Source organism: Orcinus orca, chromosome 9 (assembly GCF_937001465.1).
Source record: "Orcinus orca chromosome 9, mOrcOrc1.1, whole genome shotgun sequence".
Classification (NCBI taxonomy): Eukaryota; Metazoa; Chordata; class Mammalia; order Artiodactyla; family Delphinidae; genus Orcinus; species Orcinus orca.
In genome coordinates, this window is record NC_064567.1 from 94733316 (window position 1) to 94805404 (window position 72089).

Below are 72089 nucleotides of genomic sequence, written 5' to 3' on the forward strand. Positions count from 1 at the left end.
CCAGTCCCCCTACATCCCGTGAAAGACCCACTGATCTGGGCAAGTGCGGTAGGGTCTACCCTTCCCCAAACCTCCTCTTGTCCTCCCACCCGTGGGGCAGTGGGTGAGATCCTAGCCATTTCTAAGCCCCAGTCTGCGGAAGATTCTACTGTCATCTACCTACAAACAGATGAGGGGCCAGGTGCTGCCCCTATATTCCCTCCCACTGGGAAGCGTGGGCAGGTCCCGGTGAGCAGCAGCGCTTCTCCCTGGACAGCAGCCGCGTCTGGGCAGGCAGGTGTGGCACCAGGGCTGTACAGCCAAGGTGATATGGCTGGGACATCATCACCTCCCCTATGACCAGTGGGAAGTCTCTCCTTCTGTGGGGCTATTTTGGGAATTCTGGTGGCCCTAGAGCACAGCTGACCCCATGGGCCAAGGCGTCCCCCACCGATTCCACTCTGGGTCCACTGGGAATGCACTGGCACTGCAGGCTGGTGCGGAAAAGGGTTCTGAGAAGCCCACAGGATGGTACTTTTCTGCTCACCTGTAACCTTTCAGAGAGCTTCCAGGACGTTTCCAATGTTACAAGATTTCCTTCAAAATGCAAATATGCATCACATCATCGGCCAGAAAGGTCAGACTTGTAATCATGGTCATTTGGGAGGTGGAAATGGAAGGTTATTTATTAATTTGGGATGTACCATGGGTGTTCCACAGCAACACTCACGTGGCGTTTTTCTTTTTAAATACATGACTTTCATTTGCAGCGAATTAAAATCATATAATAATAATGGTTCCCTTCAGGTTGTCTCTTACCTCCTTCCTTGCAATGACCCAGCAGTATCCAGATTCATGGTTTTCCTGGTGACGGTCATGGCAGTTGCCCCTTTGGATGTTGTAGCAGGCTAATCAAAAAATATTTGAGTATTTTAGGATTTCAATTCCTAGTAAGGGACGAATTATGATCAAAATAGTATGAGGCTTGGTCCAACCAGAGATCTCATATTGACTCACCAGTATCTCAAGGCACCGTTGTTCTTTCCGGTACCTCCAGACTGAATCTTGAGGTACAGATCCCTCAGCTTTCTTCCTCTCCCTGTCTCTCAAGCACGTATTCTGATGTGAGCACTTGCTTCCAAAGCCAGTGGCCTTGTAGCACGCACTTTCTCAGGCCCAGGGCGCTTTGCCCGTGCCCAGGACTCTGAGTGGCGGTGTAGTCAGGCGGAGGCGTACGCTGGGGCTTGGACACAGCTAGTGGAGAGAGAATGAATGAGTTACTTTCCCTAATCCTCAGTTTCTTCATTTCAAAAATGGAAAGTTTGGGAAGAACTGAAAATAAAGTGACTTACTTAAAATATACTAAGTCCTTCACCTGGGCCATGTAAATTGGTGAATAAGTAACCTAAGCTATTATTTTGGACACTAATTTTATGACTATCTACTCAGGCTTTGTATCTGTTTCCATGCTGCCTCTGGTCTGCTGTGACTGCTCCAGGCTTGTACTGATCCTACCGAATTCAGTGAACAAATTCATTCCTTTAACAAATATTCATTAGATGTCTGTGATAGACAGATCTCTAGGCTAGACACAGAAAATCAGTGATTTTGAGGAAAATAAGACCCTATTCCTGTTGTCAGGGAGTATGGAGGCCGGTGACTTCTCGTTCTCCCAGAATCTCAACAGCCATCCTCCCCCCTGAGTCCAGGTCACTGTGTCCCCTCGTTCTCCCCTAGAGCCACTAGGATGTCCTGGAACTAACAGCACACATGTTGTTCTGTCTCTCATCTGCACACCTGGCTCGACGGTGTGTCCAGTAGCTGGCTCTGTTTTGTTTGTATCTGATCTCTATTTAAGAAATGAGGGCAAACATAACAATAGTGAACATTAATGAGCCCTCACCATGGGCCAGGTACTATGCTAAGCATTTTGTATGCGTAAGGCCATTTTTTTCTTACAGCTACCTGTTGAGATAGGTACAATCTCTGCAATAAGGAACTGGAAGTGTAGACATGCTATCCCATCTAAGGACCTACAGCTAATCGGCCAGTAGAGCCAGGGCTGGAAGACAAGCAGTCAGGCGCCAGAGCCTGTGTCCTGAACTCTGCCCTAATCCCCCACATTAGCTTTTGGCATCTTTTTCTTAGACAGAGACCCTCTTCCAGCAACCTCTCTGCTTTGCTCTTGGCAGCCTTTGTTTGTTAGATCAGCTGCTGCTTTGGTTAATTCTTCTCTGTTGAGAAATGCCAGATGTGAGGTGATTGCTTCCACCAGGCGCTGACCCTTGGCTACTTTGATGGTCAGCAGAAAAAGGCAGCATTGTAGAATCAGTGTCATCTTTTTGCCTATTATTATTATTTATTTATTTTTTTTTTGCGGTATGCGGGCCCCTCATCGTTGTGGCCTCTCCCGTTGCGGAGCACAGGCTCCGGACGCGCAGGCCCAGCAGCCACGGTTCACGGGCCCAGCCGCTCCCCGGCATGTGGGATCTTCCCGGACCGGTGCACGAACCCGTGTCCCCTGCATCGGCAGGCGGACCCTCAACCACCGCGCCACCAGGGAAGCCCTTGCCTATTATTTTTATTTTACTTTTACATAAATTATTTCTACTGTAAAGAAAGTCAAACTATCTTTTAAGATGGTGTCAAATTGACATTCCTTCTCCCAGTTCCCATTAAAATTCCTATGAAGGTGAACTTCCCAGATAAGACGGCAGCTAGTTAGGGGCGTGTTATTTACCTTCCCAAATTCTAATTGAAATAATTACAGAAATTGAACGAGAGATGAAATCTTCCACAGTACTGGAAATTAGGAATACAGACTAATGATTTGCTAGATGCCAGAGGAATTTCTACCGACTAAGGCTTGGATGGTGCCTGAGGTAGACCAGCCAGATCAAGTAGAAAGACACTGAGAAATTTCCACGCTGTCTTACTGAGTTACGTATCTTAGAATTCTGGAGCCTTGACCAATGAAATGGTGAAGCTACAGCTTTCTGTCTTGGCTAAGTTTATTTCATCCAATCAAGCTCTTTCACTGGCACTCCCCTTTTGATATCCATTTGGGGAGGACCATTTGGTAATGCAAGAGGGGCCGGTCAGAAATAGTCAGATGCAGGTAGGAGATACTGACAATGATAAATGGAGGGGACAGAAAAGAATAGTGAGAAGAGAATACTGTGGGAATTGCAGCCTCAGCTCGCATCTGAAAAGGAAAGACGTGCAGATTGTCAATTATCTATGAATAACTTGTATTTCCCGTTATAAGATGATCAGGCTGGGGAAGCAGACCCTCACCGCTTCTAAGGGGCCATATTATATAACTGACATTTAAAGGCTAAAATTTACATGGAACTTTGCAATGAAGCTGCCTTCCAGTTTGGGGTCTGGGAGGAAGTTGCTGGTGGAGTTCATGGTTATCGATGGGACCAAGTGACGCCTTGCATTTTTAAATATTGGCAAACTTCAGGCACGGAGGACCCTCAGATCATTCAAGAATGAGTAAACAGGAAAAAAAAACTGTCATCGGACAAATAGAACAATAAAAGAACTGTATCGTTAATGTCAAGGTGCAGAATTATATAGCACTCTAATAAAGACGTACTATAGGAAAAGCTCATCAAGTAAACCACCTGTATCTTCATCCTGAAAAATGCTTGATGACACGTTGCAATTGACCAATAAATGAATCAAAACTAAACAGCTAAAAGTCAGCAAGTAGTGGTATTATGGAAAGCATGTCAATATTGAATCAAGGCTAAATAATTATTGTAATTGTGATTAGAAAGTTGAATGGAGATGTAAAAAGGGGGAAAAATATAAGTAATATGCATAATAGTGATAATTGCAAGTGTCATCGGAAGCATCAGAATCATGCTCTATTCCAGGGAAGCCAGGAAAAGGAAAAAGGGAAGGACAGTAAAATAATGCTCATTTTGCCATCTTATTTATTAAATGCAAACAGTCAACAATTCTGTTTCCTTCCTGAGAAAAAAATGTACACAGGAGGAGCATTTTAAAATTTGCAGTTGAATTAACTATGCATATAACTGAAGCCAGAATACACAGCTTGAAAATTACCAGATTACAAAAAGATTAGAAAACATTTCCCACACAGTAAAAGGCTGAAAAACAAGAAGGAAACAGTCATGAGTTATAAAACATATAAAGCATAAAACAAGGTAATAGAAGTAACACTACACATTATTAGTACAATAAATGGAAATGGATTCTGTTCAAATATGGCCACATACAGGATGCATACTGAAAGAAAAGAAAGAAATACACATAAAATTTAAAATAAAAATAAAATAGAAGTAGATAACTATTGTGAACCAGAAGACTTTTTAGGGGCATGCTTACAAAATATTCAAGTTTAAAGAGATCTATTTGTTCTATAACCACACATCACAACTATTTTCTTTTCTCACTCAGTTAATGGTGCTCTCTTTTTAAAAAAAATCAAGATTGATGGGCTTCCCTGGTGGCGCAGTGGTTGAGAGTCCGCCTGCAGATGCAGGGGACACGGGTTCGTGCCCTGGTCCGGGAAGATCCCACATGCCGCGGAGCGGCTGGGCCCGTGAGCCACGGCCGCTGAGCCTGCGCGTCCGGAGCCTGTGCTCCACAACGGGAGAGGCCACAACAGTGAGAGGCCCGCGTACGGCAAAAAAAAAAAAAAAAAAAAGTCAAGATTGAACACCATTTTATTTGATGTTCATCATATTCTGGAGTCCATAAACGAAGCCTAAGAAATTCGGTGTAGGTAGGATTTCTTGTCTTCTTCATGTCTCATCAACTGAAACCCAACTTTTATTGCCCATGACCAAGGGTAAGGTGGGTTCTCATAGCCCAATTTACCATTTTATAAATTCTCTCTTGGGTAATGGTGTGATGAATTGTTCAAGATCAAACTTTGGTATTGTGATTAAAACTATGCTCACGTTAGAGCAATTATACGGTGATTTGCACCTACAATGTAATCACCTTAGACAAAAAATCCTACACAAGTCAAAATGTCAGTCATCATTAATATCATTGTGGAGTGAAGTGAATTCTGCAGTTAGTATTCCACACACAGTACATTCTACACTTATTTCTGTCTTAACATAATCCTTTTAGGCTGAATAGATCCTCATGTGAACTGAACGTCAGAGTGGACGTTTTAGGTGTATGTGAGAGTGAGTATTTGTTGTCATTGTTTATTGGAATAGAATCATTTTAATTGAATCAGTCTTATTATTTTAAAAATAACTTAGTGTTCTAAAGTTTATGTCTATGTACAAATATTTAAAACATAGCTGTGTGTCAATGTCAAAATGATGTAGTTCTGATACTCTTGAGAAATTCCCTACCAGTCAGAATGACCATCATTAAAAAGTCTACAAATAATAAATGCTGGAGAGCATGTGGAGAACAGGGAACCCTCCTACATTGTTGGTGGGAATGTAAATTGGTGCAGCCACTATGGAGAACAGTATGGAGGTTCCTTAAAAAACTAAAACTAGAGTTACCATATGATCCCACAATCCCACTCCTGGGCATATACCTGGAGAAAACTCTAATTCAAAAGGATACATGCACCCCAATGTTCATACTATTTACAATAGCCAAGACATGGAAGCGACCTAAATGTCCATCGACAGATGAATGGATAAAGAAGATGTGGTATATATATACAAAGGAATATTACTCAGCCATAAAAAAGAATGAAATAATGCCATTTGTAGCAACATGGATGGACCTAGAGATAATTATACTAAGTGAAGTAAGTCAGACAAAGATAAATACCATATGATATCACTTATATGTGGAATCTAAAATATGATACAAATGAGCTTATTTACAAAACAGAAACAGACTCACAGACATAGAAAACAAATTTATGGTTACCAAAGTGGAAAGAGTGTGGAGAAGGGATAAATTAGAAGTTTCAGATTAACATATACACACTACTATATATAAAATAGATAAACAACAAGGTCCTACTATATAGCACAGGGAACTATATTCAGTATCTTATAATAAACCTTAATGGAAAATAATATGAAAAAGAATATATATGACTGAATCACTTTGCTGTACACCAGAAACTAGCACAGCATTGTAAATCAACTAGACTTCAAAAAAAAAAAAAAGAGAGAGAGAGAGAGAGAGAGAAACTTCCTGAGGAATCCTCATGCTTCCATTTGTTTGTGAACTGATTATTAGATCTAGGATCAGTACTGGCATCCTCAGTAGCAGCTGACGACTATAGTAGCATTCATTATGTGTTAGAAATCACAGATCAGGATTTACATTGAATTTGATCACAACATATAACTTATTTGGCACACATGAGTTATGTGAATGCAGCAAAAGACATAATTTAATTTTTCACCAGTAACGTATTGAGTACCTCTTGTGTGCTAGGTACAACCCTCACTGAGTTTATATTTCAGCTCTAAGGAGCTATAAAGTTACAAAGATAAAAATGTATACAGGTAGAAAGTAACAAGTACCCTCAAAGAGGTTCAGATAAGGGGCTGTGGGAATTAAGAATCAATTCCTATAAGATTAAGCCCAGGCCGCCAATCTAAATAGTGTTGGACCCCCCTGTACCTCCAGGCTATGGGTGGCTCAGGGATCAGATGGGCTAAGCCGACAACTTGAAGGTCTTCAGGATGTGCCACTGGCTGGAACTGGAGAGTCAAAGATTGTCTTCTAAAACTGGCTCTCTGTTGGGTTCTTTTTCTTGTACGTTTCCAAAGTCTCATGAGCATTTAGTGAGTGTCTACTGAACGCTCGGCGGAGAGTGATGGAATGGATATACAGGCTGAAGAGACACACACACAGTCTGAATGTATGTGTTGTCTACAAGATATTGAGCAGACAGAAGGAATAATCAGATCTAACTGGTTGCTTATGGATGGACCCCTGAGGGCAGTAACATCGTAGATTGATTGCAAAATGCTCAAAACAAGAGAGTCAGGTGAAGAAATGAGGGAAGAGTGTTCCAGGCAGAAGAAAGAGCAAGAACCCTAGGGCTGCATGACGTACACACACATTTGCCTCCCATTCCCCAGATCTCAGTCCAATCTGGGTGGGCCTGTGAGCAACTATAGTGGCCTTGCAATTTTGGTTCCCAGAGCAGTTAGGAACAGAAGCCATAGCTAAGAGGAGGGTGGCCAAGAAAGTAAAAGAAGTTCCTTAGTATCACGTGACAATTGAGGGAGAGGGGAGCTGAGGAATTCTCGGGGGCGGTCAGCAGGATGCAGGCTGTGGGCATCTTTGGAAGGCAGCAAATCTCAGCCTGGAGACGGGTGGATCTGCAAAGACTGTTGAAGGAAGTGGAGGTGGGTGGAGTGGAGTTTAGAAAATCATGGGTAGTTTAGATTATGAGAGTGCAAACCAGCAAGAGATGAAGCCAAGAAAGGGATGAGCAGAATACTAATAACAAGAATTTGCTCGGTAGCTCTATTTTGTAGATAACAGGGAGTGATTTATTAAAGCGATATAGTCGGATCTGGTGTTAGAAAACCATCTCCAGTGCAGCGTGGAGAATGGATTAGAGAGGAGGAGGAATGGCCAGGAGAAAGGCAGGGAGCTGCTGAGCTGGGGGCTCTGAGGATGAGCTCCTGAACCCCAATGGGGCCCAGGGGCAGCACGGACATCTGCAGGCTCTTCCGTCCAAGCAAATACACGAGGTAGGCTTCCTGGTTCTATTGCCACCTGTGCCACAACGTGGCAAGCCCCTCTTAAATGGCAAAATTAAACATCCTCACATTAGGAAGGTCCATACTGGTCAGTTCTAGCCCCTAGGTACACTTTCCCACTATCACCTTTCCAACAAAGCGGTTGACCAGTTGCCACTTGGAAACGTTCTCTCTCCAACCTCAACTCCTTAACCAGTCTGCTCGCTCGTGAGCTGGCAGGGCTCCTTCTCTGTCCTAGGTCTTCACACATGCTCTCCCTTCCCCACAGCCTTCAGGTCTGGACACATGGTCATCTCCTTGAGAAGCTTTCCTAAGCAAGTTCATCATCGCCCTTTATTCTCCACTCTCACGCCATTACCCTTCACTCCTGCCACTGCCAGAGTTGGAAAACATGATTTACATATTTTAATGCATTTTAAATTCACTCCCCCCAAACTGTGACCTATACAAGGGCAGGGAGTATATCTGTTTTATGTACTACTGAATACCCAACATTTTCCCATAGAACCTTATTGTTTAGAAGTTCTAAACAGCAAGGTCCTATTGTACAGCTCAGGGAACTACGATGAATATCCTGTAATAAACCATAATGGAAAAGAAAACAACAAAAAAAGAAGTCCTTAAATGTGAACCTAAATGTTCTTGCCTTCAGTGTCCAGATCTGTTTTTTTTTTTTTTTTTTTTTTCGGTATGCGAGCCTCTCACTGTTGTGGCCTCTCCCGTTGCGGAGCACGGGCTCCGGACGCACAGGCTCAGCGGCCCACGGGCCCAGCCGCTCCGCGACATGTGGGATCCTCCCGGACCAGGGCACGAACCCGCATCCCCTGCATCGGCAGGCAGACTCTCAACCACTGCACCACCAGGGAAGCCCCCAGATCTGCTTTTTGATATCTATTTGAAGACAGCTCTTGAGCCCTGCAAGGAAGTTTATTTCCGAGCCATTGAAGAAAGCCCAGTGGTCAGTATGAACACTCCTCTGGTCCCTCCAGTCTCCTCCTAGCACCTTGAGAATCAGCAAGCAATGACTGGAACCTGCACTGGACTCTGAGAGCAGGTCTTGCTACTGTAGATCAAATTTTCTGCCCCTCAATATTAGAACTCTTCATCTTTTAGAAGATGCCAAAGTTCATAGGGGAGAAGATTCTGGTCTATTACTTCCAGATTCTCTGAGGATATACCTAATGTGGAACTGCTAGAATAATGAGGATGAATACCATACTCTTTCATTATGGCCCAATAAAAACATAAATAAGATTATCAGTCATTTATAATTACCTCTTGATCTGATCCTTCCGGGGAGGAAAGAGTGGACGTGAATGAACCCTTTCTGGCTCCTTACTGCGATAGAGCTGTAATTTTCCAAGTGCAGCGCTTGCAGCCGAACAGTTCAATTCTAATCCAAACGCAGACAATTTACTTACTGGTAGGAGGGGTTTGCTCTCAGTTCATATTTAGGAGTCAAACATCGGATGGAGTCGGTCTCTGTTCTAACCGTCGGTGGACAACATAAGCGGAGCCGTGTTGAGACTTGTTTAGGGTTCAGCCTCTCTTATAAGTGAGGGCTCACGCATCAGAACAAACGGCACAGCTAGGAACGGCCCCACGCTGTTTCCTTGCTAACGGCTTGGAACCTGCAGCTAAGAGGGCCCGCGCGGTGCAGATCTGGTCTTTGTGCTCCTTCAGTCCCAACCTATGGGGCCTTGGAGAGTGTAGTGTGGTGCTCTGAGAACATAGCTCAGCGCATCTGTGGTCACGGCCAGGTCTGTGTCTCCCTGGAGGCCGGCACAGACGAGCCCTGTGAGACCCATGCTGTGGAGTGCGCAGGGCGGGAGGCAGGCTGGGGGACACAGAACTTCTGGCAGAAAATGACACACCATCAGAAAAATGCCTTCAAATACGGCGAGATTTGGGGTTTGGGGACGCATCGGTCATCGATCCAGCATTTTCTGTCAACATCTGTGACACGGTCTATCCCTGGGGAAAAATGTGCTCAACACACAGTGTATGGCCACCTGGAAAAGGTGTAGTTCGCACAGAGCCCAGAAGCCCATTGAGGCAGGACCCTCAGCTTTCCTGAAAAGTGACCTTAGTTACTGCTGGGGATAGCGTTGGATAGCTTTCTCCCATTTTCTCTGACTTTTTAGTAAGTGCGAGATGGCAAATGCAGCGATATAAAGTGTGTCATCATAACGGCTTATGGTTGCAGGGAGATGGACGGAGGTGGCTTTGGCCAGACTTGGAATTCCCGCCTGAGGGTTTTCACCGGACCCTTCCCTACAGCACCATTGCTAGTCAAGGAAACCCTCCTCCCTCCTTTGCAGAAGAACAGAACTTAAGGCAGAAGGATGGAAGCGGAAGAAGCGGGAGCCAGACGAAGTTTGGGGCGGCATGGTCTACAGTGAGCACGCAGTCGCCTTGGCTCCGCCCCACGATCTGGCCACGCCCATCCTGGCCCGCGGCCCCTCCTCGGGCTCCTCCTGCCCTTGTCGCCGCGGAGTTTGCAGCGCTGGCTCTTCTGGGGGGGTCTTGTCTGATATCTCTCCCCTCTAGCTGCCGGCTTCCTCTGGCATCTTGTTATGGGGTGACTGAGTGTGAGGGTGACGGACTTCTTGCACTCTCTTATTTGATTTTTTTTCTTTGTTTGATTTTTGATGTTTGTTTTGGTAAAGATTACCTAGGTGGTAAGAAAGCAGAAATGACGCTGGGAAAAAACACGCAGGTATTTGACGATGTGCCATGTCTCTCTTTTTTAAACAAACAACCCTCCACTCTGGCCTCCTCACCTCGGAACACCCCTCCCTGGTCCTGGCGGAGGGATCTATTTTAGCGGCATATTTACACAGCAAGTGTCTGGCCCTTAGGCAGGGGCTGTGACCGCATTTCTCTGCGATGCCATCACATGGTCCGCAGCAGAGTGTAGGGAAGGTGCTCCTCTGGCCACGCGGCAGCCGCGGGCATAGCCATGTGGCCAAGGGGCTGACCAGAGACTCTGCCCTCTGTCCCTGGAGGGGAGCGAGTTAAAGTGAGACGCAAAGCATGATGAGTGGGAGGTGTCCAAACCCACATGTTTGTGCTTCTGGCTTTTCAGACTTTCTTGTCTCTGGAACAGAAAAGCAAGGCGGACATCAATCCCGTCTCTTAGCTATGTACACAGGAATCCATCACATTCCCTCAGGTGTCAAGCCCCTGGGGAAGAACGGGTGGTAAAATGACAGAAACTTCATTTGTAAATATTATTATTTTTAGCTTTTTCATTATCTATGGACAAAGTGCAAAAGTCAGAGCAAATTCTTCTTGAAAGTAAATCTAGAGAAGTAAGTTTTCTCCTCAGGGTTTTCAGTGCCAATAGGAGGAATTTTTTCCCTTCTCCTTGGTGTGAAAATTCCAACTGTACTCTGCAAGTCCATGTACCCAGCTAAAAGACTACAGCTCCCAGTTTCCCTTGCAACTAAGTTCTGGCCAATGAGATGTAAGCTGAGGTCTAGGGTGGTACTTCCTAGAAGGCTTCTTTAAGAGAGTTGACTCTGCTGGGGAATACCCTTTTTGCAACATCAGCATTCTTCCTTCTTTTAGCCTGCAAGTGGGACACAATGGCTGGAGTGACAGCATCAGTCTTGGGCTGTGAGGTGATGTTGAGGCTGGAAGCCCTATGGTAGGTTGATAAAGCAGACTGGGATCCTAAAGACCATGGTACCGCCAATCCAGTCCTTCCTTTGGACTTTTGCATGAGAGTGTAATTAATAAATGTCTATCTTGTTTAAGCCATGGATTAAAAAATAATGTTTTGTTTCTATGCTGTATGCCATCTGGTCCTTTAAAAGATCAAGTTGCCTGTGGGTGATGGCTTTGTAATCTGTTCGGATATTCACTGTATCTGGTTACAACTAATCATTTTACCCATTTTACTCTGCCCCGGGGAAGTTAGCAGTGCTGTTTTGTTGGCAATGACCACTCCACTTGTTCTAGATAAGCTGGGAATGACTTTGTGGTTATTCCTCCCTGTGATCTGTCACTTCCTGATCCAGCCCTCACCAGGAAGGAGAGCTTCCTACAAAAGTGCTAATCAGGAATGTCACTTATCTTTCTGCGTTTCATTTTCCACTAGACTCTTGACTTAATTTCTTCATTTGCCAAAAGCTAGGTACCCTTTATGATGTATGCATCTCAATATTACTAGCAAGAATAATGAATAAAGCAACAATTATAAGTTAAAAAGTTGTATCAACATATTTGATAGTGGTGATAGAAAATTCCACTAGTAATGAGTATCTTATCCATGACTATTGACAAAGCTCATGAGTCAGCAAATTTCTTCTGTAAAAGGCCCAGATAGTAGATATTTTAGGCTTTGCAGGTCATGCATTCTCTGTCACAACTACTCAATTGCAGTGCGTAGAGAGAAGTCAGACAGAATATGAACAAATGAGTATGGCTGCATTCCAGTGACATTTTATTTGGAAAAACCAGGCCACAGGGCTGGATTTGGTCCATAGGCCATAGTATGCCCACTCTTGATCTAAAGGAAAGATTCTGAAGCAAGGGATTGAGTGAATACTCTGGGTGCCTCTTGATGACTGAAAAAAGACACTGGCAAAGTGACAGACAGAGGGCATGCAGCTGCTGCTGTGGTGACAGGAGACTGTCCATGTAGACGCTGGGATGCTCTGTGGTCCCCTGAGGTGCTGTCACTGTAGGGAGCTCTTGGACTTCAGCAGTGCTGGGCATCTCCCGTAGGTGGGCAACAGAAAATTTGGGGTGGGTGGTAGATAAGTGGAGAATTTTTTTTTTCTTCTGAAACTAAGACTAAGAGCTTTTGCAAATAAAAGTGTGATCTGGCAGATTTTGAACATCTATCAGATAGAACGGGCATCACAGTGACATCCTGAAACTTGTGTGTCAAACAGACCAGAACAGTGGGAGCTGACAGAGCCTTTGCTGCGGTAGCTTCTGCCACAAATCAAACATGGGGAGCTGCAGTGATCGGAACACAGGCTTCCTGTGGAATAAGGGGGCTACGTCCTGTCCTGTCTGGAACGGAAGAAGTTCCCGGATATGAGAATTTCAGGACCAAACCTGGAAAGTCCTGGGCAAACCAGGAAGGTTATCCTGACCACACTATTCTGTAATAAACAACCGACATTTCTTTAGTGGTCCCCACCTCGATCCTAAACCCAAATGGGGAGATGGGCGTCAAGGGAAGAAATGACTCCAGTCAAATATATATCCTTATGGTACTACTGAAAAAGAAGTCTCAGTCTATCTCCTGGAAAATACGCCAGCCTGAAAGTCAGAGGGCTTTTCTCCATCTCTGCCTCTGCTTCTAACTTACTCTGGGACCTTGGGCAAGTTGCCTTATCATCCTGGCCCTCACTTCCTCCATCAATAAAATGAGGAATGTGAATTTGGTCATTTTAAAAGGTCCTTTTAATGCTCAAATTCTAGATCCAGGTGGTTTCTATGACTTTGTGCACCTGTGGTTGGAAACAGGCAATTCTCTTGTACCCCCAAATTCCTTTAGGTTTGGGTACAAGTCTCTTGTGGCTGTCAAGAAAGAAAAAGATGAATTTAATTATTCAATTTTGATTAGATCTGATGATCTCTGAAAAGTCACCACAAGCTGTCATTGGCAGTGAACGAATGAATGACTGTGGATTGATACATTTGTTGATACATTTGTTCTCCTTTTTTGTCGACTCCTTTCCAACTGAAATTATCCCTTTTTTGGAGTTCTAGCTTGCTAACAGCCTGCAGTAAGTATTTAATGCTTAATCCATGTAGTACTTTGTATTGTATTTCTAGCTTTGTTGCCTTTACATATTGGGCTTCTACCGTGAGGCTGCATTGGGTAAGGGCTGTGGAGATATCAAAAGCACATCAGATACTTTCTCGTCTCAAGGAGTTTATCTGGAAAGGAGCTAAGTTTTCTACCCATCGCAAATAAAGAGTGTAGAAAAGTACATGAAAAGTACAAAAGAAGGTATGCAATATACAGCACGAACGTATAGGCTGTGAATTTTCCCCTTACTGCTTAGCTCTGCCGTCAGGACTAAACGCATTCTGTTGTTTCAGGGGCAACCTTGTTTTCAAATATCCTGCCCCTTCGTTGCTACTAAAATACCCCAAGCATAGCAGCATTTTGGTAGCACAGTAGCAAGTGAAGCTGCAATTTCATTGCTTCCCATATCCAGAAGCAGTACAAAATATTTTGGTCAGATAGTGTTCTGATTTTCAGTACTGAAATACGGACTTGATTAAGAACAGAAGTGATCGGTATGGGCAAAAGTTATAGGAGTGTCTTCATGGGAGAAGTAGGACTTAGATTTAGAGAGTGTTAGACCTGGATGAAATTTCAGAGATGTTGTAGTCCAACCTTTCTTTGTACAGGCCAGGGAGATGAATGGACATGTCCAGGCATGATTCTAAGGGGTCACAGAGACAAGGGTGGAGAGAAAGCAAGGCTCTTGACTCTAAGTGCAGGGTTTCCCCTGTGTGCAGAGGGGCCATCCACAGGACAGGCTGCCATCATTCATTCAAGATCTGGTTACTCTGCTAACTGCCCTCCTGGTAGGATGAGGGGTGGGCGCCCAACCTTGTCCTTTCTCATAAATAACAACAACATGTAACAGTACATGCTAAGGGCCCCAATGGGATGTCTTTGGAAGATCAAGTGGTGGGAATGAGTGGTGTTTGGAAGTGAAAGGCTATAGTGGGGAGGCCGGCTGAGTAGAGAAGAGTGAATGGTGATTGCAGACGGTGTCAGATGAAAAGGAGAAGCCTTACTGGAATCCAGGACAAGGAGTTGGGACCGGACTGCCTAGGCAGGGCTGGAAGGCAGACTAGCAAAAGGTGGAGTGTAAAGAACTGGGCTTGAATCCTGGTTCTGAGCTTGGTGTTAAGACCTAGTTTGCTCATCCATAAAAGAGGTATGATAATGGTATCCCTCTACAGGAGGATCTAATGAGAAACTATATGATATGGCATGATGCCTGGCACATAGTTGAGACTCAATAAATGTTTATTATTATTTTTTAATTAATTAATTAATTTTTAAATTTTTTAGTTTAATTTATGTTTTATATTAGAGTATAGTTGACTTACAATGTTATGTTAGTTTCAGGTGTATATCAAAGTGATTCAGTTATACTTATACATACGTCCATTCTTTTTCAGATTCTTTTCCCATATAGGTTATTACAGAATAATGAATAGAGTTCCCTGTGCTATTTATAGTTATTATTATCATATTATTTATACGTAGTGGTAGTATTGTCCTCTTCAACAAAGGATTTAGCGTGACAAAACCACTATCGTATCTTGGAAAGAGATGGCTGAAGTGAAAGTGCCCAGTGTTTCCTAAGAGACAGTTGGTATAATTCTTAGGAGGAAATGGTATGAAATGCAACAACCTGAAGATTCTGTAAGCAACCAGAGTGGAGACTAGTTCTGCCTCTCCACTAACATGGATGAGACAGCTGCGTAGCCCAAGGTGATGTGGAGGAAATGATGCAGGATAAGGGAAGTGGAATAAGGGTTTGGTGAGAGAATGGGGCTTCCACATGGGCTAGCAGGGCCGACCTGTACAACATTGCCCAGGGCTCCTGCAAGGGACAGGTATGCCAAGCAAGGAAGATGAGTATTCACAAGGGTTTGGGGCAAATAATCAAGCAAATTCTTGGATTAGAAAATTAAAAGATAAAGTGACCCACTATGCAAACAAAATTATGAAATCTAAGTGCTTGGGCTTGCGTTTACTTATTCACAAAATCTCTGGTGGCTCTCATGAATCTAAGGGTTTCCTCAAATCTAGTGTGCCTACGACCACCTATGGTCCTTGTTAGGTGCACAGATTCTGGATTCCAATTCTGCAGCTCTGTGGTGAAACCCAGGAGTTTGCACTGTAATAACCCCCCAGGTGCACCTGATGTGGGCATCTGTTGGACCAAGCATAGAGAAATACTGACTTCCCTGTTCTGAGCCTTACAGAGGTCCTCATCTACAGAATATAGGTAATAATATCACAACACCATACCTGTTACAAGTTGAGCTGTGTCCCCCCAAAAGATATGTTCAAATCCTAACTCCTGGTATCTGTGAATGTGACCTGACTAGAAAATAGAGTCATTGCAGATGTAATCAAGTTAAGATGAGGTCATACTGGGTTAGAATTGGCCCAAATACAATGATTTGTGTCCTGATAAGAAAGAGGGAAGCAACACAGAAGGAAGGCAGCCACGTGAAGATGGAAGCAGAGATTGGAGTGATGTGTCCACACGCTGAGGGTAGCCAAGGATTGCCTGCAAGGACCAGATGCTGGAAGAGGCAAGGAAGGACCCTTCCCTGGAGCCTACAGAGATAACATGGCCCTGCTGACACCTTGATTTCAGAGTCTATCTTCCACAGGTGTGAGAGAATACATTTCTGCTGTTTTTTTTTTTTTTTTTTTTTGCGGTACGCGGGCCTCTCACTGTTGTGGCCTCTCCCGTTGCGGAGCACAGGCTCCGGACGCGCAGGCTCAGCGGCCATGGCTCACGGGCCCAGCCGCTCCGCGGCATGTGGGATCTTCCCGGACTGGGGCACGAACCCGTGTCCCCTGCATCGGCAGGCGGACTCTCAACCACTGCGCCACCAGGGAAACCCCATTTCTGCTGTTTTAAGCCACTCAGTTCATGGTACCTTGTTATGGCAGCCCTAAGAAATAAATACAATACTTCACGGGTGATCAAAAGAATCAACTGAGTTGTTATAACAGTAAGTTGGTACATGATAGCTAATTTTTTTAAAACAATGTAGAAAGCGTTTAATGACTTGTCACACATGTCCACTTTGACGTGGGTATTTCCTTCAAATAAAAATTAACTTAGGGATTTTGCCGTATATTGTAAGGGAGGCTTGAGAAGAATGACAGCAGTTTTGAAAGAACATTGAACTAGGCACCCAAGTTCTAATCTTAGATCTTCCCTTCACTGACCTTTGACTGTGGCCATGCCAGGCAAACTTCCACGTTTCAGGTTACCTGTGAAGATGAGGAAATGCCTTCCTTCCAGGGCTGTTGGAAGATCGAATGATTTAATGAGTATAGAAAAGCTCTTAGTAAACTCTAGAATGCTATGTGAATGTAAAAGATTCTTTTTTTTTTTTTTAGAATCTCTCTCTCTCTGCTTTTATTTATTAACTTATTTTTATTTCTCGGCCACGCCGTGCAGCATGTGGGACCTTAGTTCCCCAACCAGGGATCGAACCTGCACCCCCTGCAATGGAAGCCCAGAGTCTTAACCACTGGGCTTCCAGGGAAGTCCCTGTAAGAGATTCTTGAGCTATCCTTTTTTTTAGTTTTCAGTAGGATTATGTTTGGAAGTTCACTGAAGGGGTCCCTCTTGGAATAACACTTGATCTGAGTCTTGCAAATCATGGTTCTTCAGGTGAGGAGAAATTTCAAAGTGAGTGGATTACGCAGGTGTTCTGTGAGTGATGGAAAGAGAAGTTGTTTTTGGTGAAGGGGCATTTGTGCCCCTCCCCTTGTTTGAGGGGAGGGGTTTTGGAGGTAACGTGGTGTCTGTCTCCAAGATCTGTTAGTGGGTCTTAGAGACTACAACCAGAGGCAGACATGGCAGTGTGGATGTCAAGGGCCATCTCTGAGAGATGTTAGGGCTGGCATGCTGGGGGGTGGCACTGAGGGACACCTGCCTACTCCAGCAGAGTGCCTTTGGCATAATGTGTCAGGGGCACAGAGCAGTTGAGGGGGTGACTCACAGGAAGCAGAATCAGGGACAGTGACACAGGAAATATGCCCACATGCCAGCCCACGAGTGTCCCACAGGGTCCATGGTCAGGACAGGAGACAAAGTGGGTCATCCTGAGATACCTTGCTAGAAAAGGTTAAAATCTGGGGCAGAGTGTAAAGTGGGGAGTGAGTGAGAGTGAGCCAGAGAGGGCCGTGTCTGGTTAAACCATTCTATCTATCCCCACTTACTATGGCTGAACTGTGCCCCTGGAAATTCACATGTTGAAGCCCTGACCCCCAGGACCTCAGATTGTGACTGCATTTGGAGAGAGGGCCTTTAAAGAGGTAATTAAGGTAAAACAAGGTCATCAGAGGGGGCCTCAATCCTATCTGACTGGTGCTCTCATAAAAGGAGGAAGTTTGGACACACAGAGAGACACCAGGAATGTGCTCACATAGAAGAAACACCATATGAGAATCAGGGAGAAGACGACCATCTGCAAACCAAGGAGAGAGGCCTTGGGAGGAACCAACCCTGCCGACACCTTGATCTCAGACTTCCAGCCTCCTGAACTATGAGAAAATAAATATCTGTTATTTAAGCCACCCAGCCTGTGGTATTTTGTTATGGTAGGCTGCGCGGACTAATACACCACTTCATTTTATTCTCTGTTAAAGCCTCAGGGAGATTTTCTTCTCAGAGAGAAAAAGTACCCTGAACAATGATGAGACCGACATCCTCCCATTCCTTCTAGATCACCTGTGCTGTGGTCCATCAGGAAGTGCAGACCATGGTAAGCAGAGACAAGCACTTTCTGATCTGAGAATAGTGTTGCCTGACTTGAAAATGAACAAGAGCAGGAAGGGATTTCATGAATACGTTTGGAAAGACCTATCTCTTACCCCTTGAGACACATGCTTTGACTTTCATCTCCAAATCTGCTGTTGATAAGAGATGTCACTGGTTGTCTACTCCCAGAACTAGCTACAATTGGGAAAAGAGCAGGTGAGTCTTTGTCTGACTTTGAGAAATTCAGAAGCATCCTTTTCTAGGCTCCCATGGTAATCCAACCAAAAAGGAACATTGCCTTTTGCTTTTCATCTTAGAATGTCATCAAGGAAAACAGCTTTGAGATTGGAGACCCCAGATGATCCCAGAACCAGAAGTAAAGAGTGGGGAAGAGTGAGATGGGGAAGTAAGAAAATCAACCGAGGGTACATCAGCTGTTGACCACTGTGCACAACTAGGACTCAATCCTTCAGGGGCCCTCTGAGGCCCCATGTAGAATCCCAACCACAGGATGGGAGGTTGGCCATTGATTTACCAAATCCCATTGGTTCAGGATGCTGTTGGCACATTAACTTCCCTGTGGGACCGCGTTGCACCTGAACTCAGGCTAGCCAAGGTTCCAGGGTAGCCAAACAGGGTGATGTAGTGGCATACTCATGATGTAGAGGTTGGTGGCATACATGGAACAGCCCATCAGAGCTGCAAAGGCAGGTGGGCTGAGGGCGTAGGGCAAGGTGCAGAATATTCCAGGCAGTGCAAACAGCCAGTGCAAGGGTCTTGAGGTGAGAGGAACCATGCCAGAGGCATTCAAGGAACACCAGAAGACCAACGTAGCTGAGTGGAGTAAGCAAGGAAGAAAGTTGTAACAGTTGCAGTCAGAGAGACAGTAGGGGTCTGTCCTATGGGGAAAGTCTTGAGGATGCCTGTAACATGGTTTGATTGATGTTGTGCTGAGAATGGACTTGGGTTGGGAGTAGAGGCTGTTTCAAATTCCAGGCTAGAGATGCTAGTGGCTTGTACTGGGGTGGAAACAGTGAAGGGGCAAGAAGTGGTATCCATTCTCTGATTCTCTCAACAACCCCGGAACTGATTTTTAGTTTTAACCCTCAGAGTTTACATCTTCTGAGAGTTTGAAATCTCTCAGTTTATAGATAAGGTATCTGTGAATCCTATAGGTTAAGAAACTCATACAGTTTCTGCCCCTGGTAAAGGGTAACACTGGGTCCTGAGCCCATTCTCTCCAGCCCTTCCTCCGGTGATCTGAGAAAAGTTAAATGCTCTTCGTGTCCCACATCCTTAGCCACCAGCCTGGATATGCTCACTGACAAGGATGGACGGGATGAACAAATGAAAAGAACAAAAAAGTCCATATGCTTTTTCTAACAGAGAGACCCCTTTTCTCATCACATTCCAAGATGCTGAACAAACTAGATGCAAGACTTCAGAAGCTATATAACAGCCAATTATTGAGTTGGGAAGCAATAATTAGAAAGGAAATGAAGAAAATGGACGTTGGGGGCCTTAATGTGAAATCTGACATTGATGAATCAAAGGAAGCCTTGAATTAGAGATGCAGATATTTCAACTGATTATCCAAGATAACTCACATCCTCCATTAACCTTGTCCATCTTGTTTTGCCTTCGTGAGGACAAAGAGAGTCTTTGCACATTGCCAGGCTGCAGGATTGTGTCTCCCAAATGTTTATCCAAAAGAGGGTGGAGAGGAAGGGGATGAAGCAGTTGAAAAATAATTTGCTTGTTAAGCAGCCCAGAGGAATGTCTTCCTTTCCACTGAGTCTGGTATATTTACGGGAAAGATAATAAGAGAAGCTTATGATGGATTTTGACAGTCAGGCAAAAGTAAACAGCCAGCCTGGGGCCAGAAAGCCTTAGATTCCTGTACCTTTGCTTTCGACGCTTATCCTAATAGTTGAGTGTACACAGAGTGCCACATGACTGCGTGGAGGAGTAGAAATTGCTCAGCTGCCTTCTCTTTCCCGACAATTCCAAAGCAAATTGGAATGATGTTTACTTGGGAAACTTTGTTTTTCTGTCTTTTTTTTTTTTCTTGAGAAGGATGCCACTAGGGACAAAAGGCATGTTGGGACATTCGTCTGATCACGTGTCTCCAGATTGTTTTGATTCATGTGATGATGTGATGAGAGTCTAAAGGAGACCACAGAAGTGGGAATGGAAAAGACCTGAATGGATTATTCCACTGCAGCCACTCCACCCTTCCTGGCAGGAGAGGGTCCCTCGACAGGAGATGTAACGCCTGGGCTTCGCCAAATGTCCCAGTATTCTGGAAACTCTGACAATACAACAGGAAGTTGAACTGGAGCCATGAGACACCTCACAAAACCCTGTGGGCAGAGTAGAAGGGCTGGATCTGTGTGTTTCTGGGGCGTTTTATAAATGCTTTGGTGCTTGTTTTATGGTGGGTGACCTTGTGTAAGATCCTGGCGAATCCCTTCTGGCCTTTTTCCAGACCTGTGACTGCCTCCTTGTTCTACTATAAGCTGTCGCTTTTACGAGGAGAGCTGTCCGAGGCCAGGGCTCACAGGAAGTTGGTCTGGTTTTCCTAGTGGCCCAGCAACAATTCAAGAGTCTTGGTTTCCGCTTTGCTCCGGGAACCAGGGTCGGGTTTGGCAGTAAGCGTGGAGGCCTGAGGTCTTCTAGAGCTGACCTATTATGCCACTGGAATACTATCTGTTGGAAGTCTCGCTTACTTATTGTCAAAATTAGCCCTTATTTAGCTTCAATCATCTTCCTCACCATCCTTTACATATGCCCTTCTTATCTCTTTCAATCTTTAAGAAAAACTGATCATGTGATAGCAATCTCCTAAGTTGACCTTTTCTTTCCTCCTTATTATTTAAAATCCCAAATCTCTGGGTGTCTCTTGAAGAATGGCTCTACATATGTTTCATCAATGTTGAGAATTATGCCACCCATCATTTTTCCCATTCTTACCTTGGCTGCTCAAAAAGTCAGGGCTAAATGAACGCTGATTCTTAGACCCCATCCTTTTTTTGTTGGTGTATTTGCTTTCTTTTTATTTCTGCATATTTTCTCTTATTTCCATTTTGAGTTTTAAATATATACATAGCTTATTATAAGCCTTCTTCTGTTGTTTTTATTGGAGGCAGCGGAGACATAATGCAAAAAATGATCCCATGATACGTGTTACTTTCCTCAAGGCCCACCTGGAGAAATCAACTTCATCAACTCAGAAGCGTGCATGATGGCTTGCAGTGGGCAGCCTTGGCCATCTGTCGGCACAAGTGTGCTCACAGCAAGAGGAGGGCTACAGCAAGAGGACGCTTGGCTACTGTCCAAGGTCAACAGGCGTCCTCTAACCAGGCTGCTTGGATACACCTGCTATTCTAATGGCTCTCAAAGTTGGTCCCCAGACCAAGAGCATCAGTGTCAACTGAGTGCTTATTAAACATGCAAATTCTCAGGTCCCACCCAAGACCTACTGAATCAAAAGTCCTGGGGAGGGGCCCAGCAATCTGTGTTTTATCGAGTGAATTCTGATTCAGGCTCAAGTCGAACCACTTGCCAACGCAGATGTTATATGTTGGTGGGGACCATTTGCAAAAACTCCCTTCTGATTCTTCCTGCTCAGTTTGAACTTTGAGGCACTGGCCACTGAATAGACAGGCTTCCTTTCTCCTGTGCTTTCTTGCTCAGTCTGAGTTTCATTTTCTCCTTTTCATTCACTCAGGGGGTCATATCTCTGCGTCCCTTCTGCTTGGCCCACACGATTGGGCATTGATCTGAAGAATCTTCTTGGATCCGGAAACTGGCTTGTTTCCTTCAACTTGCACTTTACTAAGACTTCAAGTGCATTCTTCATTCTCAGGCACGCAGTCCTTTCCCTGGTGACCCTGCTGATTCATACCATTGTTACTCACTGTTCCTGTCATTTTGAACTTTAACAGAGGGGTATCGACAGGCAGGGAACTTCCACCTAAGTGCTAGAAAACAATGAACAGCACAATACCAACAAGGCCCTAAGAGTGAAACTTAGAGCCGTGTCTTCTCCCGGCCCACGGCATTCTGCCACGTGTGCAGGAAACGACTGTTGCGTGATGGGTCTCTGAAAAGTGGGGGGAAGTCAAGTAGCGCTCAGCCTTGAAGTTAGCTCTTGCCTGCCTAAAACCAAGGGTATTTCTAAGACCTTTCCTACCACATAAGGGCAAAGAAGAAGCTTTATATTTTCTTAGCAGACATTGGACAGAGAGTAACCACCAAGGAAGAGCGTTACGTTTTCCACTGACCATGCGTTGCTCAAACATGTTAGGATGTTCATTACTTTATCTGGGGTTCTAAACCAATAGGCATCGATGATTGAAGTAAACCTGGCAGTCAAGGACAGAAATAGATGGAGGTCTAAACGGGTCGAGGCAGCAAGGCAGGAAGCCCAGCCTTCAAGCAAGGCCTGTCTCTATTTGAACGTGTGACCATCTGTGAAATCCCCACTCTGGTCCTCTGTGGTATTGACTGTCCTTCTCTCCTTCTCATCAGGCTCTGTCTTCCTCCCCTTGGCCAGGCATGCCCATTCCTATTAGCACCTGATCCACTGGCCAGTATTCCAAACGGCTGGATGCCACCTCTATTGTGAGGACATGAGAAATGTACTATCTATTATTAATCTAGATAATTACAGTTAATCTTCAGTTATCAAGTTGAGGCAAAAAGGAATAAACCCAGCTCACTTAATTAGGCTGCTTCTTCTTTTTTTTTTATTAACAAGATCATGTGATTTTTATCCTTCCTTTTGCTAATGTGGTATATCGCATTGACTGATTTGTGAACATGGGACCATTTTTGCATCCCTGATATAAATCCCACTTGATCATGGTACATGATCCTTTTGATACATTGTTGAATTTGGTTTGCTAATATTTTTTGAGGAGTTTTGAATCTATATTCATCAGAGATATTGGCCTGTAAATTTCTTTTTTTGTAGTGTCTTTGTCTGGTTTTGGTACAGGGTAATGGTGACCTCATAGAATGAGCGTGGGAATGTTCCCTCCCCTTCAATTTCTTGGAATAGTTTGAGAAGGATAGGTATTCTTTGTTTGGTAGAATTCCACTGTGAAGCTGTATGGTCCTGGACTATTTTTGCTGGGAGTTTATTGATTGTAATCAATCTGGTCAGATTGTCTATTTCTTCCTGATTCAGTCTTGGAAGATTTTATGTTTCTAGAAATTTGTACAACAATACTTTTTCTAGGTTGTCTAATTTGTTGGCATATAACTGTTCATAATATTTTTTTAGGATTTTTTAAATCTCTATTATATCAGTTATAATTTCCCTTCTTCTGATTAGGCTTCTTAAAGGCTACCCCTCTAAGCCTCAACCTCCTGAGACTTGGCAATTGTTACGCCTAACTCCCAACATTTTTGTGAGGTTTAGATGAGATAACGTGTGAGAGAGGCACCAGCTCTTGTGTCTGGTGTAGCACGCGCTTGATAAATGTTCCATTCCTTCCCTCCAATCTTCGAGCATCAAACTGCTATCTGAATATTTCTTTGCCAAGCCCTGAGAGTAATGGAATCACAGGGGCCGAGGGGCATTGAGGCCCGCTGATCCTGCCATGGAAAGGGCATTTGGAAACATTTCTTTGCAAAATTGCCATTGGCCTCCCCTTTAGGACCATTTTTTTCCTTTCAACTGCTTTCATCTCAGACTCTCAGTTGTTGTTTTTTTTTAATGGATGCAGTCTTTGTACTTTATTTTTATTTATTTAGTTTTTGGCCACACTGTGCGGCATGCAGGATATTAGTTCCCCATCCAAGTATTGAACCTGTGCCCCCTGCTGTGGAAGCACGAAGTTTTAACTACTGGACCGCCAGGGAAGTCCCCCAGACTCTCAGTTTAATAAACACATCTAGATGCTGTCGACTGAAAAAAAAAAAAAGCACAACCTAAAAGTTGAGAATTATGTTTTACTTGGTGGACAAAACTGAGGACTTAAGCCAGGGATGCAGCCTCTCAGATAGCTCTAAGGAATGGCTCCGAAGAGATAAAGGAGGAACCAGGATATTTAGGATTTTTTTGCAACAAAGACCGGGTAGTTGGAATATCAAAAGATTACTGTTCATTAAAGAAAGCCAGACATCTCAGGTTAAGGAATTTAGCACTTTTCTGTGTATGGGAAGATGCAAGAGTCTGGGCTCACTTCAGTCATTCCTTTGATGTGAACCTTAGCTATTTAGGGCCAGCATCCTGTGATTTCTTATCCTGAGTCTCTTCAGGGTGCAGCATTGAAGGGGGGTCGGTGGCTGCAGCAGCTGACTGCTCCATGGTGGGCATCCTCTTTCTACCTTGAGTTCCCTCAGGGCTTAACCTCGGGTCGGCTGTAGTGTGATGGTTTCGTGGCTGCAACATCCTTTGTTTACTGATATGGCTGGCAACAGTTTTTTCATTGATAATACCAAAGGCAAGATTTCCATTTTGTTTTTGTTTTGCTTATAGCTTTGCCCAAAGTAATCTAAATAGTAGTGAGCAGGAAAAGGAGGAAGCTCCTTATTTTGATGGGGTGGGGGCGGGGCTCGGAAGACATAGGCATCAAGGTCTTAAGTAGCTGATGTAACTGGCTTTTAGGCAACATTGTGATGAAGAAATCTAGAGCATTTGGTAGTGTATATACGCTGCTTGCTCACTTCGTCCCAGCTTACCCTTACAGCAGAAACTAACACACCACTGTAAAGCAATTATACTCCAATAAAGATGTTAAAATAAATAAATAAAAAGAAAGAAACCTAGAGCAGTCAAGATGTCACCACTCCTTTTGGTAACATAACCGACATAGAGAATAGTATGTCTGTGCGAAACATACTAAAGGATCAGAAACGTGGTGTAGTTCTTAGCTAACTGTGTAAATAACCTATATATATTTTTTCTTGACATAAAAATATTCATGAAATATTTGTTAGCAAATAGGCACAAAGTATCAAGAGTTTATACAGCCACCCTGTTCAGTGGGCTCAGTGATGTTGATTTGACTCGAGACAGACGTGTCAACATTCCAGAGTCAGGATTCTTTACCCTGAATGTTCATCAGGCAAACAGAACTCAGCCAATGGCCGTTCACAGGATGTGAGGTGTGAAGGCTTAGGTGCCATTCCTATGTTATAATATTTTTTTTCCTGTCTCTTCTAAGTGAATCTGCTTAGCCCAAGAATGCTTCTCATTGAACAGTCACAGGTAGAATTTCTGTTTCACAGACAAGGAGAAAATGTGTGAACCCAGAGCAGTGATGACATGGGCTTATCAGGGGCTTATTAAATGGTTTACTGTAAATAAGAGATGAGACACGTCAACTCCTTCCTGTACTAGGAATACAGAGAGAATGAGGTAGTTGGCTTCTCTCTGACCAGAGTTGAAGCTCACAGAATGCCATGGAGGAGAGGAAATTTAAGATGGCCATATGAGCCGTAGGCAAATGAATTTATGGAGAACAGAGCAGAAGATACACAGTTCAGAAAACATATAGCGTAAGGTGTAGAAGTCAGTTGATACAGGACAGGAAAAAAGAGGTGATCAGAAGTTCTGACTTGTATGAATACAGGATCACCAGCCCCCAGGTATGGACTCTCTCTGCTGAAGTCTTTAGAACACCTTATACCCAGGGACCCTTGAGGTCACATGTCTGTGAAACTTGCTCTAATAATAGCTCCTGGTTACCCTCTCTCCCCCCTTGTTGTCTTCCGGGGGAATTTGTCCTGCTTCTCACTCCGTGTGTGTCCTTAATAACTGGTCCTTTGAGTTGAACTAACTTGAGTGAGTCTCTGAAACTTGCAACCAAAAATGTTAACCATATTTGATTTCTCCGCGGTGAGTTTGGCCACATTAAATATTGAATTTTATCACAGATTTAGCCTCTGAGCTTTCCTCACCCCTTTCTGTGAAATAAAGAAGAGATGCTTCTCCTGGCTTCTAGAAAGCAGCATAACCAAATTGTAACTGAAAATCCACTATGAGTTTTTTCACTTTTCACAAATAGTAATCTCCGTTTCACCATTCTTCTGTAAATTGGGCTTCATGTTTCAGGTTTCTCCGTGAATTCTCTCATCTCTGGTTCTGGGGGCCCATGTATTTTGTTACAATGGCTCAGAGGTCCTCTGTTCTCAATGTCATGTTGATTCATGAGTAAAAGGACAGTGACGTCAAATGCTGCCTTGGGACTGCTTTTAAAAGAAATGTCATATATTTATATATTCTTCTTACTATAAAAGTTATATAGGCTTACTTGGAAAAAATGGAGACAGCAGAAGAGAAAAAGAAAAAAAAATCACCTATAATCTTAGGGAAAAAAAATCACAGTTAAAATGTATATATGTTCTGTCCTCATTTTTTGGTACATGTTAAGAAAAGTTGAGGTCACACGGCACATACATTGGTGAAACCTCATAATTCACTTAGCATTATAATGTAAACATCTTTCCCAGCTTTAAAAAACTCTTTGTAAACATCAGTTTTAATAGCTGAACGAGAGTCCATCACATGGAATTTCATCACTTCCAATATACCTAATAATTCCGCAGCGTTGAACATTTGTTTACAATATTCGGCTAATATAAATAATTGTGTAATGGCTCTTTAGACCATGTTTTGGTGATTGTTTTCAGATGGATTTCTGAATGTGCAATCACCGGGAAAGAGCTTGCTTTCGCATTTGGGAGGCCCTTTTCAAGGCTCTTGTCAAACTTGGAAACTTTTGAGTTTTAACAGCTTGTCCTCTTGGAATCTATCAACTCTCATGAAAATTTGATAGCTGGGTAGTTAGCATAAAACTTGGATGTCAGATCCTCTGATGACTAAACCTGCTTCTATGCCTACCTAATTTTGTGATTTGGAAATGTCACACAGGGAGGAGATATGGGGATATATGTATATGTATGGCTGATTCACTATGTTCTAAAGCAGAAACTAACACACCATTGTAAAGCAATTATACTCCAATAAAGACGTTTAAAAAAAAAAAGAAATGTCACACAGTAATAACCTGATGTTTCTTCTCAGAAAGTTTGACTAGATGAGTGATTTTGGCTAACCTTAGGTAGGAGTTTCATGGAGTAGACTGCTGTGTTGGGTCCTAAATAGGTCATTATCAAGTTAAAAAAATGTATCAACACTATATACACTCCCATATCCATATACCTGTACATACACTTATACCTATACATATACACAAAACACCTCCCTCCATCTTTAAGACCCCCTGCTTGGCAGAAAATGGGGGTGGAGCCTATAGTTGTCCATGGTACCAAGAGAAGGGAAAAAAAAGCAGTGACACTACCAAAGGCTCCTTGGCCATCACCTCTCCAAGTAAGGGAGAATGCATGACAGGTAACATTAGCCAGAGAGAATGGAACATGTTAACCAGAAGATGAGTAGTTTTAAGAAAAGAGAGGAGAGTCAATAATATCAGGGAAGAGATTTCCTTATTCTCTTCTAGAAGCCAGTGCAGCTGCATATTAGCCATGTGACTCTGTCCTAGTCCTCTAGCCTTCCTTTTTTCACAGCTCATGCTGGGTTTGAACGCTGGACCCTGGACTTTCTCTCTCACTTGCTCAGGTTTTGTATTAGCAGCTTCCTTGCTGACATCTGGTTCTTGACCACGACCCAAAGTCTAGTTTCCCTTTTCAATTCCAGAGTGGTCCTTCACATCCCAAGGGAACTCCGCTCTCCTATTTGGCGCTAGCCGGGCAAGAATAGAGGACAATTCAGGATGGAGGTCGATTGACCTTTTGGCCATGAAGCCGTGACTTTAAACCAGACCAAATCACCTATGTGCCACACACCTGGCTTCACACTCCTGTGTACTCACGCTGCTGTGTTCAATTTCTCTTCAGTCTTTCCTTTGTCCTTCGTATCCTGCTTTGCCCCTACAGCTCCCTGCTTCCTGGGCGCTCCTTAGGACCTGCCTTGCACTCAGCTTCTGGTCCCTTACGTTCCTGGCTTACCTGAGTCCTTGGACCCCACTGAGATGATCGCTCACCCAGCTGGAAGCCATGCCCACCCCTTCGTTTGCCACCATAAACCCTACCTGCCATGATGGTGACGGAGGCTATTTTGATCTGAGGCCATTTTCCCCTGGAGTCAAACTCACCTTTTTAAACTAATAATACAAGAGCTATGGGATGCTCTTTTTTTGTCTACCCTTTGACATTCTCCATAGGAAGGTCCTTTCTGAGGTACCTTCAAATGACAGCATGAGACTGCTTGTAAGATAATGAGTTTGCCCTAATTTTACTCGGGATAGGAATTCTATGTGGTAAATGTCAATTCACTCTATCATCTGAGTTCTTGTGTGAGTCTGTTGGGTGGATTCCCTATATGATAGGTACTCTTGTATGAACCATTGCTCCAGCAAAAAATGCATCTCCAAATGGTTCATTTTTAAGCTTCGTGTAACATTTTAAGCTACATGTATACGTATGCTTTATCTATGAAGTAGGCAATTTCAAGAATCTTTATTTCTCACCTACTAATTTGGTGGTAATGTTGAGAGATTATGCAAACAGTTTCATCCAACACAGATCCAAGTGGAAAAAAAAAAAATAAAGAGGAAAAACACTATAGAAAATCCTGGCAAGGATTTTATAGGTGGCAGGTGCCTGGTAGCCATCTCTCTAGGCTAGTGTGTACGTCTGGATGTGATACAAGTTCTGCCTTCCTAAAAAAGGTTTGGAACTTTTTTGCTAGCAAGGGATGCAAGACAAGATCTTGGTTTCTTAGTTTAGACAAGCTTCCCGTTCAGTGGTTGGAGCCGTGCTGAGAAGCTGGTGTGAGAGGGTGCATGTGTGCAGGAGGGTGAAGGGCCGGGAAGTGGGCAGGAACTGGGGGACCCACAGAAGAGATGACAATGGGAGGATTCACGGGATTTGCCAGGCTGAGCCTCAGCTGGCGGAGCCCCCAGAGGTCAGACGAGGGGCAGCTGCTTCATTGGATTGAGAACAATAAAAAGGCTATGCTCTCTTGATAATTACTTGCCTAAAGAAAAAAAAAAGAGCTAAATCCTGGCTCACCAGAAATAGCACAGTAAGTCCCCTACATACGAACGAGTTCCATTCTGAGAGCACGTTCCGAAGTCCAGTTTGTTCATAAGTCCAACAAAGTTAGCCTAGGTACCCAACTAACGCAATCATCTATATAGGTTTATAATACTTTTCACACAAATAAGACGTACATAAAAAACAAACAAACACAAAAAATAAAGGAAACATTTTTAATCTGACAGTACAGTACCTTGAAAAGTACAGTAGTACAGTACAACAGCTGACGTACAGGGGCTGGCGTCGAGTGAACAGGCAGGAAGAGTTACTGACTGGAGGAGGGAGAGGAGGTGGGAGATGGTAGAGCTGCAGGATCACCAGCAACAGGAGATGGAGGGCAAGCTGCAATTGCACTCACGCCTGACATGGACTGAACAGGTTCTTGTTCCTTGCTGGATTCAGTTCTATCTACCCTCTAGAAAAGCCAATCCAGTGATGTCTGGGTAGTAGCTCTATTTTTCTCATCACAGATGACACGGTAGCTCTGGATTGCATTCTGAATGGCTGCTGCAACCGTCGTGTACCGTTCTACGTTTGGGTCCTGTGCCTCAAAAACTAACAGTGCCTCCTCAAATAAAGAAAATCCCCTTGCCATTTCCTGTGACGTGAATCTCTTTGGTTCTTCAGTTACTTCTTCTTCCTCTCGTCTCTCTTGGCGCCCCTTAGCAATATGTATCTCCTAGTTCTCTCTAGGATATCAAATATAAGGTAAAGAAAGAGAAAAGTCCATCCAGGTTTTCTTTAGCTTGAATTTTTTTTTGCCAATTGCAACTGTTCCCAACGGGCTTTTCTGTAGTAAAAGAAGCCAGTTACGGGGTCCTGGAAACGTGTGAGGAGAAGGTTGGCAAATGGCCCTGGGGATCTGTGTTGATTGTCCCCTCAGAGATAGCAAAGAGCATGTCCCTACACCCTGAATATCTCACTGCCAAACTCCTCTTGGTGCCTGTAGGATAGAAATGCGCCTGATCTGTAGGGTGTGGGCACCAACCTCTAGCCCTTGTTCCCATTTTCCCCTCCATGGTGGGTTTTCAGTTGCTCGTGTTATAATGTTTGGCCCTAATACCGTATATTCTGATCACACGGAACTTGAAATATCCTTTGTACATTCATTCAACAAGCTATTATTAGGCTCCTACTATACTCTCCAGGAATTCATAATGTGAGTAAACAGGAAGAGGAGATATAAAATATTGGTAGAGCTTAAAAATCATGAGCTGTTTGGCCAATACATGATCCTTCACAGATGAATCGACTGCTATAATCTGGTGAAAATATTGATTTTTGAAGATTTACAGGGAATCACTGAATTCATGCAAATAACTAGGTTGGTTCTCAAATTATTTGTAGTCCAAATGGATTTATTAGTCCCTTAAACATATTTAATAAGTGGCTGCCAGTGGGTGAATTATCCACCTTGAAGGTTTTTTTTCTCCTAATAATATATTTATTGTAGGTTAATGCCCATGGTAAGGAGATAAGGCATTATCTTTGGGAAAAAGAAAATTATTAATATTTTCCACTCATTGACTTATCAGGAAAGCCTACCCCAACGCCCTGCTCTTCTTTCATGTATGACACAGATTACAAAAGAGAACTTAGGATGGACTTTTGAGGCACCCAGCTCAGTTACTAGTAATTAAAGCCTAAACGCAGTACCTTGCCGTGAGTCAGTTTCCCCTTCTGTGACATGGGGGCGTTATGGTTTCCATCAGCTTTGAATCCCTTTGAAATTCTCATTTGAGAAGTACTGTTAGTACAAAGTGCCTACCCAAAGAAAACAAAACAAAGCAAAAATAAAAACTAAGAAGACAAACCCCTTGAGTTCATGTCTCTACCGCCAGAAGTAAAGTTTGATGTTTTGAGGTGATAGTGTCATCGCTAAAGTACCCAAACAATCTCGCTTCATTAAAATGAACTCATTTGCACAGTCCTACTCTGTATGCAACCAGAAGACACAGGTGAGTTGGTAGTGTGCACCTGTTGAGCCAAAGCTTCGGGCAGACACCAGACAGGGTCACTTGGGCAGAGACCAGCAGGTCACAGGTCCTCGTGGCCACGCGTTTGGGCCTGAGCACTCTGGGCTCTGCTCAGAAGAGAGACCCATCTCCCTTGCTGCTCTTTCTTTAAAGCAGAATGACAGTGTGAGTGAGCTGGTGGGCAGGGGATTAACTCTGGGGCTTGCATCAGGCTGAGCCCAGATGCCACCTGTTTGGTGAGATGCCGAGAAATGCCACAGCTCCCAGCCTGGAGACATGGAAGACCCAGGGCCTGACGGAAACTGAACTGGGTGCAGCTCTTCTCCTGCTGGACCTGGAGACCTAGGAAACTGGGCCTTGAGCTCCAGGTCATTTCCAAGCAAACTGGAGTGAGGCCTGCTCCCCAGAGATGCATATCATTTTGAGAGATTCTTATCTTATCAGACTTTGACACTACTGATTCCTTAACTGATTTTTTAAAGTTTTGATTCTAAAAAAATTTGGTAGTCAGTTACATTCAATCTAAATGTCTAACCCTTCATGACTTTAAAGGAGGAGACTTTTTACATTGTAAAAATACATCATGTGAAAATAAAATTTCAAACAGTGTAGATAGGTAACAGATAAAAATATTAAGTCAAAGAAGTTGACATCAAAGAGATGGATATTTACATTCTTTTAAGTCTCAAATAGTTGATTAATTAATGAAATGGATAAATGTTTGTGGAGCGCCTAGGCCCCTGAGCTATATACTGGTGATGCTAAAATAAGTAAACATCCTCCCGTCTCAGGAGGAGCTGACTTATGTGTGTGAGCTGGGCAAAAGCAACAGGCAAATAGATGATTTTCAGTCCAACAAGATAAGCTCTGTATCAAGGGAGGCACAGGATGGAAGGTGGGCAGGGACACAGGAAGGCAGCTCAGGCAAAGTCTGAGTAAGTTAACTGAACCAAGTCTGAAGGTCATTCCTAGGTAGTTGATTTTATTACTGGGAATAATTTTTTTTATTCATGATCTTTTCCAAGGCGTTATAAACATCATATATGAAGAACTGGTTTTATATATTCTAGAATATTATAATGGTTCCAGTTGTGTTCAGTTGACCATCTTGAGTAGTCTAAGGAGAAAACTGTCGTCTGTAAAAATGATAATTGGTGTTCTTTCCAGTACCCTTTTATATAGTATTTACATATATATGTCTATCAATATATATCTCTCTCTATATATAACTCTGATAGAGTTATCCTTCCTTTTTTTTTTTTTTTTTTTTTTTGTATCCTTCCTTTTTATTTACCTGATTTTAATGGGAATGCTTCTAGGTTAGCATATCCCCAAAATGTGCCTATTAAAGATAGTTCAAAAGAAACTTAATGTGGGTGTTGTGAAAAAGAGTATTCCATGATCACATAAAAGTGATGGAAAACACTAGGTTTAAGAATTAAACTCAGTCCTAGGATTTCTCAGAGCCATTGATAGGCCGATTAGGAGTTTGAAGGTAAATTCCAAAAGGTGAACTGGTCTGAGTGCTTCACAACTGATTTGACCTCAGGACACATGTATTAAAATCTACATTATGAAATTGAGTTATTTGTAGTGAGGTGGATGGAACTAGAGTCTGTCATACAGAGTGAAGTAAGTCAGAAAGAGAAAAACAAATACCGTATGCTAACTCACATATATATATGGAATCTAAACAAACAAAAAATGGTCATGAAGAACCTAGGGGCAAGACGGGAATAAAGACGCAGACCTACTGGAGAATGGACTTGAGGACACGGGGAGGGGGAAGGGTAAGCTGGGGCGAAGTGAGAGAGTAGCATGGACATATACACACTATCAAATGTAAAACGGACAGCTAGTGGGAAGCAGCTGCATAGCACAGGGAGATCAGCTCTGTGCTTTGTGACCACCTAGAGGGGTGGGATAGGGAGGGTGGGAGGCAGACACAAGAGGGAGGAGATATGGGGATATATGTATATGTATAGCTGATTCACTTTGCTGTACAGCAGAAACTAACACAACATTGTAAAGCAATTATACTCCAATAAAGATATTAAAAAAAACACACAAAAAAAACCCCGGAGCCTGTGCTCCGCAACGGGAGAGGCCATGACAGTGAGAGGCCCGCGTACTGCAAAAAAAATAAAAAAAAAAAAAAGTACCATATGATTCAGCAAAAAAAAAATCTACGTTATGTGTTCTTTTCTTCTATGTAATATATCAGGATCTACTACTTTTTACTTTACATGTTTCCTGGGGCAGATTCAGGTTTGTGAGACCAAAATTTTATACCATTTTAGGAGTCATATTTCAAAATTATGAACATGAAGTTGTTAGCATCTCTGTATGTTTTCTACTGTCACATCTTTGATTTAGATGCTGTCTTTAATAAGCACAAACAGGACCCTCTATCTTCCTCTTAATGTCTTTGCTCTATTTGCTGATAAAATTGATCACCCTGCTTTTTTTTAACTGAATAGCTTTACTTTTTCCTTTGTAAGCTTTTCTTGTATTTAGTCAGAAAAATATGAAAACTCGGAGGCTTTGCTTTATAAAAAGTACTTTCAGCTACTTCTGAAAAGGTTTCATACAGCCCACCAATTAAGAGCTAACTCAAAAACAAAAGGTTTTAATCGTTGCCACAGCATTTTTAGAAATAATCGTTAGAATAATAGTAGCTAACTAACATTGAGGGCTTACTGTGTGCCAAGCCTTGGAGCTAAGCGATTAACATGGATTATCTTTTTTTAAAGCAAAAAACAGATACTCTCAAAACAGGTTTTATTAATAGTCACACTTTACAGATGAGAAAACTGAGGCGGGAAATACTGAAGAGCTTTGAGTGTGGAGTCAGCTTGGCATCTGTATGGATGGCTCGTCTGGCCTCCTCATAGGATCCTTACTCCTGCAAGGCCCATGCAGAAGAAATCCACAGACCATAAATGGGATAACAAAACGGAGTATATTGTGTAAAATTGGGGGCATTTTAATACAATGGAGAAATCGTGCATCAGGAACTGTTAGCATGATGCCATGTTATTCCAACCTGTGAATGACCTGTTAGCGTCCAGGCAGGGTGAGGGCTCAGGGCCAAACTGTACATCCGCTCATGCCCTTGGCATTGACTCCACAGGATAAGGAGAGCACACTCTCCACCCTCCAATCCCCCTCCCGCCAGGTGCTGAGACGCGCAGGCAGGTGCCTGAAATTATTGGTGGCGTTTCATGGAGAGGGGGAGTCGGGAAACACGCAGTTGGGTGGCGGCCTGAGGCCCAGGAATGCGGGGTAGAGGGAGCACCAGCTAGGGACAGGTGACAGGTGAGCGGCTGGGGACCCGCAGCCGGCTCTGCTTTCTGGGCCCCGCCGCGGCCATTGCTGAGTAGGGGCTCTTGTTAGTTACCCAGGGCGAGGTTTTACAGACTCAGCGGACACGGAAAATAAAAGGCTGCGGGTGCTCTGAGGCTGCTGGGTGGTGGCGTGGAAGAGCCGGCGTCTGCATCTTCCTAGAGGACTGTCCACCTTCTGGGCATCTAGCCCCTAAGCGCTTCGTGAATGCAGTGTTTACGGTAAACCTGTCTCCCCCGCACCCGCCTTCCCCCTCCCCGGGCACTGCACTCCCCAGGCCGGCTCACCTCACTCCCGCTGCGCCCACGAAAAGGTGGCTCTGGCGACGACAGGACCCCGAGGCCATTCCTACCGGGGCTGTAGCATCTTGCCCCTGTGACCCCTGGGTCCCTAAGTCTCCTCTCAAGAGCTTAAGCTACTCTGGCCTCTGCAGAGTGAGTACTTCCGACTGCTAGGCAGAGCTGCCGGCCACCTCCTGTCGGTGGACGAGAGGGCTCCCCTGTCTGCTCTGGCTGGCTTTCAGCATTCCCCCATCCCCCGCGCCCCGGGCGGGGTGCTCTCCCCGGAAAGGGAAGGATTGATGGCGAGGGGAGTGGCGCACGCCGCTCCCGAAATGAATGGAGGCTTTGAGACAAAGTTCAGCTCTCCACTTGGCCTATTATCTTTTCAAGTCTGATGAATGCACCCACAAGCAGACGATTTCCCTGGACGTCTGCAAATACTATGGGTCTTCCTGGCCCCTCTGCGAACACCGAGATGAACTCCGAAGGCCTCTCTTTCATTAGGTGTCTCCGAGCCAGCGCGCCCCGCGAAGCCAAGATTGGCAACGCCAACCATCAGACAACTCTGTCTGGAGTCACCGTTTGAAAGTATCCCCAAGGCTATTGTATTCAACCTTTACTTAAAGATCATTCCTACGAGGCATCCAATTTCTGCCGCTCCCTTGGGCTGCGGTTTTAAGACAGGCTTCACAGTATTTACTGTTTATAGTTCTGAGCTGACAGCTATTTAAGGGCAAGAGATTTCCGCTGACACCACCCTTCACAGCTTTTGCCACCAACGCATTTGCCAGACAGAACTAGCTGGAACTTTGTGAAACTGAAGAAACAAGTTTAAAACAGGTTTAATACGGTAGAGGAGAAAGAGTTTAGATTTTAGAGTTATTTTCCTGGTGATATTTGCTGTGTCCTCTGTCATATTGGAATATGGGGGGTTGTTACTTACCAGTGGCATCTCTGTGGGCTACAGTTATAATTATTTATTCATCAGACATCTGGGGTGGTCAGCTCTGTTGGGGTCACTCACATACTTGACTGGGGTGACTGATCTCTGCTCCCCACACCTCAGCCTCCAGGAGGCTAACCTGGGCGTGTTGTCCGAGTGAAGACCAAGTGCAGCAGAATCCCTCATAGCCTCTTTTTTTTTATTTTTCTTTTTGTGGTACGTGGGCCTCTCACTGCTGTGGCCTCTCCCGTTGCGGAGCACAGGCTCTGGACGCACAGGCTCAGGGGCCATGGCTCACGGGCCCAGCCGCTCCGTGGCATGTGGGATCTTCCCGGACTGGGACACAAACCCGTGTCCCTTGCATCGGCAGGCGGACTCTCAACCACTGCGCCACCAGGGGAGCCCCCCTCATAGCCTCTTGAGGGCTAGGCTCAGAACTGGCCCATTGTCAAGTCCAATAAACTCTGTTAGCCAAAGGAAGTCTCAAGATCAGCCCGTTTTTAAGACATTGAGAAATAAACTCTAAAAAGACCTGTAAAGTCATAAGACACAGTGGATGGATACCGGGAGAATTGAAGTATTGGTATTAATATCAGTGTAACCTACCACAGTTCTGTACATGCCTGTCTTCTCTTTCCTTGGAGTTCTTTAATTGTGCCTTATTCACCTTTTGATCTGCCAGTTCCTAGGACTGCACTTGTACGTAGACCATGCTTGGTAAGTAACCTTGTATTGGTTTGAGTAGGACTGTACCTTGAATAAGCTCTGATACTCCAATGGCATTTTATACTTTTTCTTGGAACAACCACATCTGTACTAGAGAGGAAGCCATGACATAGCAGAAGACATAAGAAACTGAAGCCCTAAGGGGACTGAAACCTGCTGGTCAGTCTATGTGAACTGACCAGCAGGTCATACTAGAATGGAAGGGCATGAAGCAGCCATAATTGACAACTATGACACGGACAATCAGAGAGTCAGTTTGCTGGAGCTGTGTGAGGTCTTCATGATGTTTTGTTTCTCTAGAAGGCCTGAGTTCCACCTGCAGTTGCCTGTCTTACTCTGTGAGACCTTGCTCTACATCTGTTGGATTTATTTATCTTCTAGTTTAACTCCCCTACATTCTGCCACGAGAATCTCTCTCTCTCTCCTTTGCAAAAATAAAAGACCCAATTAAGGCAGGAATAGCACAGCTACTGAGATTTAGAAATCCAGAGAACTCTGTCCATGCCTAGTGATTCTGGTTTATTTAAATGGAGGCTCTCTCTCTCTCTCACTCTCCCTCTCTCTTTTCCACTCTCCCTCTCCTTCTTCCCTTAGGAGCAGACTCTTTCCCCTTTTAGGCATTTCTTCTTTGGACAGCTATGATCAAATCAGGGATGTTCCCTTAACCGGGAAAAACGGCTCCAATCACTTGCTGGAATTTTATTCTACAATTATTCAGGCTTGAGGGAGAGAGCGTGAACTCTGACAGAGCAGAGCAAACACTCTTCCCTTTGCACTTGTCTCAGAGCCTGGACGCTCAGACTGTCGCTTCTGCTCCAGGATGGGGCCTCACTGTCTCAGTCAAACTGGTGGAGAATAAATGTTCTCTACGCTCCCAACCCCCAAACACACACATATGCCCTCAGGTACACGAATGCAGGTTCTGAGCCTCTTCATTGCAGACAAATGATGTTCTCATGCCATGATCTTCAACTCTGATGTCCTCCTTGCTGGTCCTTGCTGTTGTATCTTCTTCTGAAGCTGCTACTCCTCTGTGTAGCTCTGTCCAGGCCCTGACCCCCTTACCCCCAGGCCTACTGCTATTCTGCGACTTCAGGGTGTGTTTCCCTGGGATTTGCTGCTGACTTACTATTTCTGAGACTGCAGGTACCTTTTATTGTTCCTGGGCCCATACAGTACAATTATGCCCCAGAGGTGACTGGACTTCACCAGAGAGTCATGACTCCTTCAAACAAATAACTAAGCTCATTACTTTTACGTAGTCACCCAATTGCATGCAATGTTACATGCTACCGGGACTTCCAAGGAATGTCCTGTATCCACCTTCAACTCTCTGAGACCTGAGTCTAAGGCCCCTTGAGCCGCACTGTCTGAGGAATTCCAACCCCCCTGGATGCATGAAGTGGGGTACAGGCCTGATCACATAAGGCTCAGTTTGCCAAGTAGCTGAAGTCCTTGGGACCCTTCTTTGCAAACTTTTGCTTTAGCTCTTCCTGAGGCCTGGGGCCCATTTAGATGAACTTGATCAGGTACTTGATTATGACCTTCCTCTGCTCTTTTCTCTGAAGGGCTGGTATAGTTAGTCCTATCAGGACTGTTTACTCATGATCTTGTCTCAAGATGCCACACAGAGATGGATTTCACATCAATCCATAAGTACAACTCTACTTCATAAAATATATCAAGCATGAGTTTCTTTATAAAATGTATTTTTGCGTAACAACAAGAAAAGAAGGCATGTAAAGGGGAAAAAAAAATCACGATGAAAATGGATCCGATGTGGCTATAAAAGTTTTTGTACTGCCACAGGAAAATCAGTGCGCTTTTCTCTCACACTCTAATTATTACCTTCCATTTTACTATAGAGACTAAATTATTGTTGTCACACCACATGACATTAAATTATCATTGGAAGCTAGCCAACTAGGCAGAAGCTGGCGTCTGGTTGCAACGCCAAGTGAGTAAATATTCCAAGCTTCAGGGGACGCACAGGCAAATGTGAAATGCAGTGAACTTGAGTTCAGGAATGTTTATTTTGACTTATGGTCTGTACAGGATGGAGATTCCATATATGGGTCCTTCTCACTGTCTGAGCACTGCCAGCTAAAAGGCAGACCTCAGTAACTTGTCAGCCTACAGACAACCTTTGAGGAGGGGGAGAGTGAGTAGGGGATACTTTCGAAACTCTTTTTTTTAATGGATCCATTCAGTTTTATTCTTAGGTTCTAAGTTTAAGCGTCTAGAGTTTCTTTTTTACTTCTTTTATTTTTTTATTAAAGTATAGTTGATTTACAATGTTGTGTTAATTTCTGCTGTACAGGAAAGTGATTCAATTTTATATATACACACACACACACATTCTTTTTTTAATATGCTTTTCCTTTATGGTTTTACATAGGATATTTAATATCGTTCTCTGTGCTATACAGTGGGACCTTGTTGTTTATCCATTCTGTATATAAAAGCTTACGTCTGCTAACCCCATTCATTTGTGTCATAGTTTAGATTCCACATATAAGTGCTATCGTATGGTATGTGTCTTTCTCTTTCTGACTGACTTTGCTTAGTATGATAATCTCTAGTTGCATCCATGTTGCTGCAAATGGCATTATTTCATTCTTCATTATGGCTGAGTAATATTCCATTGTATATATGCACCACGTCTTCTTTAGGAACTCTTAATGCTACTTACTCCTTTAACAATAAACAATGACAAGGGCCTTTTAGACCTGCTTTCACGTCCAGACTTCAAACACATTTTACCTACTAACTAGAGCCCCAGTCATGTAGCTGATTACTACTCAGTTTTCAGGTTCGGGTTGAGATGTCCCTTCCTCCAGGAAGCCTTCCCTGACAACCTCAGTCTGAGTTGCTTTCTCAAACCTCTGCCTATTTGCTCTCTTAGCCCAATGCATTTTCCTCTGCATATCAGCTATCATAGCCCACTTAAAATTATGCCATTCAAACCAGACTGCAAGCAGCTCGATGTTAGAGACCATGACTTCATTGTTCTTGGCACTGGGTGGGTATATTCTGTTCAATTCCATGGAGAAAGGGGTTGAATATCATGGAATGTCTGTCATGAGTATAAATTTATCATCAGGATCAGAACACACAGCACTTGGAGAGGACTTTGGTGGGGAGAGTAGAGTTGGGGTGGAGAGAGAGAAGTGACTGTTATGGAATACCCAGCTGTTCCAGGCAGCTTGCAAGATACTTTACACATCTTGTCTAATTTTTCTTTACAGCAAGCTTTATAGAGATCATCTAATCCAACTTTTCACAGATGAGAAACTGGAGAGATACAGTCCCAGTGGTGACGTGAAATGCCCCTAATTATCTACGGACATATGTATGTTTTCACACCCTGTTGAATCGCACCCATGGCTTTTGTGCCTTCGTTTTCTGGTGTATCCTTCATGTATTAGTCGCTCATGGAGTTCATCTTATCCCTCAAAATCCAGTCCAAACATTTCCTCCATCGTAAATCTTCCTATGAGAAGCCTTCCTACTCCACTGCCAGTCCTTTCAATCAGAATTAAGGATTGCTTCCTTTGAACCTCTTTTGAACCAGAATTTCTATCAGACACATGAATATGGTTGTTCGATGCAGGGGTTTTGCACTCAAACTCCTTGAGGTTAAACCTTCTCCCCCATGCATTAGCTCTATGACCCTGGACAAGTTACTTAACCTCCCTGGCTTTGTTTACTCACTTATTGTATCAGCCAGGTTCAGCCAGAGAAGCAGGGCCAGTAGGAGATGTATATTAAGAGATTTATTACAAGGAATTTGTTTACATGATTGTGAGGGCTGAGTGTGAAATCCATTAAGGCAAGGCCATCAGGAAGGGCAGGCTGGAACACTGGGGCAGCAGATAAAGTTGTTGTCCAAAGTTATCATTTCTTCTTCATCAGGGAAGCCTCAGCTTTGCTGTCAAGGTCTTTCAACTGATTGAATCAGGTCCACCCAGATTATCTAGAATAATCTCTTAAAGTCTATTGATAACGGGCTTTAATTTCATCTACAAAATATCACTGTGGCAACCCTCAGAGTAGTGTTTGATTGGATACCTGGGGGACTATAGCCTAACAAAGTTGACACATCAAAAGGCCGTCACACTAATAAGGTGAGGGGGTGGGGTGGGAGTAACAAGAGAACCTACCTCGTAAGGCCATTATAGAGAGTAAATGGGCTTATCCATGTCATGCATTTAGAATAGTATTTGGTAGGTGACAAGGCTTCAATAAGTGTTGGCTCTCAATATAGCGTTTGTTCTATTATACTGTATTATAATTATTTTACATGTCTGCTTTCCCTCCTAGACTTTGAAGTCTCTTATTCATGTATGGACCCAAAGCTTTGTAGACAACCTGACCTACAGCATGGGTTGGTTAAGGTTTTTTTGAATGAATAATTAATTTTCTTTCAATTTTGAAATGGCTTGCAGACAACCTAGAAGAATGCCATATGAAGGATCCACTGATGAAGAGTACTCTTCCATTGCACTGGAGGGCTAAGGGGCTATAATATTTGGGGTTATTTTCCAAAGAAGGAAAGGGAAGGATTGTAGCTACCAACCGAGTTCCACAGCTTTTTTTTTTTTTTTAAATTCATTTCTAATGGTATTACAGAGCATGTTCTAATTTGTCCGTAGGCCAGAAAGCAGAAGGTCCACCAAATGGTCTCGGGATTTGAAAATATATGAAGCCTCAGAAGAGGTCATTTGATTTTCTGCAGGGTCACTGGGTAAAGATTATGAAAGTATATAAGTAAACAATGTTTTACTTTCTTTTATGTTCCATAGAGAAAGTCCTCTCACGTATATGTTATATCACAGTGAAAGAATTTCTACTCAACAGAGGTTCAAATAATGACTGAGATCTAAATTCACACACCTCTAAAATAAGAAAACTAAGGTCAAATCCATAGAGGTGTCCAAATCTTGTGGAGTAGCTTTTCCTGCACCCCCTCTGCCCACATCTTGGAGGTAGATTTGTTTTACATAGTGTAACCTAATACGATAGGAGGCTGAAACCCATCAGTAATCTCTTCTTTTCTGTGGCAAGGATGTTGCAATATCTAAGATCCAAAGAGTACAGTTGCAGGAGAGGGATTCACATTAACTTACCATTTTTTACTTTCTTTGTATTTTTTTTATCTGTAAAAGTTACTTAGACTTAGCGCTGGTGTGTGAATATCAGCCTTAAGCACAGTTGCAAAGAAAGCTCACTGGGGTGGCTTTAGAATGATCCTGTTTGGAAAGCTAAGTGTAAGCAGTGTTGAACATTTAAGAAATGAGGATCGAGTTCAGGTTCTGGTAAAGAGTTTGCGTGCTTACTTGAGCTAAAAGATCAGATAAAAGTGTCTAGTTAACTTTTCTTTTTATTATCCAAGGGTTTGCAGCCGTTCAGATACCACTCATATACTCTAACCAAATTTAGGAATGAGTTGTCACTAAAGGATTGAAAGTACACATACCAACTGTATTTATCCAATTCATGTGTAAGCTCCATTCTTCACAAAAATCTTTGCATATTATATAGCCGTAGATAACCAAACACATAAAGTAAGTGTGCTACAATTTCTGATTCCCTCTGTCTTAAATTAAATTGCTTTTAACCAAAACATTTTCAAGGTGGCCAGGTTCACATTAAAACTTGTTTGAAAGAGAGGGTTCACAAAGAATATACATTTTGGTGTTAATTAGATGAACATTCATTTACTCATTTACCTGCTAGACATTTATCCAGTGCCTGCCAGGTGCCGGGAATGTGATAGGCATCAGTAATACGAAGATACAACAGAAATTCCAGTCTAGTAGACAAGCCACTCAAATAGTGTTAGGGAAAGGACAGGGTGCCAGGGGAGAAGATTAGAGGGGTGCCCAGACTCTATATATTATAGAAAGCCTCCTGGAAGAAATCACATCCACACTGAGACTTGAACGAATTCAACAGGTGAAGTCCATGACACATGTCATGGCATGTCTGTGGGGGAAAGTCAAGTTCAAACTGTTGCAGACAAAGAGAACAGAATATACGGGGGCTCGGTGGCCAGTAGAAGCGTGGCACATCCCTGTTGTACTGTATTTAGCACAGTTAAAATATAGAGTGTTTCTGGCATGCTTGTTGTTACGGGATCGGGCGGGACCATGACTGGCAAGAAGACTAGAGAAGTAGAAATCCAACAAAGGAGGGCAGTAAGTAGAGGATTCAAGAGATCTCTGAGTTATATTTCAGAATTTCATTGAAGAGAGGATTCCAGTGGTAAGGGAACGGATGACTCAATGCTGGCATTCAGAGTTCTGCTGTGAGTAAGTGGGTAAAAGGTGGTACCATTTACCTAAAAAAATGATCCTAGGAGGAGGTAAGGTCTTCAGGAGGAGATGACATCATTGTGTTGGAGTTTTGAGTTTGAAGTCCCAGTGGGATAACAAGTGGAAAGGCCTAGTGGACAGTTAATATCTGTGGCTCTGACTCTCAGAAGCCCCCACTAGGGAAATAGATTTGTGGTTCATTATCCCATAGACCAGGGTTTCTTGACCTTGGCACTATTGACATTTGGGACCAGATAGTTATTTGCTGTGGGGCCTGTGGTGTGCACTGTGGGATGTACAGCAACACCCCTTACCTCCACCCACTAGATGCTAGCAGCACATCACTCAAGCTGTTACAACGTAATATGTTTCCAGATATTTGCCAAATGTCCCCTGGGGACAAATTGCCCCAGCTGAGAACCACTGACAGAGTTGGTACCTAATCCATGAACGTGGATGAGTTTAGAAAGTGAGAGGATAAGAGTCCTCAGGATAGAACACTGAAAGGCACCAATTTAGGAACCAAAAAGGGAAAGAAAATCCCCTAAGAGAGACTGACAAGGATTGGTCAGTGAAGTAGGGAAAAAATATAGAAGCCAAGGGAAAAAAGGTTTCAGTAAGAAAAATATGATTCCTAAGGGTAAATGTGGCTAAGAGTTTCATCCAAGTGAAGCTAGAAAGCAGCTCTGTTTAGCAGCAAGGATGTCATTGATGATCTTAGTGAAGATAATTTTAGCAGCATCGGGTAATGGGCTGAAAAGTAAATGAACTTATATTTTGTTGTTGTATTATTTTATCTGGCCAGACATGGCAGCCCAGGCACGAGAATATAGACAGTTAAAAGGATCTTGGTTTGGGGTTCTGAAAGAGGGTTCAAGGAATGGTTCAGTGGCAAATGGAAATTGATGATATTGGCAAGAAAGTGACTGAAGTGGGGAACCACGAAATGTAAACCGGATAGTGAAAGCAATGAATACAAGAGAGAACTGATGGGTACAGATAAAGTAGAGAGTCTGGATTCAAGGTCTCTATAAGTATAAGGAGTAGGTAAAGTGAGAATTACTGAGGGGAAAACTTGGAAGTGCATATCAGTAGAATAGTCATCAACCAAACTGGGCCTTGGTTTCTTTATCAGTAAGTTCAGCGGGTTAACCTAGATGCCCCCAATATCTTTTCAGCTTTTATTGTTTTAGATTAATAAGAATCTTTCTGATTCTTAGGTGATAGAAATATGACTCTAGGAAATTAAAGATACATGTATATATAACTTGGTGTCTAGAAAGCTTATTGACATAAAAATTTTCTGAGATAGGGTTCTGATTTGGGGCCATCCTGATTTTTGATGCTATAAGTTAAGGTATTTTATTCCCAACAATTAGGTCTAACCAATGTTGATAGATTCTTTAATTTAGAATGAGGAAACCCTAGATATATGAGATAGTTTCTGATGGTTCAATGGCTTTACTTTGGAGAGGAGCATAAGTTCTTAAGAAATACAAAGTTATGGAACCTTGGGTTTTTGGTTTTGTTTTTGTTTTTTGCGGTACGCGGGCCTGTCACTGTTGTGGCCTCTCCCGTTGCGGAGCACAGGCTCCGGCCGCGCAGGCTCAGCGGCCATGGCTCACGGACCCAGCCGCTCTGCGGCATGTGGGATCTTCCCGGACCGGGTCACGAACCCACGTCCCCTGCATAGGCAGGCTGACTCCCAACCACTGCGCCACTAGGGAAGCCCGGAACCTTGGCTTTTGTGGGCTTTCTTTCCTAGACTGTTTTTTTTTGTGTGTGATTTCCCTCTCTCCCCTATAATCTTTCCTGATAGGTTAGCAACAATAAAGGCTTAAATGGTGTATTTATAGGAAAATGAGAAGGTTATAAAACAAGGTCAGAAAATATGGGGGACATACACCTCTGTTTTTTCTTCTGACACTCTAGGCAGACATCACTAATTGATTTGAGCATACTTTCCTCCATAAGCAAATGTAGACATGTGCTTATGGCCATAATTCTTACCTCTGGCTGAACATCAGAATCATTTGCAGAGATTAAAAAAAATATCAGGCTTCATCCTAGATTTACTCAATCAGCCCTTCAGTGATTCTGATGTACTCTGCCTAAGACTGATTTTCTATGCATGGCTCCAGGCAGACAGATTGGAGTTGGCACTTGAGATGAAAGATACATTATCTCAGCTGGAGAATAACTGCAGACTCTCACCCTCCTCCCTCTTCCCTGTATCTCCACTTTACAAGGTGGAGATGCATTTCACTTCAGAAAGTTGCCAATTCTGCATTAGAGTAAAACTGAATCCATAAATGAGCTAAAGAAAGACTGGAAGTAATTCTCACCAAACCTTCCTCCATCTAGTTATTATCTTTAAGGGTAACAGCATTAACAAGCTCATGGGATAATTATTCCATTGAGAGTTGATCATTAACTCATTTAGTACAAAAACATTTATTAAGAGCTCATATACGCTAAAGATGGCATACATTTCAGATGTAAGCAGAAAAGATGATAAAACCATGTATTGAAGCAATTAATTAGCTCCAGTGCTCTTATATTTGTACTTTCCCAACAAGCCAAAAAACCGTAAAATCAAAATCCAATCATTAGACTTTCTCTAAACAAGAGTCACGTGAAAAGCAAGAGCAAAAAGTGTGACAGAGTCAGATCATTTGAAGTTGTGTTCCAAGAAGACTTTCCTGAGAGAGGTGGGATCAAGATGGTGGAGTAAGAAGACCCTGAGCTCACTTCCACCTTCAGACACATCAAAACTACAACTACATGCAGAACAACTCTCTCTGAGAATGACCTGAAGACTGGGAGAACAGCTTTTCTACTATTAAGGATATAAAGAAAACATCATACCAAGATAGGTTAGAGGGCAAGAGGAGCAATCAGGTGACCCAAAAAAGAAGGGGGTATCACAAACTTGGAGGACCTCCCTAAGAAGCAAGAGGTTTGAACCCCCCATTGGGCATCCCAATCCTGGTGACTGGCACTGAGAAGACAAGCCCCCTTAACTGGTTTTGAAAGCCAGTGAGGCTCACAGCCTGGAGAACCAGAAGGCTAGAGGAAGCCCAGACTACACCCTTAAAGGACTTGTGCACAAACTTACTTGCTCTGAGACCCAGTGTGGAGACAGCAGACTGAAAAGAGCCTGGCAGTCTAGCTGGCCTCCACACCCCAAAACCTGCATCCAGCTCCAACAGCCCCCACCAAGGCAGTGGCCCCCAGCATGCCCCAGGAGAAGCCCTGGTCTGCACCATGCTCCAGCTCTAGGCCCCCTCATTAAGTTTATAGGCCTGGTTCACCACAGAAAAAGCCCCAACCTGCACTCACTTCTGCTCCAGCCCTCCTGCCAAAGCCACTGGGCATACACAGTCTGCATAGAGATGCACCCACAGAAGGACACAAATTCAAGCTCTTTCCCATAATTCATAAAGACAAAGAAAGTCAAACAAAATGAGAAGACAGAAGAATATGTTCCAAACAAAAGAACAGGATAAAACCCTAGGGGGATAAAAAGCCCTAATGAAATGGAGATAAATAATTTACCTGATAAAGAGTTTAAAGAAATGGTCATAAAAGTACTCATCAAACTCAGGTGAAGAGTAGAAGAACACAGTGAGAACTTCAACAAAAAATTAGAGATTATAAAAAAGAACCAATTAGATTTGAAGAATACAATAACTGAAATTAAAAATACATTAGAGGGAATCAAAAGCAGATTAGGTGATACAGAAGAATGCATAAGTGACTTAGAAGACAAAATATTGGAAATCACCCTATCAGAAGAGCAAAAAGAAAAAAGAACTTAAAAAAAAATGAGGATAGTTTAAGGGATCTCTGAGATAATATCAAGTATAATAACATTACCATTATTATTGGGATCCCAGAAGGAGAAGAGAGAGAGAAAGGAGCAGAAAATGTATTTGATGAAACAATGGCTAGCAACTCCCCTGACCTGGGGAAGGAAACAGGTCCAGGAACCACAGAGAGTCCCAAACAGGATGAACCCAAAGAGATCTACACCAAGACATATATAATTTAAATGGCAAAAATAAGAGAGAGAATTTTAAAGTCAGCAAGAGAAAAACAGTCATATACAAGGGAACCCCTATGAGGCTATCAGTGGAAACTTTGCAGAACAGAAGATATTCTTTTAAAATGCTACAAGAAAAAACCTATAACCAAGGATACTCTACCTGGCAAGGTTATCATTCATAATTGAAGGAGAGAGAAAGAGTTTCCCAGACAAGCAAAAACTAAAAGAGTTTATCACCAATAAACCAGCCTTGCAAGAAATGTTAAAGGGACTTCTTTAAGTGGAAAAGACCACAACTGGAAATATGAAACTTATGACAGGAAAAATCTCATTGGTAAAGACAAATATACAGTAAAGGTAGTAGGTCAACCACCTATAAATCTAGTAGAAATGTTAAATTACAAAGGTTGTAAAATTATCTATATCCACAATAAGAAGTTAAGGGATACAAAAAGATGAAAAGTATGACATCAAAAACATAAAACGTGATGGGGGAGTAAAAAATGTAGAATGGGTTTGAACTTAAATGACTATGAGTTTAAAACAAATAGATAGATAAATAGGTAGATAGGTAGGTAGGTAGGTAGGTAGATAGATAGATATGAATGTCATGATAACCACAAACCAAAAACCTACAATAGATACACAAAAAACAAAGAGAAAGGAGGCCAAGCATAATTCTAAAACCATAAGGGAAGAGACTAAAAGAAGAAGAAAAGAACAGAGAAGAACTACAAAACAACCAGAAAACAAATAAACATCAATGGACTAAATACTCCCGTCAAAAGACAAAGTGTGGCTGAATAAATTTAAAAAACCCAAAACCTATCTATATGCTGCCTACAAGAGATTCACTCCAGATCTACAGACACAAATTGGAGAGGAAGTAGTAAAACTGTTTCTATTTGCAGGTGAGATGATACTATATATAGGAAACCCTAAGAACTCCACACACACACACAAACACAAACACACACACAAACCTGTCAGAAATAACAAATGAATTCAGTAAAGCTGAAGGATACAGAATTAAAATACAGAAATCTGTTGCATTCTATACACTAATAATGAACTATCAGAAAGAGAAATCGAGAAAACAATCCCATTTACAATTTAATTCAAAAGAAAAAATACCTAGGAATAAATTTAACCAAGAAGGTGAAAGACCTGTATTCTGAAAACTATACGACATTGATGAAAGAAATTGAAGACTACACAAATAAATGGACAGATTAGGAGAATTAATATTGTTAAAATGACCATACTACCCAAAACAATCTGGAGATTCAGTGTAACCCCTATCAAAATACTCATGGCATTTTTCATAGAAATAGGACAAATAATCCTAAAATTTGCATGGAAAAGAAGATCCCGAATAGTCAAAGCAATCTTGAGAAAGAAGAACAAAGCTGGAGGTATCATGCTCCCTGACTTCAAACTATACTACAAAGCTATAGTAATCAAAAGAGTATGGTACTGGTACAAAAGAAGACATAGATCAATGGAACAAAATAGACAGCCCAGAGATAAACACAAGCACATATGGTCAATTAATCTATGATAGAGGAGGCAAGAATATAAATGAAGTTGGCAAAAATGGACACTTACATTCAAAAGAATCAAACTGGACTACTTTTTCACACCATACACAAAAATAAACTCAAAATTGATTAAAGACTTAAATGTAAGACCTGAAACCATAAAGACCCTCTAGAAGAAAACATATGAGTGCACTCTTTAAGATCAATCCTAACAATATCTTTTTGGACCTATCTCCTCAGGCAAGGGGAATAAAAGCAAAAATAAATAAATGGAGCCATATTAAACTAAAAAGCTTTGCACATCTAAGGAAACCATCAAAACAAAGAGGAGAAAAAACAAAGAAAAAGAAAAAGAAAGAAAAGCCAACCTACTGAATGAGAGAAGGTATTTGCAAATAATATGTCTGAATTGGGGTTAATATCCCAAATCAAAATGTATAAAGAACACATACAACTCAATGGCAAAAATACAAATGATCCAATTAAAAAATGGGTAGAGGACCTGAATAGGCATTTTTCCAAAGAAGACATACAGATAACCACCAGGCTCATGGAAAGATGCTCAACATCACTAATCAATGCAAATGAAAACCACAGTGAGATACCACCTCATACCTGTCAGGATGGCTATAATCAAAAAGCCAAGAAGTAAATGTTGGAGAGGATGTGGAGAAAAGGGAACCCTCGTTCACTGCTGGTGGGAATGTAAATTGGTACAGTCACTATGGAAAACAGTATCAAGGTTCCTCAAAAAATTAAAAATAGTACTACCATATGATCCAGAGAGTCTACTTCTCGGTATTTATCCAAAGAAAATGAAAACGCTAGTTAGAATATATATCTGCGCCCCAGTGTTCATAGCAGCATTATTTACGACAGCCAAGATATGGAAGCAACCCAAGTGTCCATTGACGGATGAATGGATAAAGAACATGTGATATATATCTATCTATACCTATCTATCTATCTATCTATCTATCTATCTATATATATGTATACAATGGAATACTACTCATTAAAAGAATAAAATCTTGCTTTTGCAACAACATGGATGGACCTGGAGGGTATTATTCTAAGTGAAATAAGTCAGGGAGAGAGAGGCGAACACTGTATGTTTTTACTTATATGTGGAATCTGAAAAACAGAACAAATGAACAAATATAACAAAACAGAAAGGCCCATGGATACACAGGACAAACCAGTGGTTGCCAAGCACGGGGGTTTAGGGGTAGGGAGGTAGGTAAAGGGGATTAAAAGGTGCAAACTACCAGTTATAAAATAAATAATCACAGGTATATGATGTGCTGCACAGGGAATATAGTCAATAATATTATAATAACTTTGTATGGTGTGCAATCTATAAAAATACTGAATCATTATGTTGTACACTATGCTTCAATAAAAAGTAATAATAAAAAAATGACTTTCCCAACAATTCCATGTCCTTGATTCTAACGGCCCTAGGAGAAGTCAGGGTAGGGTCATGTAAGTCCTTCAGTCTCCTTGGTTCATCTTCCTCTGTGGCATCTTGTTACTTAGGATATTCGAATTTCCAGTGCTTTGCTGTATAAAGGCAGTGCTGATTCCTTGATGAATTTTTAAGTTACACTTTTAATGAGCCCTCTTTTGTACTATCTTCCAAATCTTTGTCTACATTTTTGCTAAACTGGCATTATAAGGTCTTGTTCTTAGCAAATGTCTCCTCTGAGATGAGAGGTTATTTCATTTTAGTGTTTTGCCTCCTTTCTGTAGAGAGAAAGCTGAGGCAGATTTTGACAAATGGTTGGCTGGCTGCTCTATGAAACTGTTGAATGAGGGTGGGGTTGGAGCCCCTTGGTGGGGAGTGGACAGGAAGGAAGCCAAAAGGACTGGGGCCCCCCATCTCCACTTCCCCGAAGCAAGCTCTGGTTTGTACTGTACCTACTAAAATTTCAAATAAAATGGGAATAAATATTCTTCTTAAATAAATACTCTTCTTAAAACATCTGAAAACAAAAAACAGCAACAAAAATTGGAGTCCTGAAACTCAAGAGAAAATATCCTAAAACAGTGGTTATTGAACTTCAGCTGCATCTGAATCGCTGTAAGCCTTGTTAAACACAGATTCCTGGGCTCCACTCCTAGAGATGATCTGATTTAGTACGTCTGGGGTGAAGCCCAAGAATTTGCATTTTAACTGGTTCCCAGGTGGGGTTATAATGCTGCTTGTTCTGCGGCCACATTTTGAGAACCCCTGCCCTAGAAATAGGAAGCTGGCAATGGTATGGATTTTGTGATCCTGTCATTCGAATACGAGATGACTTTTAGTACCATCTGACATATTCATATGCATGCACATTATAACTTTATGTAGCCCTGCCCACAGTCCTCTCAACCAGATGTCAGAAACTCGTTTGCCAAATGCAAGTTCCCATTTTTAAAATTAGATGCCACCACGTTCTATTGGGAAATGTCACATATTAATCTGGATTTTCCAGCTTCTTTTGAAAAATCAGATTAACTAGTGAAACCGAGCAGGTCCCTGTGGGGCTCCTGGGCATGGAAGCCTTTCTGTGTCCCCCGTTTCTTGTTTGTAAGGAATAGGCTTCAGCCTCCATGACCTTCCCTGATTTCCAAAGGGCAGGTTCAAACAGTTGCTAATAAGGGAAGGGAGGGGATGTAGACACAAGGGAGGAGAGTCAAGAAACAACAGTGCAGCCTTGGGACCGGATCCTGGTTCCGCCTAAAGAGATACACATAACAATATCTTTGAGCTCTTCTGCAGAACTAAAACCCCCAACAAATGGAAGACATTAACTACTTGATGAAGCATTCTTTATTCCAGAGAGAAGGTCACAGTTTGATAACCTCGAGAACCACAGAAGCTCATCGGGAAACCACCGGAGGCCAGATTAAAGGAATGCAGGCCCTGCACACACCCTGATCTTTATCAGCAACCCTGCCCTTGAACCTTTGCTCTAAAACTCTTCACCAAATCCCCCCAGGTTGGGACACACAGTTTTGAGGGCATGAGACTGCTGTGTCCTTCTTTGCCTGGCAAGGCAATAAAGCTGTTCTTTTCTACTTCACCCAAAACCCTGTCTCTGAGATTCAATTCAACACTAGTGCACAGAGGCCGAGTTTTCAGCAACACTACTATCACTTAGCCTGCACTGCCACAAGGCAGCCCTTTGCTGGAGATGAGGTAACTGCTGCCCCCCTAGATGAACATGTTCCTTCCTGCAGCTTCTCCCTCAGGCTCTCCAAATTCTCCAGGAAAGAGTTACACGCCTATTCACATCTCAGAGCCCATGGGAAGTATCTTTGGAGCTGTGCAACTAATCGTTCAGGATTATTCCTCCCTATTCCCATTGCTCAAAATGCCATTGAAGAATGAAAACCATTTCCTATTGTATTTGTTATCTATATATAATACGGTATATCATCGTGTTAAATATGGATACATTTGCAGGAAATAGAGCTTACTATAAATTTACATGAAATATGCTAGATGAAAATAATACCCCAGGACGCCTACCTTCGCTTAGAAGCCTAAACTATGACCTGATGCAACACTTCACGTGGGGGCTCTAAAGGAAATTTCACTGAATTCTATTCATCCGCCAGGGCTGGCTACTTCCTGAGTTTCTATTAAAAAAAAAAAAAAAAAGAATCAGTAGCATGATAACTGGAAAAACAAACACATTTAAAATTCCTAGACTCTTTGGAGAGTCTCTTGCTGCTTTTAACTCTGTGATATTTCTCTAAATTCTTTTGAACAAAGTCCAAGCCTCCGGATCTTTCAAAGAAGGGATTTGCTCTAAAACTAATATTTCTAGTCCATGCTCATCAGGGTTAGAGGCTGCTTTTTCCACTGAGATCCCTCCATATTCACAATCATTTCACACTTTAATTGGGACAGGTTCCCTAAATTCAAAGGCAGAAAGTCCCATAGAACTTGCTTTGTTTAACAAAGGAGGCTTTTTCTTTCCCAAACCCCTCTGGCTTTGGTGACTTGGAAAATCTTATTAGCCAGATGAAAAAAAAAAAGCAAAAAGAAAAATTCCACCACCAACTCTGGGACTTGAAGAACTATTTGGAGGCTGTGAAGAGCAAAAACCCAATTAAGTAGCTCAGCTACACAGACCCGAGTGTAGCATGACGGGTCTGGGGTGCCCTTTGCATATGTGTCCAACTCTGCCCGGCTGAGCTGCCTCTAAGCTCTCTGTCAAAATGGCATGAGTCTGAGTGATTCATTTCCCAACCACAAGACACCAGCGGAGGGTAAATCTAATGCAGGCTGGGAGTAGCCGGATCAGGGAGATTTGACTGATATCTAAACAGGGATTTGGCTGGAGCTGAGGCAGGCTTAAAACAACTTTCTCGTAACAACATAGAATGGCTAAACGAAGCAGCAAAAGCACTTTCTTTGACCCTTTTGTCCTTAGTTTCAAGAGGCACAAATAGATTCTACTTTCTTCGCTTGACCTGTTATCTAAGAAAAAAGTGACCCTTACCCCCAGGAAGAGTGCTGACAAATCTTTTATAGGTTTGGTTTGAAAAGAAATGAAGCCCAGGTGGTGGCTGAATCTGCGGAATTTTCGGATGTCCCCGTTTGGAGGCCCCACAGGAGGGACTTAGGCTGGGAGGGGTTTCCTGGTTAGAAGACAATCGCTCCACAGGGATGAGTTGGAAAATTGAAACCCAAGATGAGAAGACTGAGGCTGAAGACTTAAGCCAATTAAAACCCTGCATTTCCCAAGTGATTCTTAGGTGCTGGTGTTGCCTTAAAATCATTTTGCAAGATATTTTAGAAACAGAACCACACAACACTTGAATATGATTTAAGTTATCCCTACTCATGCGAAAGTAAGGGTTTCAACAACTTCATTAAAATCAAGTCTGTTTCTCATGAAAACCAAACTTCTGCATTTTCCAGTTAAAACTGGATCATGCTGTAAATACTAGTTATTTAATAACTTACAGGTCTGGAGAGACCCTGATTTCTATGGCTTTTGATTCAAATTATCCATTTAATTTCCATTTATTATATGCTTTTCTATCTTCTGTACTCAATGGATGCATCCAATAACTTTCAGGCCTGTATTTTGTTTTCTGACCTGGCTTTTCCTCACCTATCTTGTGTCAAATAATCTCGTCCGTACTATGAGACACATTTTTTGCTTAGCTTTATTTTTCCCTCAAAGGGATTACAATTTAGCTAGGGAGATGAGTCTAACATAGGAACTAGTAAGGAAATTTATAGGCAGATAGGGTTCACTTTTAGGTTTTAGTATAATTCAAAGTTCTAACCTTGACCTCGTTCTGTACTCATTTACCCACTCTCTTTGGAGACACTTATGTGTTCCCACAGATGTCTCCTAAATCACTATCTCCAACCCTAAATTTTGTCCAGATATATACATTTTTATTTTAAACCCCCTTCTGGAAATCACCCCCAGGTTTCCCACAAATAGTTCCAACTCAACACAGTCAGAATCTTTATGATCATTTTCTCTGGCAATCCTATTCCTCCGGGAGCATCGCTTATCATTATGATGGCGCTACCAGGCACCCAGCTGACCAAGCATAGACTTGAAGTTATTCTAGGTTTCTGCTTCTGCTGCTTTGCAGATAATCATGAAGTGCAGTTAATTAAATGACCCCCCAAAATACAACAAACTAGTGCATGTAACAAAAAAAGAGACAGACTCACAGATATAGAGAACAAACTAGTGGTTACCAGTGGGGACAGAGAAGGGGGGAGGGGTAATATACGAGTAGGAGATTAAGAGGTCGAAGCTATTAGGTATAAGACAAAAAGACAACCCTCAGAATGGGAGAAAATATTTGCAAACGAACCAAGTGACAAAGGATTAATCTCCCAAATATACAAACAGCTCATGCAGCTCAAGTTCAAAAAAAAAAACAACCCAATCAAAAAATGGGCAGAAGCCCTAAATAGACATTTCTCCGAAGAAGACATACAGATGGCCAACAAACACATGAAAAGATGCTCCACATCACTAATCATTAGAGAACTGCAAATCAAAACTACAGTGAGGTATCACCTCACACAGGTCAGAATGGCCATCAACAAAAAATGTACAAACAATAAATGCTGGAGAGGGTGTGGAGAAAAGGGAACCCTCTTGCACTGTTGGCGGGAATGTAAATTGATACAGCCACTATGGAGAACAGTATGGAGGTTACTTAAAAAACTAAAAATAAAAGGATATGTTTTATATCTTGATCTGGGGGGATTACATGACTGTAATGAAAGTCCACAACGTGTGTGTGTGTGTGTGTGTGTGTGAGAGAGAGAGAGAGATTCTAAAGTAGTCATCCCGCTAGTCTACGTATTTATTCTAAAATAATTCTACATGACTATATTATTTTTCTATTGTTGCTGTACAGATTACAACAAATTTAGTCGTTTAAAGCAACACAAATGTATTGTCTTACAACTCTGGAGGTCAGAAATCCAAAATGGGTTTCAGCAGGTTAAAATCAAGGTGTTGGCAGGGCTGCATTTCTTCTGGAGGCCCTAAGAGAAAGTCCATTCCTTGTCTTCCATCTTCTAGAATCTTCCTACGCTCCTTGGCTCAAGGCTGCATCTCTCTACCCTCTGCCTCTGTTGTCACGTCTCCTTCTCTGACCGCCTGCTTCCCTCTTTCCCTTATAAGGACCCTAGTGATTATGTTGGGTACACCTGGATAATCTAGGATAATCTTTCCCTTGCAAGATATTTAACTTAATCAAATCTGCAAAGTCTCTTTTAGCATACTCATTGGTTGCAACGATTAAGATATTTAAACGATTAAGATTTTTTTGCATACCACAATAACCCACAAGTAACGAATGAAATCACAACAGAAATAAGAAAATGCTGTAAATTGAATGAAAATAAAAACACAACATATCAAACTGTGTAAGATCAATGAAAGCAGTAGTAAAAAGGATGTTTATAGGTTTATATGCTTTTAAAAAAAAAAAACAAGGATTCAAGTCTGTGACTTGTGTCCAACTTAATACTCTAAAACAAGAAGAGGAAATTAAATACATGACAAGCATTAATAAGAAAACCATAAAAATAAGCACAGATGCAAGTGAAAATGAAAACAGAAATACAATAAAGAAAAATGACAAAAGCAAAAACTGTTTTTTTTAAGCTACCAAGAAAATTGCTAACTTCTAGCTAGATTGATCAAGAAAGAGAAGACACGATTACTAATATTAGAATGAAAGTGGGAACATTACTAAAGATACTACAGATGATAAAAGAATTTTAATGGAATATTATGAAAAGACATTTTGCCAATAAATATAATTTAACCAAAATTAACAAATTCCTTGTGAGACAAAACATACCAAAGACTGCTCAAGAAGAAATAAATAACCTGAATAATCCTATATTTATTAAAGAATTTGAATGTATAGTTAAATGTCTTCCCACAAGAAAGATAGGTAGGTAGATAGATAGATAGACAGATAGATAGATAAAAATAAAAACTTCAGGCTGAGATAGATACACAGGTGATTTTTACAAAACGTTACAGAAGAAAAAATATCAATCTACACAATTTTTTTCAGAAAATTGAAGAGGATGAAAATTTCCCCAAATTATTTTGTGAAGCCATTGATACCCAAACTAAACAAGGCATTTCAAAAAAATAAAAAATAAATAAAGCTACAGACAAATATATCATATGAACAGAGATGCAAAAATTCTTACCCAAATATTAGCAAATTGAATGCAGCACTGTGTAGAAAGTATAATAAATCATCACCAATTGGGGATTAGCCAAGGAATGTAAGATTGGTTCAACATTCAAAAATAAATCACTGTAATTTACCACATGAGCAAATATCTGTGAGTAGGTACAAAACCATTCAACATCCATTTATGAAAACTAGAGATAGAAACTAGGAAGAGAAAGAAATATGGAATAAAGTAATATGGAGTAAAGTAATATGGAGTAATATGACTGAGATGTTAATTCTCACCCAAAGTAATCTATACATTCAACATAATGCCGGTAAAAATCAGTAAAATCTTAGCAAGTTATTTTATAGAAATTGATAAGCAAAAATTTTAAATTTACATGGATAAGCAAAAGCTTGAAAAAGAAAAACAAAGTTATATGGCATATACTACCCAATTTCAAGGCTTTCTACAAAGCTACATATTAACGTAACAGTAGGTTTAAAGACCAATGTAATAAAATAGAGTCTAGAAACAGACATACACGATCAACTGAGTTTTGACAAAGGAGCTAAGGCAATTCAATGTTTACAGAATAGTCTATTCAACAAATGGTGCTGAAACAATTGGATATTTACAAATAGATGAAAATTCAATCTATACTTCATGCCATTCAAAAACTAACTCAAATTAATCATAGACGTAACTGTAAAACCTAAAACTACAACACTTCTAGGAGAAAACATGAGACAAAAATCTCTGTGGCCTTGGGGCTAGGCAAGTTTCCTAGATAGAATGGAAAAAAAAAAAGCCATGAACTATCAAAGAATTAATAGAAATGATTTTATTAAAATTTGAAACATCAGGTTTTTTAGGTAAACTGTTAAGAAAATGAAAAGATAAGCTACAGGTTGGAATAAATACTTGCAAAACACATATCTGTTAAGGGACTTGTATTACAAATATATATAGGACACTTACAACTCAATAAGAAGATGACCACCAGATTTTTTCTTTTTTTCTTAGTGAGCAAAAGGTTGAAACAGTCATTTAACCAAAATAGATATATGGATGGCAAATGAACACATGAGGTGATGTTAAAATTTGCTAGATATTAGAAAAGTGCAAAATAAAACTACAGTGATATACCTTTACACCCCTACTAGAATTGATAAAATCTAAACAACTGATATTACTGAGTTTTGGTAGGTATAATATATGGTGCAACGGAAAATCTATACATTGTTGGTGGGAATGCAAAATGGTGCAATCTCTTTGCAAAAACAATTTGGCATTTTCTTATAAAATTAAATATGCACTTACCACATGACAACCATTTTGTTCCTAGGTATTCATCCACAAGAAATGAAAACATATATCCATACAAAGACCTTGCATGAATGTTTAAAGCGACTTTTTCATAATAAAAATCTAGAAAGAACCCAACTGTCCATTAACTGGTGAATAGGTAAACAGACTGTACTCCATCCATACAATGGGATACTATTCAGTAAAATAAAAAGAACTACTGATACATGTTAAAAACATGGATGAATCTCAAATATGCTAAATGAAGAATCCAGACACAAAAATCTACATACTGTGTGATTTTATTTATATGAGACTCTGCAAAATGTCATATAGGCACAGAAAATAGATCAGTGGTTGCCAAAGGCTGGGAGTAGAGAGAAGGGAATGTCCCCAAAGATCATGACTCAGGAGGGACCTTTTTGAGTTGATGGAAATGTTCTCTGTCTTGATTTCGGTGTTGGTTACATAACACTATACATTTGTCCAAATTTATCAAACTGTACAGTTAAAATGGGTGATATTTATTGGGTACATATTACTCATCAATATTTTTGACTTTAAAAAAGCAAGGGAACAATAAACTCAAAATTCAATATAGTTTTAAAACACATTTGAAAACATCCAACATTCTATTCAGGTAGGCTATTTCTTCTGTCTTAAGCATTGATGATTCCAGTTTAGCAACTTCCTACCTATGCCTTCCTGCTCTAAAGTACTCCAAGCCTAAACAAATGGCTGCATTGTGTTAGGACTACTACTAGGGTAAGACTATGTGGGTCTGAGGTCATGGGGAGAAATTCTAATTGAAAGAATTTAAACTAATATTATTTTAAATTTAAATCACTGAAAACATGTAAAATCATCCATTCTAAATTGCAAACAGACGAGAAAGGATAAAAAAATTGAAACTGAGAAGACTTCATGAAGAAAACTGATTATTAGACATTCTGATTATTGGAAACTATTAGGATTTTTATAATTGAGCATGTGTTTGGGAGCTTTGGAAAGAAAGATTGGTCCATCTTTATTGGCTTGTGGGCATGAAGCCAAAAGCAACCACATGGGAGAGTAGGTCAGAGAGAACTTAAGGAAAAAAACAAGGAATTGTAGGAGGTGAGGATGTAGACAGAGAAAAAAAGAGAGCAAGTGTAGAATGCTTTCAGTAGAAGAGAAGAATGGGTTACAGAGACTTAAGCCTTAGGTAAAGTGTTACTAAAACAATCATCATAAAGACAGAATCTTCTAAAGGAAAGTAATTCCTCTTTTCAAAGTAATGAGGATTTTTTCCGCAGAAAAATTAGAGTAAATCTACTTAAAATTTTTAAAAGAAATTTCAGATTTTATCTTGGTCTGAAGACTCATGAACTGATTTCCTGGCGTGGAAAGCACATATTAGCAAATCATAAGCCCTCGTAAGAGAATTTTGCAGTAACTTAGCTTTCTTTTCAGAAATACAAATTTATTCAAGGAAAACTCTGTTATTGGGGAAAATGAAGGCTGGGATGGCTAAATCTGTGATTTTAAAATACTTTTACGAAGACAGGTAGAATTAAGTTGCATCTGCAAAAAGTAACTCATGTCTTAATCATTTCTGCTTTCTTTGAAAAAGACACTCTCTACATATAATCACAAAATCATTCTCACACCTAGTACATTTAAAAAATTGAGAGTTAATTAACATATAACATTGTATAAATTTAAGGTGCACAATGTGTTCTGTTTCCACTGGTGAGTCGGACTGAATTAACCAACTATCAATGTATTTACTTAACTACAATTCATGCAAAATGATTTCAGCGATACCTCTACCAAGAACGAATCTACTAAGCAAAGTTCCAGATTTCTTTTGTTGTCTTTAAAATCTATCCTACTAACGGTGTAGAATCAGAGTATGATGTGTATAGACATTATAGGAATGAATATTTTTTCCTGTGGGGTTAGATTGTCTGTTTGATACTGAGTTGAGTTCATTTTTTTCTGTTTGTATTCAACTGTAAAGTTTACTCTAATAATTTAATTATACTTTCGACTGTGTATATTTTTAAATCATTCAAATTTAAAGTTATATCAAAAGATATACTAGAAGGGTCTTATGTCTATTCCTAACTCTTTCACCTCATTTACACCCACCTCTTATTGGTAACATTTACATTAGTATCTGCTTTATTCTTAACTGTTTCCTTTGGCAAAAATGTGTGTGTGTGTGTGCCATTTATATTTATGTATTTATATTTATGTAATACTTTTAAAAAATATATAACCTATATATCTTTTTTCTTCTTTCTTTCACAAAAGAGCTCATACTCTGTATATTCATTTTATGTTGAGTTTTTTCCCCTCAACAATATATCTTTCTAATTATTCCATAACAGTACATAGAGATCTCCCTTATTCTTTATGAGTACATAGTACCTCATTGTGTAGATACATTATTGTTTATTTATCCAGTCTCCTGAGGATAAATCTTCAGGATACTTTCAAAATTTTGTGATTTCAAATATAGGAGACTCTGCTGTGAATCTTCCAGAAATCTTAAGGAGCCTCTTACGTCCACCTCCTTAACTTGCTTTGTAGCTTGAGGCCATATTTTACTCAGTGTACCCTGGATTTGGTCTTTGCCATACGGCGATATCTCATTTTGAAAAACTTCTGCTTTCCAGAGAGACTGTCTACAGCCTCTGTATTTCTTCTGTTTCGCTTGCACTCATAATACTTAACATTTTAGTTCATCTTTCTCTTAATACCTTACCATATACAGCGGAAAGAAACCAAATAGCACTTTCAACATTCTGCCCAGAAATCTACTTAGCCAAATCCACAAATTTATTAGTTGGATTTTCTATCTTTCACATTACCGCAGGCAACAGTGTTGCCAAAATTCTGCCTCTACCAAACAGGGATTGTCCTGTATCCAGCTTCCATTAGTAATTTCCTCATTGCTTTTTCAGGCTCCTCTAATAGTTTCCTTGTCACCCTGCCAGTCTTTGCCGTCAGCTCATCCTCAATGCCAACACCACACGTCTTAGGGCTTTATTTACTTAACTTATTTAAAAGCAGTACCTGAGCTTCAAGTACCAATTTTTGTTTCAGTTATCTATTACTGTGGAAGAAACTACTCCAAACCCTAGTGACTTACAACAACAATTTTTATGTTCATGATTTGCAGCCAGCGTGAGGCTAGGCAGGGGGGATTATCTCTGCTCGCTGTGGTGTGAGTGGGGTCACTCATGAGCGTGGAAGACATAGCATGGCTTCCCTCTCATGTCTGATGTCTCAGCTGGGTGGCTGGGAGAGCTGCATCTCTCCCTTTGTAATCTCCCATTCTCCAGAGCCTCTCTGCACATGGCCCCTCTTTCCGAGAAGGTGATTGTACTTTTTACATGGCAACTGGCTTCCAAGATGGCAAACACAAAAGCTGCCAGGCCTCTGAAGGCCAAGGCTGTGGAACAATGTCACTACCAGCACATTCTATCGGTCAAAGCAAATTACAGGGTCAGCCCAGAGCCAGCACGGGTGAGGCTATGGACTCCACCTTTTGGTGGGAGGAGAGGCAAAGAATTGTGGATATTTTTATATCCGCCATACTTATTAAGTTCCATCAGACTTAAAGATGATACTGAGTTTACCCATCATAAAATGATAATCTATATAAAAGGAGCTCCCTACTAGAAGGGATTCCTCTAGCCATCTATTTTCAAAATCAAGTGTTCCCCTAACTCTGAGTCAGACACTTAGTCATTCCTCACTGCTGGGTAGCCTTTTCCTTCTCCTTTCCAGGGCTCTTACACATCCATCTCCCCTTTTCTCTTTAACCCCACCATGGGTTTCACTGTTGGTTCACTTGCTGGTGATGTCTAAAGGCCTCTGAGAAATACGAAATTAAAAGCCATATCAAAACATTATATGCACATTAGGATGAATGTAATTGGATAGAGTCATGGGGACCATGGCCATGTAAAGGCATATTGAGTGATACAGCAAATTTTATTTCACCTTACTTTGATTTCAGCAATGATACGTAAATACTATGCTGTAATTTACCTGGTTATGTTACCAAGATTATATAAGGGATACAAAGCATTTTCATGTGGGTATTTGATGCAGGAAATTTTTAATGTAGCCAAAACCAAATCATTAAAGTTTCAGCTTTAAAAAAATTACCAGTGAGTCAGTTTAATAATCAATTCATTAATTAGTTTAATTACTTATTAATTATTACTTAGAAAATTAGTTCTGTATTTATTAGTAACTCTTATTAATTAGTTAATTAATAAGTTTAACTAGTACCTAATTACCAATGAATTAGAAATTTGTTTAACAACTAATATCTTGGAGGGTAAGGAATGCACCTTGGGCATAGGCTGGAATTCAGAGGTAGAATGAGGAATAGTATAGGCTTAGGGAAGGGGTGAGGACGAGGGATGAGATAGTGTGCTGGAATAAGGTGATGGATGAGGAGAAATGAGATTCAGGGAGAGCTGAGATTCAAATAGAGGATCAAGGAAAGCTGTGCAAATTACCATGTATTAAATTACTATCATCATCATCATTATTTATATTTTTGTCATAGTTTAAAAAATCTTGGGGCTTCCCTGGTGGCACAGTGGTTGAGAGTCCACCTGCCGATGCAGGGGACATGGGTTCATGCCCTGGTCCGGGAGGATCCCACATGCCGCGGAGCGGCTGGGCCCGTGAGCCATGGCCGCTGGGCCTGCGCATCCGGAGCCTGTGCTCCGCAACGGGAGAGGCCACAACAGTGAGAGGCCCGCGTACCGCAAACAAACAAACAGACAAAAAACCTTGAAAAACCCATCAGAACAGCTGTAAAATACTCTTCTAATACTATCCACTGTTCTCCACCCATACCCTGCTCACCTCCCATTGATGCTATTCCTCCAGCCAGCCCTCCTCCTCCCCATCAGCCATATTCCATCCAGCCAGCAATGTCTGCTCAGAAGCTGATTTTTTAGTGAGATTTCCCTGGAGACTAGAAGACCACTTAGTGCTACTTTTTTTTTTTAACATCTTTATTGGAGTGTAATTGTTTTACAATGGTCTGTTAGTTTCTGCTTTATAACAAAGTGAATCAGCTATACATATACATATATCCCCATATCTCCTCCCTCTTGCATCTCCCTCCCACCCTCCCTATCCCACCCCTCTAGGTGGTCACAAAGCACCGAGCTGATCTCCCTGTGCTATGCAGCTGCTTCCCACAAGCTATCCATTTTACATTTGGTAGTGTATATATGTCCATGCCACTCTCTCACTCTGTCCCAGCTTACCCTTCCGACTCCCCATGTCCTCAGGTCCATTCTCTACGTCTGTGTCTTTACTCCTATCCTGCCACTAGGTTCTTCGGAACCATTTTTTTTCTTTTTTTTTAGATTCCATATCTATGTGTTAGCATATGGCATTTGTTTTTCTCTTTCTGACTGACTTCACGCTGTATGACAGACTCTAGGTCCATCAACCTCACTACAAATAACTCAATTTCCTTTCTTTCTATGGCTGAGTAATATTCCATTTTATATACATGCCACATCTTCTTTATCCATTCATTGGTCGACAGACACTTAGGTTGCTTCCATGTCCTGGCTATTGTAAATAGAGCTGCAATGAACATTGTGGTACATGGCTCTTTTTTTTTTTTTAACGTCTTTATTGGGGTATAATTGCTTTACAATGGTGTGTTAGTTTCTGCTTTATAACAAAGTGAATCAGTTATTCATATACATATGTCCCCACATCTCTTCCCTTTTGCGTCTCCCTCCCTTCCACCCTCCCTATCCCACCCCTCCAGGCGGTCACAAAGCACCAAGCCGATATCCCTGTGCCATGCGGCTGCTTCCCACTAGCTATCTACCTTATGTTTGTTAGTGTATATATGTCCATGCCTCTCTCTCGCCCTGTCACAGCTCACCCTTCCCCCTCCCCATATCCTCAAGTCCGTTCTCCAGTAGGTCTGTGTCTTTATTCCCGTCTTACCCCTAGGTTCTTCATGACATTTTTTTTCCTTAAATTCCATATATATGTGTTAGCATACGGTATTTGTCTTTCTCTTTCTGACTTACTTCACTCTGTATGACAGACTCTAGGTCCATCCACCTCATTACAAACAGCTCAATTTCGTTTCTTTTTATGGTTGAGTAATATTCCATTGTATATATGTGCCACATCTTCTTTATCCATTCATCTGATGATGGACACTTAGGTTGTTTCCATCTCCAGGCTATTGTAAATAGAGCTGCAATGAACATTTTGGTACATGACTCTTTTTGAATTTTGGTTTTCTCAGGGTATATGCCCAGTAGTGGGATTGCTGGGTCATATGGTAGTTCTATTCTTAGTTTTTTAAGGAACCTCCATACTGTTCTCCATAGTGGCTGTATCAATTTACATTCCCACCAACAGTGCAAGAGGTTCCCTTTTCTCCACACCCTCTCCAGCATTTACTGTTTGTAGATTTTTTGATGATGGCCATTCTGACTGGTGTGAGGTGATACCTCATTGTAGTTTTGATTTGCATTTCTCTAATGATTAGTGATGTTGAGCATCCTTTCATGTGTTTGTTGGCAATCTGTATATTTTCTCTGGAGAAATGTCTATTTAGGTCTTCTGCTCATATTTGGATTGGGTTGTTGTGAAGCTGGTTTGGTGGTGCTGAATTCTCTTAGCTTTTCTTGCCTGTAAAGGTTTTAATTTCTCTGTCGAATCTGAATGAGATTCTTGCTGGGTAGAGTAATCTTGGTTGTAGGTTTTTCCCTTTCATCACTTTAAATATGTCCTGCCACTCCCTTCTGGCTTGCAGAATTTATGCTGAAAGATGAGCTGTTAACCTTATCGGGATTCCCTTGTATGTTATTTGTTGTTTTTCCCTTGCTGCTTTTAATATTTGTTCTTTGTATTTAATTTTTTTTGTTCTTTGTAGTTAATTTTTGATAGTTTGATTAATTTGTGTCTTGGCATATTTCTCCTTGTATTTATCCTGTATGGGACTCTCTGTGCTTCCTGGACTTGATTGACTATTTCCTTTCCCATATTAGGGAAATTTTCAACTATAATCTCTTCAAATATTTTCTCCGTCCCTTTCTTTTTCTCTTCTTCTTTTGGGACCCTTATATTTTGAATGTTGGTGCATTTAATGTTGTCCCAGAGTTGTCCCTGGATCCCGGGACCCTGGCAGTGGCAGGCTGCACAGGCTCCCCGGAAGGGGGGTGTGGAGAGTGACCTGTGCTCGCACACAGGCTTCTTGGTGGCGGCAGCAGCAGCCTTAGCGTCTCGTGCCCGTCTCTGGGGTCCGCGCTGTTAGCCGCGGCTCGCGCCCGTCTCTGGAGCTCCTTTAAGCGGCGCTCTGTATCCCCTCTCCTCGCGCACCAGGAAACAAAGAGGCAAGAAAGAGTCTCTTGCCTCTTCGGCAGCTCCGACCTTTTCCCAGACTCCCTCCCAGCCAGCCGTGGTGCACTGCGCTGCCAACCCCCGTCCTCTCCCTGCGCTCCGACCGAAGCCCGAGCCTCAGCTCCCAGCCCCGCCCGCCCCGGCGGGTGAGCAGAAAAGCCTCTCGGGCTGGTGAGTGCCGGTCGGCACCGATCCTCTGTGCGGGAATCTCTCCGCTTTGCCCCCGGCACCCCTGTTGCTGTGCTCTCCGCCGCGGCTCCGGCTCCGAAGCTTCCCCCTCAGCCACCCGCAGTCTCCGCCCGCAAAGGGGCTTCTAGCACGTGGAAACATTTCCTCCTTCACAGCTCCCTCCCACTGGTGCAGGTCCCATCCCTATTCTTTTGTCTCTGTTTTTTCTTTTTTCTTTTGCCCTACCCAGGTACGTGGGGAGTTTTTGGCCTTTTGGGAGGTCTGAGATCTTCTGCCAGCGTTCAGTAGGTGTTCTGTAGGGGTCGTTCCACATGTAGGTGTATTTCTGATGCATTTGTGGGGAGGAAGGTCATCCCCGCATCTTACTCCTCTGCCATCTTGAAGGTCTCCTCTTAGTGCTACTTTTGACAAATAGACTCATTACCAATTCATTAATACTGGCCCTGTCTGAAACACATAATTTATCACTTCAATATTTGTTACGGTGTTATATAGAAAAGGCAACATATACTGCTACCTTATTTCCTTGTACATAAGTGTGTGCCCTTCATCTTCCCTAGACTAGAAAGCACAGTTCCTCTTGCCTAGTAGATGCTCTATAAACACATGCTGACTTGAATAGTATTAAATTGCTGTAGATAATTGACTAGACAGAGAAATTCTTTCCATTTGAGTACTGTGCAATTCTGATCCTCTGATTAAACATTATAATTACAAAGGAGTAGAGTGGTAGAAAGAAAAAATACTAAAAAATAAATAAAAATTTAAAACTCAACCAGTTCTTAGAGTCCTGGATTCTTGATCTACCTCTCCCATTCACGATCTTTGTGAATATCAACCACTCTTGACTTCTCAGCTTTTCTCTTTTTAGGATGCCAGTATGCACACCCAGGCTGCCTACTGGGTTGCTTTAATGACAAAATATGGTGGTGACTAAAGCCGTACTATTGTCACGTCACTTGAGAGCAGGAATTTTGTTTACTCAACTTCACACCCCCAAGTTCCTAATGCAGTATAAGGTATACAATTTGGCTTCTATAAAAATTGTTTGGGTTGAATTTACATGTAATGGATGTCTAAGTATTACTAATTCTTATTATTTATCTGCTCCAAGTCTGGGCCAAAAAGTGGTACATCTTCAGCGAACTGCTTTCTGTCATTTGTGGCTTTAATTCCAAACCACTAGCCCAACTGGCTCAGCAACACCATCCCAAATGCCCTCCATCTTTCTTCTTGTGTGTGATCTTAGTTACTCGTTCTCATATTTAGGGCTTTATCTTGCTTCTCAAGCCAGGAGGTTGAACCTGTTGGTCTCAATACAATCTTAATACTCTTCCTTGAGTACAACTCAGATATATTCTCATGTAGGCCCCCAATTTCATGCCACCTCTCACCTCAATGTAGAGAACTGCCGTAATTTGGATTCTCCAGAAGGAGACCTGGAGACAAGGATTCAAAGTGATCCCGGTACTGCTAGGGGAGTGGGGAAGTGAGACAGGAAAATGGTAGGTTCTCAAGCCAGTGTCACTGTGGTTGATAGGAGCTCAACTCCACAAGGGAACTCTGGGAGAAACAGTGGGACACCCGCCTCAGAATTATCCCACCTAAGGGCTATAGGAATTAGAGTCTTATTTGCCCACTCCCTTTAGTCACTAATGGAGGGCTGCTTGCAGGGGCGGGAGTGGTATTTTCTGGAACTTCCAGCTTTTTGTGCCCAACTGAGTGGGCTTCAGTTGCCAGAAAGAGCCTGTAGGCAGCTGGAACTTAGGCTGCTGTGCAGTTGTTTACGGGGATACAGGCAGGGTACCTTTTGCTTCTATGACATTCCCTCTCCCGGTCCTGTCCCTGGACCTATGAGAACTCCTGTTTGAATCATGTATGTTTCTTCTCATTTCAAACGTATCCAATACTGTCCACCTACTACGGAGACAGCTGTGCTGAAATGTCTCCTCCCTTTGCTCAAAGCTAAGTATTTCCCCAATAGGATAATCCTCAAAAGACTCCGCTCCACTAACGACCAATGTGAACACGTATGTTTGTTCTGAGAGTCTGACAAACAGCTGCAGGCTCTGGCAGAAGAACAAGAGGCTGTGGTTACCTGTTTCTCTCCTCCCATCACTGTGCTACCAACAGCGTGTTTTTTTGCTCAAGCATAAGAAAAATGAGGCATTTCTGTTTTCATTTTCTGCTACACATTTTTCTCCAGCCACAGTATCATTCCTGTTCCTTTGCAGGTCTCTTTCTGTCAAGGATTTCCACATGATTTATGAGCAGACTGTCTCAGCCGACTTTCACTCCAACAGACACCCCTTATTTGCAACTCTGCAGGTCACCATCTTCCCTTGGGACCAACCCTTCATTGCCAATCATTCTTTTTTTCACACACCTGACCAGCGTTCCCCTGGGTCAGGGTCTTATCTCCTTGGCCCTGCATTGCCTCGTTGGTCACCCAAGGCAGCCTTCCTTCCATTCTTCTTAACCCCATTCATATTTTTCTGTCCTAGAGGCAATGCCTTTATATCACGGCATATTCCCTAGATCAAGGGTCAGAAAACTTTTTAAAGTACAAGATAGTAAATATTTTCTTTGTGGGTCTACAGTCTCTATTGCAACTACTCATCTTCATCATTGTAAAGCGAAAGCAGCCAGAGACAATCCATATATGAATAAATGTGGCTATGCCCCAATAAAACATTTTTTAATAAAAATGGGCAATGGTCCAGATTTGGCCTGGAGGCCATAGTATGTCAACCCCAGTCTTATTAACAACAAAGAAAATAATAACTTTCTTTTAGAATGCCAGGTATATAAGTGCTCAATAAACATTTATTAAAATGTTTTGAGAAATGTCCAAAAAATTAATATTCTTCTCTCAACTGAGATATTTGGTGGAAAAAAACAGATTTTCATACCCATACATGAAAAAAAAATTCACACGATCTCCCCTTCACTTTAAATAAACAATGATCGTTTTCTTAAACAAAAGGCATCAAAACAAATATTTTCATCAAGATAAAAAGTTGAGGAACAAAAAAGAGATTTGAATTCTGATTTTCAGTTCCTGGCTTTGTAGTTCAAACACCAACAAAATCAGCAATATTATAGTGTGTAGATGGGTAGGACCTTTTTAAAGACTTTTTTAAGAGTAGTTTTAGGTTTACCACAAAATTTCAAGAGAGGTACAGAGGATTCCCATATATCCCCTGCTCCCACACATGCAGAGCTTCCCTCATGATCACACCACTCATCAGAAGGGTACATTTTTACATACATTGACACATCACATTACCCACAGCCCATAGTTTAACTTAGGGTTCACTCTTGGTTTTGCACATTCTATGGGTCTGGACAAATGTATAACGGCACGTATTAATCTTAAAATATCACACAGAGTATTTTCACTGCCTTAAAAATTCTCTGTTCCACCTATTCATCTCTCCCCTGCCTTCCAACCCTTGGCAACTCTGCTCTTCTTTCTGTCTCCCATAGTGTGGCTTTTTCCATATGTAAGCTTTCAGATTGGCTTCTTTCACTTAGTTATATGCATTTAAGGTTCTTCCACGTCTTTGCATGGTTTCATGGCTCCTTTATTTTTTAGCCCTGAATAATATTCCATTGCCTGGACCTACCATAATTTATTTACCCATTCACCTACTAATGGACATCTTGGTTGCTTCCAAGTTTTGGCAGTTATGAATAAAGCTGCTATAAACACGCCTGTGTGGGTTTTTGTGTGGACATAAGTTTGCAGCACCTTTGGGTAAATACAAAGGAATGTGATTACTGGATCTTATGGTAAAAGTATGTTTAGTTTTGTAAGGAACTGCCAAATCATCTTCCAAAGTGGCTGCATTCCCACCAGCAAGGTGTGAGCGTTCCCGCTGCTCCCAGCCTTACTAGCCATTGGCATTTTCAGTGTTTGGATTGGACCCTTCTAACAGATGTGTAATGATATTTCATTGTTGTTTTAATTTGCATTTCCCTGATGACACGTGATGTGGAGCATCTCCTTATATGCTTTTTCGCCATTTGTATGTCTCCTTTGGTGAGGTGTCTGTTAAGGTCTTTGGCTCATTTTTAAATGAGCTTATTTGTTTTTGTACTGCTGAGTTTTAAGACTTCTTTGTATATTTTGGATAAAAGTCCTTTATCAGACGTGTCTTTTGCAAATATTTTCTCCCGGTCTGTGGCTTGTCTTCTAATTCATGTGATTTTGTCTTTAGCAGAGCAGAAGATTTTAATCTTAACGAAGTCCAGTTTGTCAATGCCTTAAAAATGAGATCATCTCATTTTTCTTTCTTTCTTTCTTTCATGGATCATCTCTTTGGTGTTGTGTCTAAAAAGGTGTCACCATACCCAAGGTCATCTAGGTTTTCTCCAATCTTATCTTCTAAGTGTTATATAATTCTGTGTTTTGCATTTAGGTCTATGATCTATTTTAAGTTATTTTTGGTGAATGGTATAAGGTCTGTGTCTAGATTCATTTTTTACATGTGGCTGTCTAGTTGTTCCAGCAATATTTGTTGAAGAGATTACCTTTGCTCCACTGTATTGCCTTTGCTCCTTTGTCAAAGATCAATTGACTATATTTATTGGAGTCTATTTCTCGCTCTCTATTCTGATCTATTGATCCATTTGTCTTTTCTTTCACCAATACCACACTGTCTTAATTACTATAGCTTTATAGGTCTTGAAGTCAAAGAGCATCAGTCCTCCAACTTTGTTCTTCTCAGTGGATAGAACTTTTATTAACATATTTTTGTTTAATGGAACTAGAGAAAAAAAAAGAAAGAGAAATCCCTCAAAATACTAAAACTCAAGGGAATATTACATTATTTGGCATATGTGAATTTCATCTATCTTCTCCCTCTTTTCTCTGCATTGGTGAGATGATTTTCATGGTTGTAATTAAATCTTAGTTCATTAAACACATATTCACTGAAAGACTCGGGGATGCCAGGCTCGGGGATTCAGTAGTGAATACAATAGACAAAATCTCTGCCTTTATGAAGCTTACATGCAAGTGGGGGCTGAGAGAGGCAAGATAGTCAGTAAAGAAATACATAATATAACAGGTGGTGGTACAGGCTAAAGAGGAAAAATAATAGTTGGAAAGGGGGACCAGGGAATGCTAGTGTGAGATATGGGGGTGTCAGAACATACCCCTCTGATATTACAGCATTTGAGAAGAGACCTGAAGGAACTGAGAGAGGGAGCCATGTGAATACCTAGGGAAAGAGTGTTCTAAGAAGAGGGAAGAATAAGTGCCAAGGCCCTTGGTAGATGTGATGATCCATTCTATGTGTTAACTTTACTAAGAAAGAAAGAAAAGAAAGGAAATCTTTAAGTCATTTGCTGTAAAGGGGAGCAGAGAAATGGGACGTTAGTAGGAGGGGAAATATGCAGGATTTATTTTTATGCTGATGAAAAAGATCTGATAGAGAAGGAAATTTGATCATGTAGGGGAAAATAGATGAGATGTCTTTGAATAGATAAGAGGGGTTGGGAGTCAGTGCCTAAGGGGAAGAGTTGGCTCTGGATGGGGAATCAGGCCCTTTACTTTGGGAAAGTTTAATGGAGACGCGCAGTCATTGCACTTTGTATTCATTTTGGGCATTGAAGGGTAAGATTCCCTTTATTCTTTTTTTTTTTTTTTTTACTGAAGTCTAGTTGGTTTACAATAGTTTGTTAGTTTATACTGTACAGCAAAGTGAACCAGCTATACGTGTACATATATCCCCTCTGTTTTGGATTTCCTTCCCATTTAGCTCACCACAGAGCACTGAGTAGAGTTCCCTGTGCTGTACAGTAGGTTCTCCTTAGTTATCTATTCTATACGTGGTATCAATAAGATTCTCTTTGTCCTTTAACATGAAATAAGGTAGCACACTGAAAAAGAAAGATGATGTTTTAATAGGAAATTTGCAAGCACTGTATGTTTTCCCTTGGTTCTTCTCGACTTTGCTGCAACCTGTAGCTAATATTCTGGAGGAAAAGCATACAGATATAAATGGTTTAAAACAACAGCCACATCGATAAATTCCATTTGATCTTCATAAGAAAGAAAAAAAGGTCGTCTAATGGCGATATTAGTGGGTTTTAGTATTTTTCCAAGGGTCAATCACAAAAACTGTGTTTACGTTCTCCAGTTACTTTCCTTTTTCCTCAAAACTTTGTAGAATATTCCATTGTCTTCTGGAGATTTTTATTGTAAAGGGAAATATGAGGTCAGTTTTATTTATTTATTTTTCTCTTGCAGGTTTTACTTGTTCTAGGTTTTCTCCATTATATCTGTAAATACAAAGAAATTCTAGGATTTACCTAAATGTGATTATATTTGCATTTATCATGCCTATGTTGATATTTTAAAATTGATATACATCCTTTTTTTCTTTCAGCTCATGAAAGTTTTCTTCAACTATTTCTGTTGCAATTGTTCTACAACCTTCCTTAGGAATATATGTAAATCTTTAGTTTGTATCTCTGCTCCTTATCCTCTGTATCTCCCACAGTCACTCTTTTTTCTTTTGTCCTTTTTCTCTGAATCCTGGGAGATCTTTGTCTTTCACATCACGGATATGATTTTTGTGCTGTTGATTTTGCTCTTTACTAACTCCAATAAATATTATATTTCTATGATTTCATTTTTAGGTGCTCAATAAATCATTCTTATCTCATACATTTCACATTTTTTCATTCTACCTCAGTAATATCTGTATGTCTTTAGGCTCCTATGTCACCGAGGTGATACCAAACAGTTTCCTAAAAATTTCCCCAGGTTTCAGTAAAAAATGAATTTTAGAAGTCTATGCTTCTGACTTCACAGAATAATATTTCTTCTCTGTGGTTCCACAGATTCGTTTATGGGTTCTATCATTGCATGTTCTGATGCTCACACTTAAAGAGACCTTGTAAGACCTGTCACTCAACAACAGGCAGATCTGGAGGGCTGTCATCTGGCTCTGTCTGGTCATTGTGGTGCTGGGTGAATGCTGGGTGAACACATTACCTGGCTTCATTCCCATTCTCCATTGGGCCCTGCTGGCTCTGAGCTGTTGTCACAGAGACTGTCA